This window comes from Physella acuta, unplaced genomic scaffold (genome assembly GCF_028476545.2).
Source record: "Physella acuta isolate Inbredline_101_S28 unplaced genomic scaffold, ASM2847654v3 ptg000174l, whole genome shotgun sequence".
NCBI classification, from domain to species: Eukaryota; Metazoa; Mollusca; class Gastropoda; family Physidae; genus Physella; species Physella acuta.
Genome location: NW_026731693.1, coordinates 537198 through 598145, shown reverse-complemented (window position 1 = coordinate 598145; position 60948 = coordinate 537198). Strand labels below are relative to the sequence as shown.

At 37.0% G+C, this 60948-nt stretch overlaps 4 protein-coding genes across 4 annotated transcripts; all 4 read left to right on the top strand.

Annotated features, from left to right (window-relative positions):
• Positions 1 to 3339: 3339 nt before the first annotated feature.
• LOC131936293 (sodium- and chloride-dependent glycine transporter 1-like) lies at positions 3340 to 25319 on the top strand. The gene is made up of 14 exons (XM_059293209.1): positions 3340 to 3899; positions 4511 to 4775; positions 5406 to 5537; positions 10315 to 10696; positions 10887 to 11019; positions 13006 to 13121; positions 14824 to 14946; positions 16035 to 16159; positions 17163 to 17275; positions 19749 to 19880; positions 22068 to 22167; positions 22868 to 22968; positions 23574 to 23741; positions 24847 to 25319. Exons 2-14 carry the CDS (start codon positions 4520 to 4522, stop codon positions 24970 to 24972), a joined length of 2007 nt encoding a protein of 668 aa, XP_059149192.1. The 5' UTR covers positions 3340 to 3899; positions 4511 to 4519; the 3' UTR covers positions 24973 to 25319.
• Positions 25320 to 34801: 9482 nt separating this feature from the next.
• LOC131936287 (ficolin-1) lies at positions 34802 to 36458 on the top strand. The gene is made up of 2 exons (XM_059293203.1): positions 34802 to 34932; positions 35687 to 36458. Exons 1-2 carry the CDS (start codon positions 34863 to 34865, stop codon positions 36355 to 36357), a joined length of 741 nt encoding a protein of 246 aa, XP_059149186.1. The 5' UTR covers positions 34802 to 34862; the 3' UTR covers positions 36358 to 36458.
• Positions 36459 to 41811: 5353 nt separating this feature from the next.
• On the top strand, positions 41812 to 43468 carry LOC131936282 (ficolin-1-like). Its single transcript, XM_059293197.1, has 2 exons — positions 41812 to 42057; positions 42708 to 43468. The coding sequence occupies exons 1-2, from the start codon at positions 41988 to 41990 to the stop codon at positions 43376 to 43378; spliced, it is 741 nt and encodes a 246-aa protein (XP_059149180.1). The 5' UTR covers positions 41812 to 41987; the 3' UTR covers positions 43379 to 43468.
• Positions 43469 to 53997: 10529 nt separating this feature from the next.
• Positions 53998 to 55816, top strand: LOC131936281 (ficolin-1). Its single transcript, XM_059293196.1, has 2 exons — positions 53998 to 54189; positions 55046 to 55816. The coding sequence occupies exons 1-2, from the start codon at positions 54120 to 54122 to the stop codon at positions 55714 to 55716; spliced, it is 741 nt and encodes a 246-aa protein (XP_059149179.1). The 5' UTR covers positions 53998 to 54119; the 3' UTR covers positions 55717 to 55816.
• Positions 55817 to 60948: the final 5132 nt, after the last annotated feature.

The window sequence follows — 60948 nt, the reverse complement described above, 5'->3', positions numbered from 1 at the left end:
CGTTACGCTAGCCGGCTATTTCACCTGCATGCATTGTAGATTTGACTATATGTTATTATAGAACAAACTACTTGTTATATTTAATAACTTATGTTAAATATTGTTAATTAAAGTGTATAATTAATGACGTTTCAAAGTGACTATTTCTTTGCATCAAGGATTCTGAAAAAAAGGTCATGATTGACGCTTTGTGTTTTAGAAGGGTCTTACAGTATGAAACACGTGATGAATGCAGGCGAGGGCTTCTGCTGTGATTCTAGGTCGAGACACTGGGACGTATTAAGATGTTTATGTTATTATCAGTTTGTGAGTCTTATGGAAACTCAATATTATTTTGTGAATGCTGACTATATTGGAAACATTTTTGAAAGTCTATGAATTATTTTTTGGGATTTTACATTAAATTAAACAAACAACAACAAATAATGTTACACTTTACAGTAATCTAACTAAAAATGGGGATGACAGTATTCAAATCAATAATGTGTTTTACAGTTTACTCATCCATAATGTACATTGCTGAAATCAATATTTGTAGTTAAAATATCTAAATCAATTAAATAATTGATTTAACCATTAATTTCGGACCCTTATACAATCAGAGCAGTTCACCAAAACTTACATGCACAGAATGGTAGCTTTACTCCTGAAAAATTTAGAAAAATTATTAATTTGTTGTAATTATTTGATACATATATACATATATACATAATTTATGTAAAGGAACATACACACACAAACATATATATATATATATATATATATATATATATATATATATATATATATATATAGGCTATATATAGATACGAGTATATAAAGGTATGTGTATATGTGTAAATATAAACAATATTATTTATCAAATAATATTATAATATTATAGATATATATATATATATATATATATATATATATATATATATATATATATATATATATATATATGCATTATATATATATATATATATATATATATATATATATATATATATATATATATATATATATATATATATATATATATATAAACGAATTCTTACTGTCTTCTTTTACCTTTTAAAAAGTGTTCACAAACACCCAACAACGCAACAGAACAGGTATTTCATAATAATAAAACCTACAGTTGAAGATTGGCATGGTTGGTTGATTATGCTTAAAGTCACTCTGTCCCTACCCACCCCCTCTCCTCCCCCACCAGTACTGCTACTTATACTTAAATCTACTTGTCCAACTGTCACTTCTACCATATGCGATGCATCTGCTTCCAACACTTGCGACAAAAATCCAACGCATGACTGCAGTCACTTTTTACTTTTATAAGGGCATGCTGAAAGGTAATTATGTGTTTTTTTTTTTTTAACATAGCTCTATGTATTAAACACGTTGAACATATTCAGGGGCACATATCAACCCAACAAGGATTGAAAAGCTCCGCATCAAACGTTTAGTTGTTGCACAAACAAGATGCAGTGTAGGATGCAGTAGTTGATATTTTTTCTAAGCGAAAGTAAGGTAATTTAGTTCTTTTTGTTTGTTTAAAAAGATAATGAATATAATTTTTATATTTTTTAAAATAATTGTGTTGATTTTATTACATTATAAAATTAGTTGTTTCAATGTTATCATTTAATACTTTTATAAATAGTTTTCAAAATAATGGAAAACAATTCATGTTTTATCAAAGTTAGAATCGCCACAGTATGGATTAGGTCTTTACCCGCTATGAAGCAAAGTTTATATATATTTCTACATTTTAAAATATTCTGTTAAAAAATTTAGTTTATAAATTCATGTTTTGAACAATCAAATTTTGCAACGAAACGCGAGTCTTATAACTCTCAAGTATTTAGTTAACAAGCTTAAATAACTGATTTAAATAGCAACATTTCTGAGGCTATGTTTTTTATTTATTTACTCTTTCGGTGAAAGACGGTTCTAAAATTTGACTTGGGCACAAAAGAAACAACAAAATAATTCTTTTTAAAAAATGATTCATTGATTATAACATAAAAGTAAAAATACATTTTATGTAGTTGCGCCTAGATATGTAAAAATAATCACTCGATATAAATAAAGTAGACTATGTAGCTAGCTATGCAGTTTATAGCTGACTGGAAAGTCACTTAATTGCTTCCCTTAATAAATAGAGTTTAATATTTACTTTCTAGATAGAGCGAGTGTTATAATCGTGCACACACACACACAAAGTTTTGACAATTTTCGCCGTTTTACACTTCCCTACTTTGTCGTATACGGAATATAATGAATGCATTGTAATCGTGCACATTTAGTCAAGTTTAACAAATTTTAACATTTTACAACCACCTGGAACCTAAAAAACGTAGTTTTGTCTGTCTGTGTTTGTAGTGTAAACACGATTACTTGACTACCGTTTCAGTTAGGTTCACACCATTTCATAAATAAGTATTTTATCTACTTTGCTGTTTTATTTCGAATTTTGAGCTATTTCCGGCAACAGGAAGTTGTCTTTACTTCCGGTTTCGCAAAAGGTTTTCAATACTTTATTCTATTTTCAAAATAGCAATGTAAACAGAAAGTGATATTTCCACGGGCATAAGACACCTTGAGTACTGTTTCAGTTAGGTAGACGACATTTCATTTATATGTACTTGGACTACTCTCAAATTTTAAGTGAAAAAAAAACCCAAACGAGCAGTTTTGTCACAGACTTCTACATTTAAAGATGCGCTATACGTGATATTAAAAAAAAAAAATTAATATAGATTAAACATGGACATGCACTAAAACAATGACTGATAAGTCTTTTTCATTAAAACTTATTACGTTTTTTTTTTTTACTTTGGGATCTTTATCGGATAAATGCAATAAGTTTTTTTTTTTGGGGGGGGGGGGGGGGGGGGGGGGGAGTGCGTTCTCATTTGCTAGATGATTTAATTATTTAATCCACTACTCTAGGTTTTTTAACAGAGTTTAGGACAAGTTTTTAACCAATCGTATTGAAAATAGGTACAGGTTAGAAAATCTGAACATCTCAAGAAAAGTGATAGTTCATTTGTCGATCATGAATTTTAATAACTGTATGAGGGTTGTCAGTAGGACGGACTAGAGACTAGACTGTAGGAAGAACAAAATACTAGACTAAATGACGTCCAAAATACTAGACTAAATGAAGTCCAAATACTGGCCTAGAAGACGTCCGAAATAGAAAAGCGTAAAACTTCCGAAAATTTCGATTGTAGGCAAAGGCGTAGCGACCCCTCCCGGCGCCAGGGACTAACTTTTAATTTGGTGCCCCCCCCCCCCTATATATATTTTATGTTTATGATTCAAAACTGCAGCTAAAATGAGCTTTTAATTTTTTAGGCGCCCCTGGGGTCGGCGCCAGGGGACATATGTACCCACTGCCCCCCCCCTACGCTACGCCTCTGATTGTAGAACGTTTGAAAGACGCATTAGAACCCATTGCTTTTTAAAATGATGTACATGACTGAATTTGCAGAGGGCCATACGTGTTTATAATAACTGTAATGACAAAATAATTCTATAATATACCGTGTCCGAATACACGCACATTTGGTAAGAGTTTATTTTGGAAACTTTCCATCATGGGACGCATCATAGATAGGCTCACGCATTTGCAAAGTAATTACGTTTTCTAACAAACAGTTCTGTTTGATAGCTTTACTTTATTCAATATTCGGGTTTGATAACTGTGCATTTTCTTATTATTCGAGTTTGATAACTGTGCATTTTCTTATTATTCGAGTTTGATAACTGTGCATTTCCTTATTATACGAGTTTGATAACTGTGCATTTCTTCGTTATTCGAGTGGAAAGATACATTATGCCATGCATTTATGCACTTGCGAATTTTAGATTTTTAGTTGCCAGATGTTTGTGCGTGGATAATTTCCCCCGTAAGTTAATTATAATTCTATTTATTGTCAGCTTTAAGGTTAAATACTTTACTTTTATTTTTGTGTTGGTTTATAATAAGGATCAATAAATCAATGACAATGAGAAATATTCAGCTGATATCCCATCATGAACAAATATAAACTATTAACAAACGAAAGAAAAGATAGCGAAATTAGCCATATGGAAACATAGGGTCGGCGTGTTCGAGTCGGTAAAGCTCAAGGTTGCTAGGTGAAGTAGAAAGTACAAAATATTAAAAGCATATTGCTCGGTCAGATGAGGCTCGTTAGCTGGGGACAGCCACTCTTCTAGGAGAGACAACTCCAAAATCAAACAACTGCTGCCTTGTAGTTTGTTATTGGTTGGACAAAGGCTATGGAAGCAAATCCAAAAAGAAAAGCAGGTTGAAATCGGAGTCAATGACCTCAATGGCGCATAACCAGTTGACACGTATCCTTAATTGTGATGGAAGCGTGGTCGAATCGGCAAAAATTCATGGTTGATAAATTCGAAAAAAAAAGTCTCGAGTTCAAACCCAACACTAAAAATTAAGAACGAAGAAGAAGAAGGAAACTTAAAAAGCACTATATGTTTTACTTATTTTCAACAGTAAATCAAAATGAATCGAATATTGAAATGCGGATGTCGCGCCCTCAATTGCTGCACCAAGCAGAAGACCCCAGCAGACGAACAACATGACCAGAGCAAAGGTCTGACCGGTGGGGACGACCCGGAAGCAGATCTGAAGCCGCCGGAAGAAGCTGAGAGACACACCTGGTCAAGAAAAGCCGAATACCTTCTGTCTTTGATTGGCTATTGTGTTGGGCTGGGGAACGTCTGGAGGTTTCCTTATGTTTGTATAAGAAATGGTGGAGGTAAGGCTATGAGGAATTTAGAGGATTTTATTTTTTAGTTTCAAATTAAAGGGCGATTTCTATTCTCCCATATGGCCGAGTCAGGTATCAACGTCCAAAAAAAAAATATAGACAGATGTAAATAGCCTAAGCGCCCTAACATGTTTTTCAGAAATTTTGCCTGTTTTTCACAAAATTACAAAGTTTATGCAAGAAAATGCAGTCTCTCTTTATAAAGGCTTTTCTGGGTTTTTTCCGAGGGGAAGACCGTTGTATTTTAACCATGTATAGCTCATAGCTATACCACTTGAACACTACTTTTTGTATATATATATATATATATATATATATATATATATATATATATATATATATATATATATATATATATATATATATATATATATATATATATACGCACATTTATATATATACACACACACACACACACATATATATATATATATACACGCACATATATATATATATATATATATACACACACATATATATATATATATATATATATATATATATATATATATATATATATATATATATATATATATATATATATATATATATATATATATATATATTTATATATATATTTATATATATATATATTTATATATACACTTTGTTTTTCAGGCGCTTTCCTCCTCCCATTTTTGATATGCCTGGCCGTCATAGGTTTACCACTGTACTTTCTGGAGGTGGCCATGGGCCAGTTCATGTCAAAGGGAGCTTACCACGTGTGGAACATATGCCCGCTATTTAAAGGTAAGCGCACCCGCAAGATCAGATACACTGCGGAGGGTTGCACCAAGATTGCCGGAAGGAAATATTCAACCCTATTCTCACCCTATTTTTTAATAAGAGCAATACGAGTTAACGATTCCGATAGAAAAAAAAAACACCCTTCAATACTATACTTCACCCTTGCCGATCATGAAAGAATCTTGTTATGTATGTGTATGCCCTATTTATTATTCGGTACGCTTGCACCTTGCCTGTATAGAAACAGACGCAACCAACAGCTGGTTAAATACATACTTACATACATACATACATACATACATACATATATATATATATATATATATATATATATATATATATATATATATATATATCTTTAAGAAAACAAAAGTTGAAAAGCTTTTATTTGAAATTTAATTTCACTTCTAAAAATAAATTACATTAATCTTATGTTAGAGCTAGTTAGGGATATGTTTGGAGTGACGGGTAAGAGCTGGAAGTCTATGTGGTAGGTAAAAAATGAGTTCACCTGTTTCTGTGACCTCGGTATATGGACGGATAGTGTGGTCAGCACTATGCCCAGCCGACTTTATTTTCCCTAACGTGCGACAGGTATCCACCATAGCTGGATGGACTCAGGGACGGGTAGAGTTAGTTTATTTTGTGATACTGGACGGTGGGATAGGAATTAACCCTGCGTTCAGTGGGGTGGAAGATAAGCCTGGTGAGAACCGAACAGATACACGGTAATCAAACCGATATCCAAGCCAGTTAGAGAGTTTGCCGTGTTGAGGCCTGCCTGGCTAATGGGAGACACCTCCTGAGCTGACGATGTCCCTAAAGAAATAAACAAATAAAAAGTGATGTGTAGGGTTGTTAAGAAAATCTGATCCGTCTTTTTGCTTGTTGTTTAATAAAACATGGATAAAATAAACATGTAAAGGATCAAGATCAAATGACATAAAAATTATATTTCGACCACAACACCCATACAACCACCAACCTTTTTATATAACTTATTCATGCCCTCTCTCCAGAGGCGTAGCGACCCCTCCCGGCGCCCGGGGACAAACTTTCGATTTGCACTCCCCTCGAACTTTTGATTTGCACCCTCCCCCCCCCCCCCTGAAACTTTCGATTTGCACCCCCCTCAAACTTTCAATTTGTTTTTCCAACCCATTTTGGCGCCTCCCCCTAAGGTCGGCGCCCAGGGACATGCGTCCCCCCCCGCCCCCCCTCCTCGCTACGTCTCTCCCTCTCTCCCCCGCCCCCTTCCCGCCCCACTTTCGTGATTGTGTAAATAAGTAATCAGAATCATATTTTTATATTCTCATAGAAGCAGTTGTAAAGCTTGCTATTTCGCTATAAATAAACAAAGTTTGAACCATTTTCGCCAACTGGTCTATCTAAGCAACAGAAATTTAGAAAAAAAAATAATAAAATTAAAATTGAAAAACCAGCTGCACGAAACATTAATAATGAATTGCTACCACTCATATAACCTAGATTAAACAACTTGATAAGCCTCCCGCTGTATCGCTTTATTATTTTTATACCTTCACGTTTTTTATGCTGGGAATAGAAAAATGGAAGAAAATGCTGATGCATGCATTTTTAAAAAAAAACCGCATTCACGATAGACTAGGTCCTATTTAGATGATAATATCATTATCCAACTCCAGCCAACAGTATGATAAAGCAACACACATTTTCTAAAACTCGCAAGATGTCGGCCGTATTTAAACATAATCCATGTAGGCCGATATAAAAACAAAATTCCTTGTCTATGCCCCCCCCCCCCCTTTCCCTTCACAGTTGGCTGATGTTACCGAGATTTAGAGCACAGTTAAAATATTATTAAAGTTTTTCGAATGAACTATTTAGAGCTTCAATAATTATTTTTTTTTAAATGTCCGCATGAGTGACTTGAAAATCTTCACTGTAAGGCTACTAAGAAAAAAAATGTTTTGATGTAGTGCATTGAAGCGTGAACGCAAAGTTTACACCGATAGACCTTCGCCCCCCCCCCCCCCCCCCACGCACCCTCCCTTCACCTTAACTTCACCTCACTTTGGTAAATAAAGATTCCTTCTTTTTATTCTTGACCTGTTTTCAAGAGTCTTCTATTACATTTAAAAAGACAAAATACAAATGGTAGCTGCAGTGAGGGTAATGCAATCTTTCTATATATATAATTCTCTTCTTGGAGACGATAGAAAACACCAAGCTGTAAGCGCGCTCCCTACCACCCCCACCCCTACATGGTCTGGTGAGCTGTGGTTCACGCTAAATGTTTACAATCGTAGAGCCGGGTTTAGTGACGGCTATTAGGGGCAGATAATGTAGTTTTAAACGATTTTAAACTTAGGGGAGGTAACTAAGAGGAGCTTGCTTTCAAGGGGGGGGGGGGAGTAGGGGTTGGGGGAAAGGAGGGGGGTATCGTCCTTAACGACCATCTGATAGTGTTTTAAAGCAAATATTTTCAGTGACAGCATTGGTACTGTCGAATTCACAAATTATGAATTACGGAAAAGTAGAAAATAAAACAACTAAATAGCGGCGTATGATACGCCGCGGGTCGGCTCGTTTTAGTAATAAAACAGATAGTGTAAGTTACCTCACAAGTTAAAGACAGTTACACATACTATAGACGAAGACCTTGGATAGAAACTTCCATGGTATGTGTAACCAGTGGGGTCGCTTATTCGGGTGTCACCCGGTGCGGCAACTAATGGTGTCACCCCCCCCCCCCTCCTCTTTTTAACTCTAATTATTTATATAACTGGAAAAATCGTTTATATATTTATATATATTTGCTATTTTTGCCTTGGTGTCACCCCATCCCTAAATAGTGTTACCCGGTGTGATGCGCTTCCCCCGCTCCCCTCGCCCTCGCGACGACTCTGTTTGTAACTGTGTTTAACCTGTCCTGATATATTTTGTCCTGGTATCTTTTGTCCTTGAAATCATTTGTCCTTGAGATCATTTGTCCTGAGATCATTTGTCCTGAGATCATTTGTCCGTGAGATATTTTGTCTGAGATATTTTGTCTGAGATCATTTGTCCTGAGATCATTTGTCCGTGAGATATTTTGTCTGAGATATTTTGTCTGAGATCATTTGTCCTGAGATCATTTGTCATGGAACCCCTATTACATATGACTAAACGGACAAAGGAAATCATTAAAGTACTTTTTTAGGTCTACTAAAAATATTTATATGAAAGATAAGAAATCTAGTGAACAGTAGCATATTAATCATTTGCTAGCCAGGGTTAATTGTATGTGTATGCAGCAAGTTATGAGGACCCATGTTTATAATGATGTGTATCAACATACACATCTAGAGTAAAAATGTGTGTGCGCCCACATACATTCACACACGCGCGAGCCGCAAGCACACATAAACCCTCACTCATGCCTATTTATACCTATATATACACACATATATATATAAATAAATAAATAAAAAAAAAAAATATATATATATATATATATATATATATATATATATATATATATATATATATAATGTCCGAACCCAGTGTGTGTGTGTGTGGGGGGGGGGGGGGACCCAAACGCCTGCCTGAAATTCCCGTGTCTAGCGGCTTGTAACATGTGTGAGCCGGTAATGACCGTACAGAGACAGAGATCATATAGTATGCTAAGCAGGTCGGTCGATAGTTATGCAAAGGTAAACAAGATAAGCAGTTTAAAGAGGCCCTCCATGTCATACACTTTATGATACGTGAAACTGTTAAAACATCGCGAGGGAATATAAACCAAGCTGGGCCATGGCTGTTGTAGTGGGGGAGAGCCGCAGCTGTTGCCTCATCGTGATGGTTTGATGCTGATACCCTCCATCAATGAGGTAAGGCTGCTACCCCTTCCCTCCCCTTAGTTGTTGGAGGCTATTACAACCCCCGCCCCAGTTGTTGGATACTAATACCCCCTCAGTGGTTTGAGGATGTTACCCCCCCACCCCATTGGAAGATGTGACTTCCCCCACTCAGTGCTTGGAGGATGTTACCCCCCCCCCCCCCGTTGGAAGATGTTACCTACCCCCTCAGTGGTTGGAGGCTTATACCCCACCCCCCTTAGCGCATTGATGCGGTTACCCAATCCACTCAGTCGTTGAAGGGATGTTACACCCTCTGTGTTTGGATGATGCTTCCAGCTGCAATCGTGGGATGCTGTACCCGCTTAGTGGGTAGAGTCTGTTACCCCCCCTGTCCCCAGTGGTTGGAAACTAATACCCCCCCCCGTCCCTCGTCCCAGTTGTTGGAGAATGTTGTAGATGGAATAAACTCTGAAGGTTTGTGTTAGGGTTAATTAAAACCGTTAGATCTAAATCTCGCGGATTAAACACTACGTCTATAAACACTGGACATTGCCTTCGACCCGCCCTACCCCCAGCATTCTTATAGAGTCTTAAATCTTACACATCTTACACTTACAGGCATTGTAGGCTTCATAAGCTCTTGGTACTACATCATGCTGTCTTTAGAGTCTTAAATCGTACACATCTTACACTTACAGGCATTGTAGGCTTCATAAGCTCTTGGTGCTACATCATGCCGTCTTATAGAGTCTTACATATTACACTTACAGGAATCGGCATAGGGCAGATCATTGAAGGCTTCATAAGCTCTTGGTACTACATCATGCCGTCTTATAGAGTCTTACATCTTACACATCTTACACTTACAGGCATCGGCATCGGTCAGATTATTGTAGGCTTCATAAGCTCTTGGTATTACATCATGCCGTCTTATAGAGTCTTACATCTTACACTTACAGGAATCGGCATCGGTCAGATCATTGTAGGCTTCATAAGTTCTTGGTACTACATCATCCTCATCGCCTGGATCCTCATCTACCTGGTCAACTCCTTCAAGTCGCCCCTCCCCTGGACACTGTGTGGACAAGAGTGGAACTCTGACCGCTGTGTGCCGCAGGGGAGTCGGGTCCTGCTCTACAACACCAGCACCGTCTTCTACAACATCAGCAGCAACAACAACATCAGCAGCACCAGCTACAACATCAGCAGCACCAGCTACATAAATGGCACTCTGGGTTCCAGTCAGAACCAGAGCTCCCATGAAATAGACGGACATTATATCACATTCAATGGCTCATTGGACACTTCAAATCTAAGACCAGCTAGTGAAGAATTTTGGATGTAAGTTGAAACCAACACGATAATCAATACTTACCCGTGTTCTTTGATATTCCTTTTATATTTTTGAAACTTTGAAATAAGACTTAAAGGTTTCCATTGACATAAAGTTTAGTCTAATTACCGTGCGCGTAGTGAAAATTACACGGGAAATTGAATATTTGTAATACGAAATTGACTTTTTGTTTTCCAGAAAAAATGTCCTCGAGCTATCGTCAGGTCTGGAGACCATGGGTGGTCTACCCTGGCACACGACGGTGGCGCTGCTTGTCGCCTGCACCTGTGTGTTTCTCTGTCTGATTAAAGGGATAAAATCCGTGGGAAAGGTCTGTCTCTCATTGAATGTAATACGTCATTTAGCTTTTTCATTTAGACTAACTATCCCGTTTTAAATATTATTTGGTTATCTCACGACCCTCATTCTAATAGTATTGGTTAGATAAATATTTTTAACTCGCCGAGCTAATTAAAAGTCCCGATAGTATTAAAGTCACCAAAACTTGCGTTTGATTTAATTGGACTGCTACATGAAATAGTAGTAGTGTAATATGATAATATCGTTTGGGTTAAAGTCTGAAAAAAAATATCATATACCATGTAGGCCTGCATTTAGATAAACTAAATTATAGCAAATTTAAAAGGTAATTAACAGTATATTTAAGTGTTGACGTATATTTAAAGATAGTTGAGAAGAGTTAAAAGAATAGTGTAAAACAACAGTTATTTTAATTTTAATTTTTTTCTACATTTAAAAAAAAAAATTTAAATAAAATTGAAATTGAAATGAAAATGAAATGATTTTTTAAAAAATAAAGTAACAACTAGGAAACACATTTTATGCCATTTACCTTATGTAGTAGTTACCATCTTCTATGACTAATTTAAAGTAACTATATTTGTTTGTGATATTTGAAGAAAATCACAATAAAATTATATGGGGAAAACGCTTTTATTTTTTGAAACATAAAACATCTAGTTTTCAATAACTGTTATCATCACAATATTCATATAAATTACATGAATAGGAAGCTAAATATATGAGATTTAAAAATGTTAAAAATTTTCAGACAAAAATATTTTCTCGCAACATCCCTCTTTATCCCAGTGTGTCCTTCCTGTTTATTGAGGCACCTCCGAGTCACACAGCTCAGACAATACCAATCACAATTCATTCCGACTGCCACACCTTAGTACTTTGATTAAATTTTAGTACTTTCATTTTAAATAAGACCGTACTTTAAAAAAAAAAGACCAGTTTATACTGATTTTTTAAAAAAAGCAACAACAACGTAAACGTCAAGTTGATCGCGTGATGTAGTTCAATTCTCGGCTTGAAGGTTAACAAGTTTAGGGCCATGTACCTTCAGGGAACCAGAGCGTGTCATGGTGGCCATGATCCCGTTGCTTCACGGCGCACCCGTTGGACTCGCCCATTACGGGTGGAGTTGCTAGTAAACAGAAAACATTTGTGTGGGAGAGTAGCCTCCCCTTTCATTATTTCCTTCCCTTGCGGTACTTTCTTAAAGTGCTTGTGGCTAGGTACAACCAAAACCCTACCTTCCCCCCACCCGACCACACACCTCCCCCCCCCCCCGCCCGCGCAAACCATACCCGTCCGATTTGAAATTATTCAAGTTTGCCTTTGGGTTAAGCCTTATATTCATACACCCTGGACGTTGCCATATTTTGAAGTAGATCTTGAAGTCACACATGAGCCAACTCAACTCAAATAGAGTACCCAGCGTAAATTAATATACTGGGCACACGGCCAACTAGATTACATAGATAAACTTTAAACATTTCAACATTAAATGGTTGTGAACACCAGTCAACACAAGAAAGGTAATTGCTTGAAGAGCTATGTAAGAAAGGGCGGCTACTATGATATTTTTAATTATGGTTAACGCAGACGTAGTACTACCATCTTTGAATGTTTGGTTAATTTTGACAAATACAGGACAGATAACGCTGTATCGAATGATATCAAACGAAATTGGGTGGCTATTGTTAAATTGTTTACACATTTTTGGTTAATGTAGGCGTAAAACTACTATCTCTGTTTAAAAATTAGCTAATAAAATGACTCGAATAAGAATAAGTTTTTAAACAAATAATAATAAAATGTAGTTATTAAAAAATATATGTTCATCAAAGCTTTTATTTAAAAAAACAAAACACATCTATAATTATAACCATGACAGGCCGAGAATAACCTCCCCTATGTTTAGCCTAGTCACCTAGCAGTAAAGGATAATTAATTCCCCGCGCTAACACATCACCCTCTGAGAAGTTAACGGACCTTTTTATCATAGGTAGTGTACGTGACCGCCACCTTGCCGTACATACTGATTACAGTTTTAATTATTAAAGGTGCGACATTGCCTGGTGCAGTGGACGGTGTGCTCTTTTACATCTGGCCAGATTTCAGGTACAGTATAGGCTAAACGTATTGTAATTGCATTGCCAGTTTTTAATTATTATTTTTTTTAATAACGCTTTTGGTATAATTCCTTTTGTGTTTGTATACAGTGCTTGAAAAATATTGACTTAACGTATGTAAAAAAAATAACTTGTTATTCCAGTTGATAAGGTTAAAAAGAGGACAAAGAAGAGATACATTCGCTATTTGTTGGCACGTTTTTCAAACATGCCTACAATTTGTTACGCTATGACCTGCCAAAATCAAAGTGCAGAGGGTGGACAGATGAGAAGGGGAACAAAATATCTCCATATTTCAAAGACGTATATATATATATATATATATATATATATATATATATATATATATATATATATATATATATAAAGAGAGAGAGAGAGAGAGAGATAGATAGAGATAGCATTCCAGTTGAATAGAGATTCTGTTAATCAACTTAATAATTAAATAACAAGTCGGCTTACAGTTAATAACAAAAACAGAATCTAGAAGAGTGTAACTTCATATTTATTTTTACAAATATTCATCAACGTTATAGCTTTCAATAAAAAAAAATTCTTACCTTTTAACTATTGTTCTACAGCATATTCCGATTGTCCCACAGGAAACTCCCATTCCCACAAGTTGTTGCCATTGTTTTACAACATGTTCCCATTGTTTTACAACATGTTCCCATTGTTTTGCAACATGTTCCCAATTTTCTACAACATGTTCCCAATTTTCTACTAATTGGTCCCATTGTTTTATAGCAGATTCCAATTTTCGACATGTTCCCTTTGTTCCACAGCAAGTTCCCGTCTTTGGACAAGTGCCCTTGTTCTACAAAATGTACCATCAACATGTGCCATAACTCTATAAAACACAACACTTGCGTGTTCCCCTTATTCTACATCAAACGATATGTGTATGTTACTTTTGTTCCAAATAGCGAATAAAGCTGGTATGCCCCTCGTCGTTCCACAGCAAGTTCCTGTAAGTTGGACAAGTGTCCTTGTTCTACAACATGTACCATCAACATGTCCCACCAACATGTACCATCAACATGTACCATCAACATGTTCCATCAACATGTGCCATTACTTTACAGCATACATAATGTGTATATTACCTTTGTTCCATATAGCGAATAACACGGGCAAGTTCCCGTCGTTGGACAAGTGCCCTTGTTCTACAACATGTGCCATCAACATGTGCCATTACTCTACAGCATGTATATTACTTTTGTTCCATATAGCGAATAACACGGGCAAGTTCCCGTCGTTGGACAAGTGCCCTTGTTCTACAACATGTGCCATCAACATGTGCCATCAACATGTACCATCAACATGTTCCATCAACATGTGCCATTACTCTACAGCATGTATATTACCTTTGTTCCATATAGCGAATAACACGGGCATGTTCCCGTCGTTGGACAAGTGCCCTTGTTCTACAACATGTGCCATCAACATGTGCCATTACTCTACAGCATGTATATTACTTTTGTTCCATATAGCGAATAACACGGGCATGTTCCCGTCGTTGGACAAGTGCCCTTGTTCTACAACATGTGCCATCAACATGTGCCATCAACATGTGCCATCAACATGTACCATCAACATGTGCCATCAACATGTGCCATTACTCTACATCATGTATATTACCTTTATTCCATATAGCGAATAACACTAGCATGTCCCCCGTCGTTCCACAGCAAACTCCTACTGAGACAGACATGGCTGGAAGCGAGTCTGCAGGTCGTGTACTCCCTGGGGCCAATCTGGGGTGGGTTGGTCACGGTGGCCAGTTACAACAAGTTCAACAACAACTGTCTCAGGTGTGTGCTATACGTTTAACCGTTTCTGTAACGAAGATGATTTTATCATTACTGACACATAACCGTCTTTAACTTCTTCGAAAATAGTGTAAAATATGTATTCAATATTTAACATAAAACGTTTTAAAACTCTATTTCGAAGGTGGTTTAATACATATTTAAAATGCAATAAGACACTTTAATCAAATAGTAATTTGTAAAAAAAAAACCCCATTATATATTAAAATAAACACTACTAATTAATTACTACTAAATAATTGAACTAACTAATGTTAATAGAGATGTCAGGACGTAGTTAGTTTTGTAATTTATTCCCTGTAGTTTAAAAAATGTAACATTAATCTGTTTTAACAATATGTATTCGGTAAAATGTATTCGTTTAGTATGTATGAGAATAAAGTCCTGTGTGTACTATATTTTAAAAATATTAATACTACTTGAAGGAATACGTTTATTGTGTTATTTGGAATAGTAGTAGTAAGTTGTAAAATTTCCTTTTCGAACAAATCAGTCCATGGGGCAAGTTAAGTCGAGTTCACTTGTTTCTGTGACCTCAGCCTATAAAGGGATAGTGTGGTCAGCACTATGCCCAGCCACCTTCAATTTCCCTAACCTGAGTTAGTTGCCCATGAAAGCTGGGTGGACTAAGGGACGTTCTACTGACTTAAACCCGGGTTTTGTAATCGGAAGAAAATAGTTTCAGTTAAAGTTAGGCTTAAGTATTAGCTGTGTATCGATCACAGTGTCAATTTTAAAGTACCAAATAACTCCGTTTTTTTTCGTGGTGAAAATAATGTTGTTCTTTAAAAAAGGAAAATGATTATGGCAAAACTTACTGCAATTTGTAGTATATAATAATGACATATTTATGTCCTGTTTAAACACTCAACTCAGCAAAAATTAAAAACACCATTGTCCTTTCATTCCCAGTAGTTCCATTGTGCTAAAAATTAAAAAAAACAACAAATCGCTTAACCTCCTCCTTCCCAGAGACTCAATCATGTTACATTTTAAAACATGTTAGCCCTTTTCTTCCCAGCGACCTGATACTGCTAAGATTTAAAATATTTTAACCCTTACTTTCCCAGAGACTCCATCATGCTGACCTTCCTGTGTGAGGGCACGAGCATCTTCGCGGGGTTCGCCATCTTTACTGTCCTAGGTCACATGGCTTACAACCTGAACGTGCCTGTGGATAAATTTGCTGACACGGGTAACCAACCAATGCACTTTTTATCAAATTATTACTGGTTTTTCTTGCGAATGAATTGCTGATGTAATCCTTGGTCTTACGTACGTTAGGTTAAAAGTTGCGAACAGCTGAAACTACCATAGAAAGCCATCATCCTTTTTACTTTGTATAAAAATCAAAATTTCTGTAAGCATTAAGCGCTCACTTAAACGCGATTAGGTTACTTACTTACTTACTTAATTAATCCTCATCACTCCCTGTGGAGTATAAGGCAGCAACAAATCTCCGCCATTCCACTCTGTCCTGGGCGAGCCACTTTAGTTCAAGCCAGATTAGGTTACTAGCCTGATATAAAATTTGGTTTCTCGTAATAATCAAAATAATTCGTTAAGTGCATTTTCCTCACCAACTTCTCTAAAATAAAGTATTTTTCGGCGTTTAAGTCTACCTTTTGAGAGAATCTTTTCCCGAAAGTTGAGGGCTGTCTTATACGTCGGACGGATGTCGTCAATATATTATGGCGAATATATCCCAAACTTATATTTTAACTGCAAAATACGACTTCTAATGAATCAAGTCTGTAAGGCATCTATATTTTATTTAAAACTAGGCGTATTTGCCATAAGTAGGGGTTCGAGGGAGTGTTGCTAATTCTTACTTAATTGGTCTTTAGATTTAAAAGTTTAAACAGTGATTTAATAGAAATAGAAGTAAAGTTACTATATCGAGTCTGGCGGTTAGTAGTACAGTTGATGTTTCTGCGACCACGTACTTTTTGGTCAGTTATTTGCCGATCCGATTTTTATATTTCCCAAAGTGAGTCAGGTACCTCTTAGAGCTGAGTGAACTCTGGGACATCCTACATACGTGAATCTAAGATCTGAACTCGAGACTTTCGGGTTGGGTGTCGAGCGCGCTACCCCCCCCCCCCCCCCCCCACAATCTACCCCGTACAACAATTCAAGTATTCGCTTAACCAAATACATCTAATAAGATTTAAAATGTGCATTTCGTCTTAAAATAGGTGCAGGTCTAGCGTTTGTTGTCTACCCTGAAGCCATAGCTTACCTCCCTGTACCACAGTTGTGGGGCGTCTTGTTTTTTCTCATGTTGTTTACTGTCGCCCTAGACTCGCAGGTAAGACAAAAAAAAACACCAGCTAATACCGTCACATGATTTAGACTTTTTGTGCAAGGATTCTAAGGTAATGATAGAGTGCTCAGTCGCTAGCATTGAATGATATTTAGGCCTACTTAAACTGTATTCTAATGGTAATTGGAGATTCACGTTCTGGTCACATTATAATAAAATAGGTGTAACAGAATTAGATGAAACTATGATAGCAAGATATCACGAGAAAGTAATTTAGTTCAATAATAGTTTATGTCATATCTAAGCTTTACAGGGAGGGTGAAGTAGGGTAGACCTGTTGTTGTTTTAACCCTTTATTTACGGAATTATGTTCTGAATGAGATTTTTACTTCAACAATGTGTTACTATATTGCTTTTGGCACATTCAAAGCATATGTCGAAGGAAAATTCGTTTCATAAATTTTTAATGGCCCAAACAGGTATTGGTACTTATAAGTACCGTCAGTAATCTAGGACATTTTTTTTTTCAAAATTTTTTTTTTACAAAACAGGAACAAACGATACAATTTATTAACTAATAACATGGCAATCATTATAACAATCACTTTTTGTAATTTTCACACATAAATACTGCACAAAAGTATATTTTGAGTACAATTTTTACTGGATTTTCTATCGGAACACATCTTAGACCTCAAACACAGCAAAAGTAGTCGACATGTCATGCTCCCTCAATCTTCTCTGTGGTCTTTCTGGTGTAGCAACGGTTGCCGGAATGAACATGCTTTTGCTGGAAGCTTCCAATAGCTAGTACAATGAGCCGCACAAACAAACAAAAGCCTAGTCATTTAGCACACAACTACTAGTAATACTAGTATAATTGCATCCTACTAGAATGTTATGACAAGTCTACACTACAGTGCAAAGTTCATAAATAGAAGCGAGCTCAATGTGTTTATGATAGCCGTAGTGGATTACTCTTTTCTGTTTACTAATTAAAATTTACCTTATAGATCTATACTATATGCAGACGTATGGACTATTACTAGTCTACAGGTATACATTACGTAAGTGTTAGTTGTTGTAGGCAAGACAGTTTATTGCAGTAAATATAACTAACAAATTAAATCTTACAACAAGAACTAGGCTTTGGTATACAAATGAAGTATACTAAACCTTGTAAACGAGCCTGCAACTGATACATTTATTCTTGTTATTTTTTTACTACTAGAAATTAACATGTAATTACAATATTTCTTAGGTAAACCATATGCAAACCTTCTTATAAATGTGTAAATATCATTTTTTGAGTACATTTCGATAATTAATTATCAAGACAATATTTATGTAACTCCACCTAACAAATTTGCCATTTTCTAAAAATAAAAAAAAATGACCGTGTGCCCTGACGGTACTTATAAGTCCACTTGTAAACATCGATCTAATACAAAGACAATTTGATTAAAATTGTATAACTAGAAGTTAAATGCGTTTGCCTGACTATTGAAGGTGCCAATAAAAAATATTTGGGGTTGAAAACTTGAAAAATAAGGTAAAACAAAGGGAATTCATGAACGTGTGTGAGAACTGTACAGAAAATTGTGAACTACCGATATAGCAAGACATTGAAAATGGTGCCACACCATTAATTTAAAAAATACATTGATACCTCCGTCTACCGGCGACTAAAGGGAGATAATACTATTAATTACTTCAATAATTTTTAAAATTCATATTAAATTAAAAATAATACAGGCACTTAATTAAAGTGGTACTTATAAGTACCGTCAGTAGATAAAGGGTTAAAGATGTGAGTGGTATATTTCATGTTCATTTTTCAGTGCATCTATCAACTGGGTTGCGTGTTATACACAGTACATGTAATACATAATACAAATAATATTGAATACATGCAACACAATAAATATTTTATAAAAATACAGAACATTTATAATACAGAATACCAATAATACAGAATACAGATACGAATTTATAAAATACAGAATACAAATACTACATATAAAAGAGGACTCCTGTTTAGACCTAGCGATCCATTAGGCAGACGGAGTAGAGTTCAGCACTATGCCCAGCCAGTATTACTTTCCCCCAACCTAAGTCAGCTATCCCTCAGAGCTGGGTGGACTCAGGGTCGTTCTACAGTCACAGGTTCAAACCGAGAACTGATCTCGAGACCTATGAGCTTGCAGCCATACGCTCTACCATTCGTCTCACACATAAAATACATAATGAATAAATAAACAATATATAAAATACAGAGTATATTTTTTATATATATATATATATATATATATATATATATATATATATATATATATATATATATATATATATATATATATATATATCAGAGTATGTATTATAAGTGAAAGCAACAATAAAAATTACCAAGTTTTATAATACATTATGCAACTAAAAAACAGTAAATGATATAAGTATTTGAAAACATTTATTAAAAAAAAAACATTAACATGAGCTCACGTGTGCAGTTTGTTTACAGTTTGTGTTTGTGGAGATCGTACTCACCTGTCTACATGACCTGTGGCCAAAGTTCGTCACCAAAAGAAGTCTGCTGGTCAAAATTGGCTACTCATCGTTCCAGTTTCTGATTGGTCTGCCATTCGCTTCAAGGGTAAGTTGAACCGCTCTATATCAACACTAATTTACTTCTACGGGTGAAAATAAAAAAGGTGTCAGGTTAGTTTTTACTATTTTTACACAGAAAAAATGTGGGGGGGGGGGGGGGGGGGGGGGCTAAGAGATGCCTGAAATAAACTCTGGGTAATACAGTTCATGTTCTGATAAATTGTTGCTAAGATATCTTTCTCGGTTTTATTGCTGCTCTAAGTAGTTCCGCAACGGACAGCCCAGTCAATTCTTTGATGACCTCCATTCAGTGACGACTTTGCCTTTCCCCGTCTTCTGTTTCCAGGCACTTTACCCCAGTGGCGTAGCGAGGGGGGGGGGGGCGGGGGGGGGACATATGTCAGGCGCCGACCTTAGGGGGCGCCAAAATGGGTTGGAAAAATAAATTGAAAGGTTGAGGGAGGGTGCAAATCGAAATCTCGAGGGGGTGTGCAAATCGAAAGTTTGAGGGGGGGGTTGCAAATCAAAAGTTTGAGGGGGGGGGGGGGGTGGGGTGCAAATCGAAATCTTGAGGGGGGGGGGGGTGCAAATCAAAAAGTTTGTCACCGGGCGCCGGGAAGGGTCGCTAGGCCTCTGCCTTACCCTGCATTATTGTCTTAGATAGGCCTTTGGCTCATGTGACATGCCCGTTCCAATTATTGGATATACATTCAGAGGCGTAAAGACACAGTCCAGTGCCTGGGATGAACTGTCATTTTTGCGCGCCCTCCTCCCATTTATATATATAGTTTTTTCATGTTGGTGAAAAAGTGCCCCCCCCCCCCCTTCACCACCTAGTTGGAAAGGTTGGTGACGCTTTTTAACAGTCACTATTTTAAAAAAAAGTTTTTATTTTGGTTCTAAACAATTATTAAAAATGTTAGCTAAGATTGACTGTATTTAGTTCAATACTTCAGCTTAAAATGAGCTTTAACTTTTTTTTTCTATACCTTTTGGCCTTAAGGTCGGCGTCCGGGGCTGCCGACCCACTCTCTCCCCTAGCTACGCGACTGTATTGATAACTGGTGTATCAAAGAAGAAAATTTAATTAGAAAATCAATTGTCTAGTGGAACTATAATGAACAAATCCCTGGCAGATGAGGCTCAATAACTGGCGACAGAAACTCTTCTAGATCTAGGAGAGACCTCCAAAATCAAACAACTGTTGCCTTGTAGTTTGTCCTTGGATGAACAAAGGCTATGGAACTAAATAAAATAAACTGGTAGTGATCTCCCCTAAACTTTCTCGAATATTCTTATATAAAACAACAGGGGATGGTAACTGGGGATATAGTTATGATTTTTAATCCATTTTAAATACTGAAACTTTTAAAAATAGAATAGAATCTCAGTAAAAAACAATTGCGCACCAAGCGAACGCCTAATAAAGGTGTGTATAATGGTGCGCAATAGTATTAGTACTTTAAAAATTTACATTAGTTTTTTGAGAAATCGGAAGTAGCGTAAATTACTACTTCCAGTCAACGGAAATTACTCAAAATTTAACAGAAGGTAGAGAATTAGATCTTTTACTTACATGTGAAATTTCATTTATCTATCTGAAATAGTACTCAAGTTATAGGCTTTTGAAAAATTCAAAGTAGAAAAAGTACCACTTCCGGTTGTCGGAAATCGCTCAAAAGTTGATACGGATCTACGATTTTAATATAATACTTATATATGATATTTCATCAACCTAGCTGTAACGGTACTCAAGTTATCGTGTTTACACACGGACAGACACACACACAGACACACACACACACAGACATACGGACAAGATTGCAAAATTATGTTTTTCCGTATCAGTGAGGTGTAAAACGTCGAGATTTGTAAAAATCTCGATTTTTTTTTTGCACGATTACAATACTTTCTCTATACTACGTATATACGAGAAAGTAAAAAGTAAAGCAGGCTAAAATGGGAATTAACAGCCTATATGGTGCTAACAAGTTGATACGTAATGCTTTGTTGTGTTGGAGGGAATCCATTCCAACATTAGAATTTAGAACGAAGAAGAAGAAAGAAAATAAATAATACAAAACTGTCCTTAATCTACGCACGAAAGAACCTCATCTATTTTTTCACAAAAAACACTATATTTTATCTTTACAAATACTACACACATTTCTAGTAAACAAAGTATCTGTTCTACCAAGGTGGGATCTAATAAAAAATGTATCTGTTCTACCAGGGTGGGATCTACCTCTTTCAACTCGTTGACTGGTACATCGCTGCCTTTGCTGCCCTCTCCGTTGGCATCCTGGAGTGTGTTATTGTGGGATGGATATACGGTAAGAAATGTCGTTATTGTGGGATGGATATACGGTAAGAAATGTCGTGATTGTGGGATGGATATACGGTAAGAAATGTCGTGATTGTGGGATGGATATACGGAAAGAAATGTGTTGATTGTGGGATGGATATACGGAAAGAAATGTCGTTATTGTGGGATGGATTTACGGTAAGAAATGTCGTTATTGTGGGATGGATATACGGTAAGAAATGTCGTGATTGTGGGATGGATATACGGAAAGAAATGTGTTGATTGTGGGATGGATATACGGAAAGAAATGTCGTTATTGTGGGATGGATTTACGGTAAGAAATGTCGTTATCGTGGGATAGATATACAGTAAGAAACGTCAACTGGCGCTTCTTAAAGACAGCTTACAGCAAGTTAAAAGCCCTGAGTTACTATGAATGTTCCCCCACCTCCGGAACATGTCAGCTGGCCCCTCCCACATGACAAAATAGAAAACAAAAATATGTAGAAAATTTTAACTCCCCTCCCCAATTTGGAGTAAAGTGTCTAAAAGAAACCTTGATTTATGTAACTATCACTGTATATACATACATACATATACTCATGTACATTTAAGTACGTGTAGATACACGTACATGCACACACACACACACATGTACACTTAGACGCACCCGCATACATACACGTGCATGATTTAGATAAATTTAATTTTTTACTTGACAATTACAGGAGCAGAGAAAATGTTAAGCGATGTTTATTTCATGACGGGGAGACGACCACCTTATGTGTTTGTTTTACTTTGGAGATTTATCGTCCCTGCTTTATATACAGTAAGTTTTGATTACCAGCTGAATTATGTTAAATCGTGCATTTTTAGTATTTCTTTTTTTTTTGTGTGTATTTAATTATTGGCTAAATCTAGTTAATTATCCAAATTTAGTTTCACTTTCGCTAGTTTTAGCTATTAAAGTATATTATCTTGCATCGCTGAGCTATATTTATATCTACAATTCCAATGGTATTGGTTCTTTTAAATGAATAAAAAAAACCAGAACAATCATAGATAACACAATTTGTATGTTAAGAGAAACTCAAATTGATGTTTTCAAGTTATTATTTTAGTCTCGCAGAATATTATTAAAAATAGAAAACGAAATAGCTTTTTTTTAAGCACAAGTAAATAACTGAATTCTTACGATATATATATTAAAAACGTCTTTTTAAAATAATGTCTTTCTTTATTCAGTTTCACATAATAAAAAAGTGTAAATAAATTTTTTTACCGTTTTTTTTTATTTTTTTTCTCTATTAAATAATGTTGTATCTGAAAGCCAAATTCTACATTGCCAATCCCAAAACGATTCCAAATACGTTTTGTTTGTGACACACATATATCCCACCACTTCACTGACAAAAAATCTTGTTGTTTCCCCAGCTGCTACTGATCGTCACCCTGATGACGTATGAAGCCCCTGTCTTCGAGGGCTACACCTACGGCCCTGGTGGGGTAGCCTTTGGCTGGTTTGTGGCTACCGTCTGGTTCCTGCCCGTCCCTGTCGTGGCTGTTTTAAAACTGGTCTGGGCAAAGGGCAGTATATCACAGGCAAGTGGATCGTGTTAAATACCATGTGTTTACAGTAGGATGTGATTGAGTATTGTAGGCCAATTGTTTAATGGAAAAAGAAAAATTCAACAAAACATTTATTTAAAAAAAAATTCCCTATATAATTTTTTTACTAACTTTTTAATTTTTTTTTTAAAAGCAATTTTAGAGAAGTTTTCCAAAATATTGCTATTTTTTTATTTTGCAAAATTCAAAATCTTATAATACTTTTTTTTAAAGAAAGGTAATTTTAAAAAGTAATATGGAATATATGGTTTTAGTTTTATTCTACTAAAAATTAAAACATAATTTTAGTGTTTTAAAATAGATTTTAATAATTGATAACATAAAAAAGCCCGATTTAAATAAATTAAAAAAAAAGGTTTATTCATTGGGTGTTATTAACACAGGCATTCATTGAATTCTATATGTTTTCAAAAGCACATTAGGGTTAGACATACCACATCTACTTTTGCCTGAACCATACCGGCTGGTTTAAATAAATAAAACATACATGTGTACTTTTACATAATACACGAAAATCTTCTAACATTACCTCAGCCATAAATATTATTTCAAAATATAAATTAAATTATGACATCATACTTATCCAGATGTGTTAAAATTATATGAAACATTACCCTGACACTAATAAAAATCATAGCCTGTATATAAACTAAACTATGACCATAAAAAAGTAAAGATTCCTCTTTAGACCAAGCGTTCCATTGGGCTGATGAAGTAGAGTTCATATGTTTCTTGACATTGTCATGTGAATGGGTTAATGTGGTCATCCATCTTTATTTTCCCTAACGTGAGATAGGTACCCATTGAGACTTTTCGGGTTGGCAGTTTAGCGCTCTACCTCTAGGCCACAACTATGAACATAAACTTGCATAAAAAGAACACAGTAATATTTTAAGATAGTTGAGGTCCTTTTTATTCAATAAATCGAAGTATCTTATTATTTTTTTTTTTGTTGAATACATTAAAATAATTTACTATATTGTATATTGTTGACATTTTTTATTTGCCTATTACTGACAGAAAGATAATCAAAGCTGTCAAGTAGTTAAGTAATTATGTTTTTTTTTTCATTTTTCAGCGTTTTCGAAGTACATGTACACCTTCAGAAGAATGGCGTCCCGGTGACGTCACACGCAGGGGAGAGTACAAAGCCTTCAAGCAGAATTCCAATTCCTCACATTTTAAATTTCCGTGTCTTAGTTAGTCCAGGCCACAGCTAAACGTGATTTCCGTCACTGCGTGATGGCGAATGTTGCGTTTAGATTTCTACGACATATATATAAAAACATGTTTCTAAATATATTTAATATAATCATAAAACGGGATGATGTGAAAGTAAAATACTGACACCATCCCTGTTCTTTTCTCTTATGTGATAAAAACTTGGATTGAATTCTATTGTACAACACGATAGTTTTTTTTTGTTTCTGCTAAGAATGTAGCCATGGCATTAAAATACTGTATCGTTTCTTTTTTATAAAAAATTTCCTGCATTGTTTTTAAAGTTGGGATTTGCGTTATCTATATAATTGGCCATACTATTTTGGCAATTTTTGCCCCCCCCACCCCATTTCTCCCCATCACAAAACATGACAAAAAATCTAAACCCTACCCCAAAATAACGCAACTCCCACACAATCACTGTACTGCAGTTTTTCAGTTTTAAAGTTGCAAATGTTTTAAAAACAAAAATAATAGGTTGCCTCCCTTATTAAAGGGAAATAACCAGTAAAAACACATTGTGCTAAGGCCACTGTTATCAAGCGAGCTCAACTGCTCTATTTTCATGTGAATGTTATTTTTTATTTTATATTTAGTTAAACAAAAACAATGTTTAAGATGGTGTTTCAGCTAATTTATCAAGCAATTCTATGGTGCAGAACCTGTCTCTTTTCCCAACTATCCCTCATGTAAAATTAAAAAAAAATATATAATATCGTTAACATGATTGCACGATCTCTAACAGAGGTGTAGCAACCCTTTGAGAGGCAGGGGGAAAATTAACAATTTTGCGCCCCCCCCCTCCCTTATTTTTATATAGTTATTCTAGTTAGCACAAAAGTCCCTATCCTGAAAACGGTTATGTTTTGGTGCCAAATAATCTATGTAGAAAACAGTTAAATCAGCCTGTTAAGCAAACTATCAATCTATTTTCTTAACTTTGACTGTATATAACTCAGTAATGCAGCTCAAAATGATTTTTTTTCAACCACATTTAGGCATCCTTGAGTCAGCACCCACCCGCCCTCTCTTAGCTATGCCTCTGTGCTCTTTACCGCTTCAGGTTTCTAAAATGTTGAAGACTACCATGAAGAGTTTAGTTTATATCTCTGAGTTTTAGTTTATAGTTTAGTTCCTTTCCAAGGGGGTTCCTACGTTTAATGGAATCGGATCGGTTTGAAATCAAAAGAAGATCACCAAACAAAAAATGTGCTGAGTATTAAACATTTCATTTAATGTCTTTATTATTATCTTTTCACATTCTGTTTGGTTACGGTCAAGAGCACTGTTATATAATACTTATGATTTTATTTTAATTTTTTTTCCCAGAATTAACCCTTCTAGTTTAATGTTTTTTTTCCTTAAGAAATGTTTGAACTGTTATTATATAGCACTGTTGTAAAACATTGCGTGAAAAAAATAGACGCTGTTATTTCATTAAAAATGTTCTAAAATAAACTTAGTGTTTTTTTATATTATTGGGATAGAGGTCTCTGGATACGTTATATTTAATATGGGACTGGAAGCTCAATAAAATTATGTAACGTTTATTGGGTTGGGAGTGTTTTGACAATGTCATTTTTGTGTATCCCTAAATTGTAAACACTGAGTAGGTCTACCATTGGAGACAAAACAGGCCTAAAACTAGAGTTCATCTATTTTTAAACCTCAGCGTATTATGTGTGGTCAGCGACAATGCAGAGGGACGTCACATCACCTCGGGCCCAGATACTTCCTCTCTAGGCATATGCCTACCACCCCCACATGGTCTGGTAAGCTGTGGTTTACGCTAAATGTTTACAATCGTAGTGCAGTGTTTAGAGACGGCTATTAGGGGCAGATAATTGAGTTTGAAACGATTTTAAACTTAGGGGAGGTAACTAAGAAGAGGCTGCTTTGACGGGGGGGGGGGGGGGGGGCAGGGGTTGGGGGAAATGGGAGTGGGTTATCGTCCTTAACGACCTACTGATTGTGTTTTAAAGCAAATATTTCAGTGGCAGCATTGGTACTGTCGAATTCACAAATTATGAATTACTGAAAAGTAGAAAATAAAAGAACTAAATAGCGGCGTATGATACGCCGCGGGGGGTCGGCTCGTATATATATAATTCTTTTCATGGGCATGACGATGCAAGCCGAATATCTAACCCTCCTCCCGCCCGCTCTCTTGCTCTCCAGGCATGCGCAACACCATTTCGCTATCACCCCCACCCCCACCAGTCTGGTGAGCTCTACTTCACCCCGTAGAGCCGGGTCGAATTAGTGACGGCCATTAGGGGGCAGATAATTTAGCTTCTAAACTGTCGTCACGGACGGCTGCTTTTGCGGGGGCGTGGGTAGGGTGGGGTTGAGGGTAGTGTCGAATTGAAATGTTTGAATTGAAATGTGAGGGTCCCAAAACATGTCTTGAACGACATCAAGAAAAACTAATTGGTTTCATTGTTCCTTCCAGACTTTCTTCTCTGGGGGAGGGCACTTGATATTTTCGGGGGGAGGGGGGTGGACTACATTTTCCGAGGGAGGGGGAAGGGCGGACACTGATAAAAGTAAATATTTTCTACATCGCGTTCAATATCGCGTTATCACGTTCAATAGGTGCGCAATGGTTTTTGTCCTGTAACTCTATTGTAAATAAAAACATGTAAAGTACTAAAAACAAATCATAAAAAACGTTTTAATAACAAGGTTTTTTTGTAATAATGCACTAAAAGGAGAAAATAAATTATACACTACTATTTAAATAACTATAAAGAAAAGCGTGGGTCTCTTCCTAAATATTAGTAAAGGTATCCAATAAATACTAAAGTGACCAACGCTTTTTTTCATAGTTTTTACTTTCTCGTATATACGAAGTATAGAGAAAGTCTTGTAATCGTGCAAAAAAAAAATCGAGATTTTTACAAATCTCGACGTTTTACACCTCACTGATACGGAAAAACATAATTTTGCAATCTTGTCCGTATGTCTGTGTGTCTGTCTGTCTGTCTGTCTGTCTGTGTGTGTGTCCGTGTTACAGCTAGGTTGATAAAATTTCATATATAAGTATTTTATCAAAATCGTAGATCCGTATCAACTTTTGAGCGATTTCCGATAACCGGAAGTGGTACTTTTCCTACTTTGAATTTTTCAAAAGCCTATAACTCGAGTACTATTTCAGATAAATAAATGAAATTTCACATGTAAGAAAAAAATCCAATTCTCTACCTACTGTTAAATTTTGAGTAATTTCCGTTGAGCGGATTTCTAAAAAAACTAATGTAAATTTTTTAAGTACTAATAATATTGCGCACTATTATGCACTTTTTAATTTGGCGTTCACTTGGTGTGCAATTCTTTTGTCTACGAGATTTATTCTATTTTTAAAACTTTAAGTATTTAAAATGGATTAAAAATCATGTCTATAGCCCGAGTTCCCATCCCCTGTTATTTTATATAAGAATATTCGAGAAAGTTTAGGGGAGATCACTCCCGGTTTATTTTAAATAGTAGTGTATAATTTATTATCTCCTCAAGTTAGTACTCAAGTTATAGGCTTTTGAAAAATTGAAAGTAGAAAAACTTCCACTTGCGGTCATCGGAAATCGCTCAAAAGTTCATACGGATCTACGATTTTGATATAATATTTATATAGGAAGTTTCATCAACCTAGCTGTAACTGTACTCAAGTTATCGTGTTTACAGACACATACACACAGACACACACACACACAGACATACGGACAAGATTGCAAAACTACGTTTTATCGACTCAGGGGGGTGTAAAACGTCGAGATTTGTAAAAATCTCGAATTTGTTTTGCACGATTACAATACTTTCTATATAGGCCTACTTAGTATACGCGAAATTAAAAATGGATTCAAAATCATGTCTATATTCCTAGTTTCCATCCCCCGTAGTATTATTATGAATATTCGAGAAAGTGTAGGGGTGATTACTCATGGCTTATTTTTATGAAAACACATTGTATGCGGATGTACCTTTTAAAAATCTTTAGAGAAAAAATTGTTTGCTCTCTAGTATTAAAAAAATGTTTTTACTGGAGCCTACCCCCTTTAGGTAAACTTTACACTGCCGGTGTCTTAGCGCAAGCGGCAATTGAATACATATTACATATTATTCCAACCATTCCACGTAACAGGAATTTAGCAAAAATAATAAGTAATGTTAAGTAACTTTGCTCGATACAACCTCATCCCCATATAGCACAGTCTAAAAAAAATAATGAACCATTCCCTGAACCCCGTCGTGTTATAATTACAAATTCCTTCTTTACAAAACAAAATATTTCAATTATTTTCAATGAATGCGTGAATTCACGAAAAACAGTCACGCAATAAATATATTCTATTCATACTCGGACAGACCAAGGTTGGTATTGTTTTGAAAACCGGCATTCAAGGGTACGTTTTAAACCGCATTATTATTAACAAAAGACACCTAGAGAGCTAGTTATCCTTAGCTTGTTTGTGGTTAAAAGAAAACTTTTAGGACTTGAAATCGTATCCTTAGAATTATTTTGAGTTTTTATTCTACAACAAGGAAGTAACACCCAGAAACCAGTGTTTAGAAATTTTATTTTAAATTTGAAATATTCACAAACGATGTTACATAAACGTATACCTTTTAGATTTACTTGTGTGTGGGAACGCAGTTAGAACGAAGTACAGTAGTTTAATCCTGAGTCCCAACACGCCCTAACTCTAGCTCAGTGGTTCTTAACCTGGGTTCAATCGTACCCCAGGGGATCGGTGACTCTGTCTCAATGGTTCGCTGATGGACAAGCCACACACCCTCGCAATCGGACTTGGACGATAGAGCAATTATGTAGGTTTCGGTGTATCTATATATATATAGCAAAGTGGTCAAGTGCACGGAAGGGCACTTCCCGGCGCCGCAGGCGCGTCAAATTTGGCACGATGATGCCTTGGTGCGATAGAACACGAGGGCCGGTGACGGTTCGCCGAATAGTCCACGGAGAGATTGTCGAAACTGACCTCGACTGACCGGCGCCTAATATGGGCTATATTATGAAAAATTTTTCCTCCGACGACCCCCATTGAAATTTTGTGAGGTGTCATAAAAACTCGCCATTTCCGGGAAAAATCGGGAAATGGGTCAAAACTGACCAGTCGTATTTCCCTATATAATCTTTGTATTTTATGGAAAAAAACAGATGGTAATTTGAAAACAGATTTTAGGGCACTTACCCTCTTTACACCTGGCTAATTTTTTTTGTATGCTTATAGGTAAATGGCTTGGCCGTACGGCAAACCTGTCGGTTTCACTCAAAGCCCTCGACGAGGGCTAAAAAGTGACCGCGACTGAAATTCTCTTCATATGAGCTCTATTACGAAAAAAAATTTCCGACGACGACCCCCCTTGAAATTTTGTGAGGTGGTAGGAGAACGCCTTGGGGTGTCACAAAAAACTCGCAACTGTCCGGGAAAAATCGGTTAATGGGTCAAAACTGACCAGTCGTATTTCCCTATATATCAACAATTTTGTTTGTGAAAATGTAATGTAAGACTGTCATTTGGTCTATGAACAGGGCAGGTAACTTTTTAATGAATTAATTTTTAAATATTTTATATACTATTTATAAGAAAAAACAAAACTCATAAAGTATAGCATTCTTTTATATAGCTATTTTGTTATAAATTAAATTTTGTATTGTACTGAAATTGTAAAAATTAATTGCAAAAGTAATTTAATATAATATTTGTGTTATACTATTAAGAAAGCCCTTGCAGTTCTAATAACCTTTCGAGTAATAACTTTGCAAATATTCCATCAATGTTTGAATGTTGTGAAATTGATCAACTGTATAAATTCAGCCCCTAAGCATCTATATATATAATTCTCTTCTGGGATCAGTTAGAAAACAAGCTGCAAGCGCGCCTTTGCAGTCCCCTCTCTTCCTCTCTATCACTATCACTACCACCCCCACCCCACCCCCACATGATCTGGTGAGCGGTGTTCACTCTGTTTACATTTTACAATCACAGAGACGGGTTTGGTGACGGCTATTAGGGGCAGATAATTTAGTTTGAAACGGAGGAGGTAACTAAGAGGAGGCTGCTTTCACGTGGGGGGGGGGGGGGGGTAGTGTTTTTAAGCAAATATTTAGTAATAAAGAGAACCAAAAAAAAACGTCATTGCCGTGACGAGCCTAGATCAGGGGTCGGCAACCTGCGGCTCGCGAGCCGCATGCGGCTCTTTTGATATCAAGATGCGGCTCTCCAGCTCCTTGAACAAATACTAATAATCTTAATAAAAAAATAAAATGTTTGAAATAAAAAAAATGTTAGTGGCTCTTTAAAACCAGGGAAATTTTGAAAATTGTAACTTTTGGCTCTTCCGTTTGAAAAGGTTGCCGACCCCTGGCCTAGATAACTAAATTATTAGTGTTATAGGTTTCCATTCGGGTGGCACGGGTTCTAGACACATAATGTCAATGTTACATTTTTTTTTTCATTTAAAAAAATGAATGATAAAGTTGCCTATCCGAACTTGGCGGGATACAGGGCAGGTGAAGTAGAGTTCACCTGTTTCTTTGTCCTCAGCATATGACGTATATAGTGTGGTCAAGCCATGCTCGGTCGAAATCTTTTTTTATACGACAAAAACACGTTGTTTTAGACTTTGCGGAACACTGGGCAGGTGAAGTAAAGTCGGGCAGGTGTACAGTTCACCTGTGACATCAGCATATGAAGAGATAGTGTGATCAGACCCATGCTCAGTCGAAATCTGTGATTTCAAAGACAAAAACATGTCTGAGTTGGGAGGACACTGGGCAGGTGAAGTAGAGTTAACCAGTTATTGTGATCTCAGCAAATGAAGAGATTGTGTTGTAAGACCTATGCTCAGCCGAAATCGGTGTTTTTAAAAGACAAAAACGCCTGAGGTGTGACGTCTTTTTGAATGTGGGGTCTGTTTTTTTTTGTGGCGATAAGTGACAGACTTGATGTTTTTTAAGGATGACCCACAGTTATCCAAGGGATGACGGGTAGTCTAGTATATAATATATTAATCTAAAAACAATGTCGTCATCACCATAACACCTTCTAGACTAGATTAGATACTATCGAAATGACCATGGGACGTGTGTTCTCGAGTGCGGGGATAGGAAAGGGCTCAAGTCTCTAATGTATTTGTGGAAGTCATAAATTCACCTACCACTTCCACAGCCCGATACCAATGATTTTTTGTGGGTTTTTGCTGGTTATAGTCTAATTAATTTTAAAAGGGTGAAATTTAAAAAAAAAAAGAAAAATTTAGAGTATCATTATCAAATTGTATTATTCTACTTTACTAAACGATAGGCAATGTAAAGCTGCTCTTCTAGATGTTAATGTGGTGAAACTATATTGGTGTAAACGGGATGTGTTTTTTATGCTAGTGGGTTATCCCCCCCCCCCTTGTCTCCCCCCCACACCTGAACTGGAACAGCAGTAACCCGATATGAAGGCATCAACGCCCCACTGTTCACTGGGTACTGTTCACCATCAAATTTCCCGACCCATCTGCCCGACCCACGTTTTTTGTCAGTCATCACAAGAACCTGCACAGCTCGAGGAAGCACAAAAGAAAAATTTATTTTCTACTATTTAGTCCACAAGAAAAACGTGGTTTTTTAAAAAGTTTTTTTTAAGTATTTTATTTTCTCCTTTTTAGTCCGTTGCTACACATGAAAAACGTGGTTTTTAAAAAGTTTTTTATATATTTTATTTTCTACTTTATCTAATGACTTGATTAAGTATGACTTGACTAAGTGTTTATCAATACACGGACTAAAAATCTTAAGCGATCTATACGCTGTAAACAGAGAAAGGGCGTAATTTAATTAAGCCTACATGCCGTGACCAGGATTCGAACCTGGGTTGTAGCGGCCACAACGCGAAGTACTAACCACTATACGATCACGGCCAGCGCGCTCACATCGATTGGGGCCGAAGTAACTGTGCCAATAGGCCTCCAGTCTTGTCGGTATGTTTAGAAATCATGTCATCGATTTTATGGTCCTTGGGGCGTAATTTAATTAAGCTAATTTAGGTCTCTAATTGCTAGTTTTTATGATTGCATCTGAAATTGTTAGGCGAAAATAGCCTGCATTCCAAATTTCAGATCTCTAGAGCAATCAGAAGTGGGCTAATTTTCGATGTCAATTTTAACAACAAACATCCAAACAAACAAACAAATAAACGCGAAGCTGAGTTAAGAAAAACGTGTTAAAAAATCAAAACCATCTATAAAAAACGATTTATTCAAATACATATCCACATGCGTATACACATACTTATAGGTGTATGTGGAATATATATATAAATAAATAAATAAATAAATAAATAAATAAATAAATAAATAAATAAATATATATATATATATATATATATATATATATATATATATATATATATATATATATATATATATATATATATATATATATATATATATATATATATATATGGCTACAGGACATTACCCCCCTGGATATTTCCCCCCCGGACATTCCCCCCCGTATTTACCCCCCGGAGCAATGACCCCCCTGTCAATTACCCCCTGTCAATTACCCCCCCGGGGAATTACCCCCCCCCCCCCCTCTCAAGTTAAAATCCTAACTCTAACTAGAATTTTATACCTATATACTCCTTTAATCCAAACCTTAAGAAAAAGACCACAACCTAAGCACCCACCTTAGCCTAAAACTTCACACAAAACCAAAACCAAAGCTAGACACAACCCTAACCCTAAAACTAGCTCTAACCCTAACCCTAGCCCTAACCCTAACCCTAACCTTAGCCCTAAACCTAAACCTAGCCCTAGCCCTAGCCCCAGCCCTAACCCTAACACTAACCCTAACCCTAACCCTAACCCTAACCCTAACCCTAACCCTAACCCTAACCCTAAAACCTAATCCCTAACCCTAACCCCAACCCTAATCCTAACACTAACCCTAACCCTAACGATAACCCTAACGCTAACCCTAACCCTAACCCTAGCCCTAGCCCTAGCCCTAACCCTAACCCTAACCCTAACCGTATCCGTAACCCTAGCCCTAACCCTAAAACCTAATCCCTAACCCTAACCCCAACCCTAGCCCTAATCCTAACCCTAGCCCTAAAACCTAACCCTAAAACCTAACCCTAAAACCTTACCCTAACCCTAACGCTAACCCTAACCCTAACCCTAACCCTAACCCTAACCCTAACCCTAACCCTAACCCTAACCCTAGCCCTAGCCCTAGCCCTAACCCTAACCCTAACCCTAACCCTAACCCTAACCCTAACCGTAACCGTAACCGTAACCGTAACCGTAACCGTAACCCTAGCCCTAGCCCTAACCCTAAACCTAACCCTAATTCTAACCCTGTCCGGGGGGGTAATGTCCTACTGTGCGGGGGTAATTGACAGGGGGGTAATTGACAGGGGGGTAATTACTCCGGGGGGGGGGGGGGGTAATGTCGGGGGGGAAATATCCGGGGGGTAATTGACAGGGGGGAAATGTCCTGTTCCCATATATATATATATATATATATATATATATATATATATATATATATATATATATATATATATATATATATAGTTTTTCTCGTCGCGGGGGGGGGGGGGGGGGGTTGGGGGGAGTGACATCATTAGGTACCGCACCGGGTGACACCTAACCTAGCCACGCCACAGTACCGTGTACATGTATTTCATTACTAGTGTAAACCCGGATGTATGACGGTTCTTATTATCTTAATAAAATATCTTATCACGTGGTACAATAATATGTACCATCCGGGTTTGCTTTACTACAAAAAGCTATTCCTACGCTTTAAGATTTTAAAGTTGGCTTTCTGAGAACAAGAGAGAACTTTAACAGATCAAGATGGGTTACAGGTGCTTGGTTTGGTGTCTCATTGGAGCGATGGTATTCTTGGAGGTGTTTGCTTCTTACTGTAAGTAATTAGTCAAGTAGGTTTGGATGTGTTAGATGGCTTTTCTTATCGGTGTATTTTTTATACTTAGTAATATATTCTATACGAGCCGACCCGCGGTGTATCATACGCCGCTATTTAGTTGTTGTTTTTTCTACTTTTCAGTAATTCATAATTTGTGAATTCGACAGTTGCACTGAAAATATTTGCTTTAAAACACTAACCCCCCCCCCCCCCACGTGAAAGCAGCCTCCTCTTAGTTACCTCCTCTAAGTTTAAAATCGTTTCAAACTAAACTATCTGCCCCTAATAGCCGTCACCAAACCCGGCTCTACGATTGTAAAATGTAAACATTTAGCGTGAACCACAGCTCACCAGACCATGTGAGGGGGGTGGGGGGTGGTAGCGACAGAGAGGAAGAGTCGGGATTGCAAGGCGCGTTTGCAGCTTGTTTTCTAACGCCTCCCAGAAGAGAATTATATATATAGATAGGCTTTGACCCCTTATTGGTTGGCGAAAGGCGGCGGAGGAATCGGGCGTAATGAACATTTCATATTTCTTAAATAAATCTGAATAAATAATTTATTTGGTGGAATTATAAGTTTATAAGAAATGAAAATAGAAATGTTTCGTATTTTTGGAGAGGTGCAATATGTTTTTTTGTAACGCCACAAACTACAACTAATCTGCTGAGGATAAGGAAACATCAGATCAAACTGCTGATTTATGGACAACGGCCAAACATACATTTGTAAATTTGCATTTTATTTTTAAGGCATCAACAATGACAGCAAACACAATTTTGGCAGAGTGGAAGTCAGCTGTCCTACGTCACCAGACACCTGTCGAGACGTGGACAGCACTGACCCCAGACCTGTGGTCATCCTGTCCAGCGGTCTGGAAGTGATGTGCGACACACAGACCGACGGAGGCGGCTGGACGGTTATTCAGAGACGAGTGGACGGGAACACATCATTCTATCGTGGCTGGGAGGAGTACAAATACGGCTTCGGCAACTTCAACGGCGACTTTTACCTGGGCAACGAACATATTCACCGAATTACGTCACTTCGAAGTTACCAGTTACGCGTTGATCTAAAGTTTAACCAAAACAGCTACTACGCGAAGTACTCACGTTTTCAAGTCTACGGGGAACAGGAAGGTTACAGACTAAAACTTAGCGGGTTTTCTGGAAACACAGTCGATGGGTTCTTGACTCACTACGATTCTAAATTTAGCACCTTTGATCAGGACAACGACAGACGTGCTGATACCAACTGCGCGGTTCAGCTGCAAGGCGGCTATTGGTACTCACAATGTCACATTTCCAACTTGAATGGACTGTGGGGAAGCACAGAGCAATACAAGGGGATGAACTGGAACCCACTAACCGGGGTTTACGCCTCGGTGTCCTACAGTGAAATGAAGATAAGACCCGTCAATTAAATTTGTAAGGTCGGCCTTGTACCCAAACACGAAAATGGTGTTTACTAAAATTTATATTGTGATTAGAGTAAAAATTAAAATGCTTCGGAAATCAAAATAAATATTTCTCAGAGCTGGTGTTTTGTATATAATCACAGATACTTAATACACATGAACTGAATATACACATTCAGGTACGTGTACAGATACAAAACACAAATTTATATATTATATACATGAGACGGCGTGGTAGAATGGTAGAGCATTCGACAACTAACCGAAAAAGCTCGTGTTCGTGTCCCTGGCTAGAGTCGTTGTTCGTCCCTTATACCACCCAACTCTGATAGGTACCTGATTTAGAAAAAGTAAAGACGGCGGTGCATAGTTCTGAATAAACTATACCTTTATGCCGAGGTCATAGAAAATTGTGATCTTTACTTTATCTGCCATCATGTCCTAAAGGCAACGTAACTTTACTATATAATAAATACTACTATCATGACGTCATCAATATAATTGGTAAATGATTTGATGTCGTTGATGACTGCAGTGAAAGGTCAAACAGTTGTGTGGTGAATTAAACAAATAAACAGTAGATTACTTGATTGTTAAAGAAGACACCAACACAATCTCAACTCAGCTAATTCAATTTAATCGATGGTGAAACTTAACACTACATGATAGCCTTAGTATAGTGTAAAGAAGAGGAGAAATGGGTTCATCAATAGTGGCCGGCCTTAGGGGCCAGCCCTACCACACCTACAAACAAAACAGATCTACATCCTAGCAAAGCTAACGTTTAACTGTCCAATCTCTCTGGCCCTCACCACCCAGCTTGTGGTCTATGCCTTGGCTTAACCTCGAGTACAATAAGGTATCTCATTACGTGTTTCCCCAAATTTGCATCCCATGTCAGCTGTTTGGACACGGATTACGGCTGTCCCAGTTCAGGTGTGGGACGGGAAAAGGGGAGGGGGGGGGATAACCCACTAGCATCAAAAACACATCCCGTTCACATCAACATAGTTCCACCACATTAATATGTAAAAGAGCAGCTTTACATTGCCTATCGTTTAGTAAAGTAAAATAATACAAATTGATAATGATACTCTAAATTTTTCTTTTTTTTTAAATTTCACCTTTTTAAAATTAATTAGACTATAACCAGCAAAAACACTCAAAAAAACTATGGAACGGGCTGTGGAAGTGGTAGGTGAATTTATGACTTCCACAAATACATGACAGACTTGAGCCTTTTCCTATCCCCGCACTCGAGAACACACGTCCCATGGTCATTTCGATAGTATCTAATCTAGTCTAGAAGGTGTTATGGTGATGACGACATTGTTTTCACATTAATATATTATATACTAGACTACCCGTCATCCCTTGGATAACTGTGGGTTTCGGGGTTCATCCTTAAAAAAACATCACGTCTATCACTTATCGTCACAAAAAAAAAACAGACCCCACATTAAAAAAGACGTCACACCTCAGGCGTTTTTGTCTTTTAAAAAACACATATTTCGGCTGAGCATAGGTCTTACAACACAATCTCTTCATATGCTGAGGTCACAAAAACTGGTTAACTCTACTTCACCTGCCTCGTATCCTCACAACTTAGAAATGTTTTTGCCTTTGAAAACACAGATTTCGACTGAGCATGGGTCTGACCACACTGTCTCTTCATATGCTAAATTAACAGGTGAACTATACACCTACCCAACACTACTTCACCTGCCCAGTGTTCGGCCAAGTCTCAGACAACATGTCTGTTCGTTTATCGTTTAAAAAAAAGATTTCGACCGAGCATGGCTTTGGCCACACTATCTATGTCATATGCTGAGGACAAAGAAACAGGTGATCTCTACTTCACCTGCCCTGTATCCCGCCAAGTTCCGATATGCAACTGTATCATTCACTCCAAAAAAAATGAAAAACAAATTTAACATCGACATTATGTGTCTAGAACCCGTGCCACCCGCATGGGAGCCTATAACACTAATAATTTAGTTATCTAGGCTCTTTACGGCAATGACGTTTTTTTTCCGTGCACTATATTACTAGTTTGAGTCTGCTTAAGAAACTTGATTTACATGAATAGGCCCTCGATCTAGTGTTATTTCAAATTAAATTTTATCTCAAATTAGCCAATTCTATAGCTAGACAAACAAAGATTTATATAAAATAATGAAGGTCTGAAATAGTTTAGTATAGAAACTCATTTTTATATAGTTCTAGATAGAATTATCTAGATTCTACGATTGGTTTGGTTAAGTCTAGTTTTTGCCGTAACTCTAGATCTAGAACCTAGATAGATAAAAATAGAAAAAAAAATTATTCATAATTTTAAATAAACCGGGAGTGATCTCCCCTAAACTTTCTCGAATATTCTTATATAAAACAACAGGTGATGGGAACTCGGGATATAGTTATGATTTTTAATCCATTTTAAATACATAAACTTTTTAAAATAATATAGAATCTCATAGAAAAAAGTATTGCACACCAAGCGAACGCCGAATAAAGATGTTCATAATGGTGCGCAATATTATTAGTACTTTATAAATTTAGATGCGTTTTTGAGAAATCGGAAATAGCGTAAATTAGTACTTCCCGTCAACGGAAATTACGCAAAATTTAACAGAAGGTAGAGAATTAGATCTTTTACTTACATGTGAAATTTCATTTGTCTATCTGAAATAGTACTCAAGTTATAGGCTTTTGAAAAATTCAAAGTAGAAAAAGTACCACTTCCGGTTATCGGAAATCGCTCAAAAGTTGATACGGATCTACGATTTTGATAAAATACTTATATATGAAAGTTCATCAACCTAGCAGTAACGGTACTCAAGTAACCGTGTTTACACACAGAAACACACACACACACACACAGACACACAGACATACGGACAAGATTGCAAAATTATGTTTTTCCGTATCAGTGAGGTGTAAAACGTCGAGATTTGTAAAATCTCGATTTTTTTTTTTTTGCACGATTACAATACTTTCTCTATACTTCGTATATACGAGAAAGTAAAAATCAAATGCATTATTAAAAGAATAATAAGGGTTTGTAAAATTGATAGAACCTTTGCAATAGAAATCTACTCAGTACCTTCACAGGGTAGGGGTTGGTCCAAATCGGGTAACACCATTTAAAGGGTGACAGCAATTCGAAATATTGTATATTGACTGTCAAACAAAGTTTTATTGAGTTCAAGTAATAAAGTAGAAGAGAGAGAGAGAGAGAGAGAGAGAGAGAGAGAGAGAGAGAGAGAGAGAGAGAGAGAGAGCGAAAGCATTTAATTATTGTGTGTGGGCAATAATATTCATCTTCTATCTATAATATTACTTTCACTATTCTGTCACTCTATTTATCTGTCACTATTTGTTGAAAACGCTCTAGAGAAAACACAAGCAAAGCAAAAAACTTTCAGTCACACGTGACGTGACGTCACATGAACATATACAGTGTTTCTTCCAGATTTTTTTTCTCCGGGGGGGGGGGGGGGGGGGGGGAATTGAAATTTTCGGGGGGCGATAGACTTTCTTCGGGGGGGGGGGGGGCGGACACTGTTAAAAGTATATATTCGGGGGGGGGGGGCGGTAGAATAGTAGGAATTATTCTAAATTTTTATTCTAATTTTTCAAAAGCCTATAACTTTAGTACTATTTCAGATAAAGAAATGAAATTTCACATGTGAGTAAAAGATCTAATCGACTGCCTTATTTCAAATTTTGAGTAATTTCCGTTGACCGGAAGTAGTTATTTTCACTATTTCCGATTTCTCAAAAAACGCATGTGAATTTATAAAGTACTAATAATATTCCGCACTATTATACACATTTTGTTTTGGCGTTCGCTTGGAGCACAATTCTTTTTTCTAGGATATTCTATTCTATTTTTAAAAGTTTAAGTAATTAAAAATAATGTCTATATTCCGAGTTGCCATCCCACGTAGTGTTATATAAGAATATTCGAGAAAGTTTGGGGGAGCCCTAAAACGTCGATATTTGCAAAAATCTCGATATTTTTTTTGCACGATTACAAGACTTTCTCTATACTTCGTATACACGAGAAAGTAAAAATAGATTTAAAATCATGTCTATATCCCTAGTTGCCATCCCACGCAGTGTTATATATTATTATGAATATGAAAACACATAGTATGCGGACGTAGCTGTAGAGAAAAAAATTGTTTGCTCTTTAGTATAAAAAAATATGTTTTTACCGGAGCCTACCCCCTTAAGTAAACTTTACACTGCCGTTGTCATAGCGCACGGGGCAATTTAATACTTATTTGACTTAAACTATCCCTGCCCATGACGTCGTTCACGGTACCATTTGAGTACACATATCAGTTACCTATTATGATACTTTCATCCCACACGTGTATCAGCAGCGGAGCTTTTATTTTACCACAGGCCGTAAACTTTGTGCACGGAATTGTCACTTTGTCGTCGGACATTGTAACCATTCTAATAAGGCTGTAGTAAACTGCGCACATTCAGTTGTAGCTCAGTCATAATGACCATAACGAAACTACATTATGCTTTACAATATTCCCGGTAGTTATGTGGCGCAGACTTTCTACCGGTTAAATTATATGATTCCAGCAAGTATTTGCACAGTTATGGTATGTATTGCTTGATGAACTAACTTACTATTACAAGTAACACACTAAAACTTACTATTTTACGTTGACAACAAACCATAAACAAATAAAAAAACCAATCAGACATTGGGAACTAAATAAAAGCTTATAGTAAAAGCACTGTGCAGATTGATGATTTTCGTTTTGTTTCCTGGTGTTTTATAGAAAGCGAGAGCGAAATGAATATCGGTAGTTTAACTTAAGGCTGGTGCTTGGCTGGTGCGTTTTGACGCTGGCCATTTTAACGGCGGTCTTTGTCGGAAGCCGTATTGGCAGGAGCCAGTGGCGTAGCCAGGATCGTCTCAAGGGGGGGGGGGGGGTTCCAATTTTTACCCGGGGACAAACTTTCGATTTGCACCCCCCCCTCAAACTTTCGATTTGCTTGCACCCCCACCCCCCCCCCCCTCAAACTTTCGATTTGCACCCCCCCTCAAACTTTCGATTTGCACCCCCTCACACTTTTTATGTATATACCGAGGGGTCTATGGGGGGGGGGTTATGACCCCCCTTACCCCCCCCCCCCTGTTACGCCACTGGCAGGAGCCATTTGGATGGGGGCCAAATTGATAGTCCTGTTGAAAGCAGCACAGTTAACGACAGCCCTTTAGTTGAGATGTATGTAAACAGGGTCTTTTTAACGCAAGACCTGTTAACAAAGTTCCTTTTACGGGTGGCCGATTTGCCGCGATGTTTATGACGTCGGACGATCGAGATTTTTTTTATAGCCAATGAAAGTAGCCTACAGGTCAGGAAAAAGTGTGTCGTGTGAAATAAAAGATCAAGATTTTATTAGCTTGTGTATCGCGTACATTTATTTCATTACTTGTGTAAAACCCGGATGTAGAACGATGTTTATTATGTAACTTAAACATCTTATCACGTGGTACAATAATATGTACCATCCGGGTTTGCTTTACTACATAAAGCTATCCCTAAGTTATAAGATTTTAAAGTTGGCTTTCCGATAACAAGAAAACAAGTTAACAGATCAAGATGGGTTACAGGTGTTTGGTTTGGTATCTCATTGGAGCGATGGTATTATTAGAGGTGTTTGCTTCTTACTGTAAGTAATGTGTGAGGTAGATTTGCTTCTTACTGTAAGTAATGTGTGAGGTAGATTTACTTCTTACTGTAAGTAATGTGTGAAGTAAGCTTGAATGTGTTAGATGGCTTTTCTTATCGCTGTATTTGTGCTACATAGTAATATACTCTGAAATATTGTTAGTTGGGTGTAATCTTACTAAAGGTATAGGCTGGTATGATTAGAGAAAAAAGCCAATACGCTCACTTATGGAGAATGTATTCACTGTCATAGGGAGTTCTTTGATGGGTTTACGTTGTATAACATAAGAACTAGATGCAATGTATAACATTGAGCGCCTAGGCTTTTATTTATAGTCATGCCAGCATTTAGATAATCCCTAATAGGTTGGCGAAAGGCGGGGGAAGGGGGGGGGGGGGGGGGAATCGGGCGTAATGTACATTTCATATTTCTTAAATACATCAGAATAAATAACTTATTTGGTGGAATTATAAGTTTATAAGATATGAGAATAGAAATGTTTCGTATTTTGGGAGAGGTCTAATATGTTTTTTTTTTGTAACGCCACAAGCTATTGCTAATCTACTGAGAAAAGGGAAAGATCAGATAAAACTGCTCATTTATGGTCGACGGTCAAACATACATATGTAAACTTGCATTTTATTTTTAAGGCATCAACAATGACAGCAAACACAATTTTGGCAGAGTGGAAGTCAGCTGTCCTACGTCACCGGACACCTGTCGAGACGTGGACAGCACTGACCCCAGACCTGTCGTCATCCTGGCCAGCGGTCTGGAAGTGATGTGCGACACACAGACAGACGGAGGCGGCTGGACGGTCATACAGAGACGAGTGGACGGAAACACGTCATTCTACCGTGGCTGGGAGGAGTACAAATACGGCTTCGGCAACTTCAACGGCGACTTTTACCTGGGCAACGAACATATTCACCGAATTACGTCACTTCGAAGTTACCAGTTACGCGTTGATCTAAAGTTTAACCAAAACAGCTACTACGCGAAGTACTCACGTTTTCAAGTCTACGGGGAACAGGAAGGTTACAGACTAAAACTTAGCGGGTTTTCTGGAAACACAGTCGATGGGTTCTTGACCCACTACGATTCTAAATTTAGCACCTTTGATCAGGACAACGACAGACGTCCTGATACCAACTGCGCGGTTCAGCTGCAAGGCGGCTATTGGTACTCACAATGTCACATGTCCAACTTGAATGGACTGTGGGGAAGCACAGAGCAATACAAGGGGATGAACTGGAACCCACTAACCGGGGTTTACGCCTCTGTGTCCTACAGTGAAATGAAGATAAGACCCGTCAATTAAATTTGTAAGGTCGGCCTTGTACCCAAACACGAAAATGGTGTTTACTAAAATTTATATTGTGATTAGAGTAAAAAAATAAAATGCTTGGGAAATCATAATAAATATTTCTCAGAGTTGGTGTTTTGTATATAATCACAGATACTTAATACACATGACCTGAATATACACTTTCGTTTACGTTTACAGATACAATAAAATACTTTAAAAAAACTTTTTAAAAAACCACGTTTTTCTTGTGGACTAAAAAGTAGAAAATAAATTTTCATACATTTGATGACAAAAAACGTGGGTACGTTCACCATCAAAGTTCCCGACCCATCTGCCCGACCCACGTTTTTTGTCATCAAATGTATGAAAATTTATTTTCTACTTTTTAGTCCACAAGAAAAACGTGGTTTTTTAAAAAGTTTTTTTAAAGTATTTTATTTTCTCCTTTTTAGTCCGTTTTTACACATGAAAAACGTGGTTTTTAAAAAAGTTTTTTATATAGTTTATTTTCTACTTTATCTAATGACTTGATTAAGTATGACTTGACTAAGTGTTTATAAATACACGGACTAAAAATCTTGAGCGACCTGGATTCGAACCTGGGTTGTCGCGGCCACAACGCGAAGTACTAACCACTATACGATCACGGCCAGCGCGCTCACATCGATTGGGGCTGAAGTAACTGTGTCTATAGGCCTCCAGTCTTGTCGGTATCTTTAGAAATCATGTCCTCAATTTTATGGTCCTTGGGGCGTAATTAAATTAAGCTAATTACGGTCTCTAATTGCTAGTTTTTATGATTGCATCTGAAATTGTTAGGCGAAAGTAACCTGCATGCCAAATTTCAGATCTGTAGAGCAATCAGAAGTGGGCTAATTTTCGATGTCAATTTTAACAACAAACATCCAAACAAACAAACAAACAAACGCGAAGCTGAGTTAAGAAAAACGTGTTAAAAATATACATGGGACGGCGTGGTAGAATGGTAGAACATTCGACTGCTAACCGAAAAATCTCATGTTCTGGTCCCAGGCTAGAGTCGTTGTTCGTCCCTTATACCACCCAACTCTGATGGGTATCTGATTTAGAAAAAGTAAAGACAGCATAGTTATGAATAAACTATACCTTTATGCCGAGGTCATATAATATTGTGATCTTTACTTCATCTGCCATCAGGTCCTAAAGGGAACGTAACTTTAGTATATAATAAATACTACTATCCTGTTATGACGTCATCAATATAATTGGTACATAATTTGATGTCGTTGATGACTGCAGTGAAAGGTCAAACAGTTGTGTGGTGAATTAAACAAATAAACAGTAGATTACTTGATTGTTAAAGGAGACACCAACACAATCTCAACTCAGTTAATTCAATTTAATCGATAGTGAAACTAAACACTACATGATAGTCTTCGTATGGTCTAAAAAAGAGGAGAAATGTGTTCATCAATAGTGGCCGGCCTTAGGGGCCAGTCCTACCACACATTACAAATCAAAACACGTCTACATCCTCACGAGGCTAACGTTCAACTGTCCTATCTCTCTGGCCCTCACCACCCAACTTAGGGTCTATGCTTTGGTTTAACCTCGAATACAATAGGGTATCTCATTACGTGTTTCCCCAAATTTGCATCCCAGGTCAGCAGGGATGGACTCAGGTCAAAGACCAGACGACCGGTACTTCCCCTAGCCTGCACATCGCTAGGTGGGGCGGGGATGCCTTCATTTCGGGTAACGGCTGTCCCAGTTCAGGTGTCGGGGGAAACAAGGGGGGGTGGGGGGATAACCCACTAGCATCAAAAACACATCCCGTTCACACCAACACCACAACCACAACCACAACCACAACCAGTATCAGAACCAGAACCAGAACCAGAACCAGAACCAGAACCAGAACCAGAACCAGAACCAGAACCAGAACCAGAACCAGAACCAGAACCAGAACCAGAACCAGAACCAGAACCAGAACCAGAACCATAACCATAACCATAACCATAACCATAACCATAACCATAACCATAACCATAACCATAACCATAACCATAACCATAACCATAACCATAACCATAACCATAACCATAACCATAACCATAACTATAACTATAATCATATTCATAATCATAATCATAATCATAATCATAATCATAATCATAATCATAATCATAATCATAATCATAATCATAATCATAATCATAATCATAATCATAATCATAATCATAATCATAATCATAATCATAATCATAATCATAATCATAATCATAATCATAATCATAATCATAATCATAATCATTATCATAATCATAATCATAATCATAATCATAATCATAATCATAATCATAATCATAATCATAATCATAATCATAATCATAATCATAATCATAATCATAATCATAATCATAATCATAATCATAATCATAATCATAATCATAATCATAATCATAATCATAATCATAATCATAATCATAATCATAATCATAATCATAATCATAATCATAATCATAATCATAATCATAATCATAATCATAATCATAATCATAATCATAATCATAATCATAATCATAATCATAATCATAATCATAATCATAATCATAATCATAATCATAATCATAATCATAATCATAATCATAATCATAATCATAATCATAATCATAATCATAATCATAATCATAATCATAATCATAATCATAATCATAATCTTGAATGTACCATCCATAAACCAGTGCTGATTAATCTCCAATAAGCTAAGGTTGTCCTTACTTCCAAATAAAACATCCTACTTTTGACTCGGCACCAGAATCGTTAGTCGTTAAAAATTACATTAATTTAATTTAATTTAGTTTTTCTTGGTTCTCATCATCGTTATTATTTCCTTATTAAACCTCAGTCGGGGGGGGGGGGGGTTTATATCCAGGGGTGGTTATGCCGCGGGGGGTTTTTGTCCAGGGGTTTATGTCGCGGGGTGGGGGGGGGCGGTTATGTCCAAAATAGTTTTTGTCCAGGGGGCCCAGTAATTTATAATCTTTGATGAATTCAACTTAAGTTTAGTCCACAAGGTTAATGTAGTTTAGTTATGTATTGTTAGATATTCTGTACTGTTAGATAGCCACTGTATCTTATTTGAGTACTAGTGTATGTATTGATGATAGGCCTTTTTAAAATGGAGTTCCCATCCCCTTTTGTTTTATATAAGAATATTCGTCAGAGTTTAGGGGAAATCACTCCCGGTTTTTTATAAAAAAAATTAATGTAATTATGCGCTCGAACTTTTTTTTTCGTACTGTTGTTGTCCTACAAAAATATTACGCACATGATAAACACCTAACTTCACACTAAATTACTATAATAACTGCCCTTCACACTGATTATTTTAGATTAATATCACTGGTATCTCCCCCATCCACACCCTCTAATAAGCAAATAATGAGGCCAGACAGAATAAACTCACTCACAACCCCCCCCCCCCCACATACACACACACGCACATCTCACTAACATGGCGCTTTAAATTAACATCCCCTACAATAAAATCCTTCTTCTAAATCATCAACGCTCTCCAAAAAAAAAAAAAAATCTTTTCTCTTGACAGTATAATCCATCTTGACAAAAAAATCAATATGCGTATTTAAAACGCTCATTGCTCTTCACTCACGGAATCGCGTGTTACAATTGAATAGAGGTTTTATGTTACCATTTATCGAACTCCCACGCTCTCCACATTTTTAGGCCATCCCTGCTTTATCCCAAAACTACTATTTTAGTTGGCTGTGGTGATAATGCGGTCGTTCTATTGTTCTGACTCATTGTTTTACCTTTCCTGGCCTTTCTGGTTTACTTAAATGAGTGGTTAAGGGCGTTTTTTTTTAAAATATTTAAATTGAGAAAACAATTCTAAACGGCTTTTCAACAGCTTACATTCGATACCAAATTGAGTGTAATCGATGTATCCCAAACGGCTTTAATTTTTACAGATGTAATTATAATTTCATCGTTTGCTTTATTTTTTTAACGGCTTTTGAAAATATTTAGTATGGTTACATATCTTTTTCAACACTGTTACGGTATTTAGCGAATTCGCGACATTTCTCTAAATATCAACGCACAAACAATAGAATAGCAAAAACTCACTTGTAAAATTCATGAGAGCTATAGTTTTATTAGCTCAAGCATAGAGTTACATAACTCTGCTGCACCTGCTCATAGTCTTTCTCTTATGAATAGATACTCTGAAGCATTGCTGTCAAGGTTCTATTGCTCTGCAGTGAGTCTACACTCTACAGTAACACACTACATACAAAAAGACTTCCCCAATGTGTAAAGCCTTAGTTGTCCCTGGTTACGCCCTTTCCGTGAACTCCTATTCAGGATCAACTAATAAAGACGCATATTTCTCATTTGACTTATATTTGCTATATACACACAGCTTAACAACAAATACTATTTTAATGATAGTGTTCTGCCTTTGTTTATTTTCTCCACGCTCAATGCAGCTGTTGTGGGTACTCAGTGCGACTGTTCTGGGTACGGCTCCCGGGTTTTTGTCCAGGGGGTTTATGTCGGGTGTTTTTTAGTCCAGGGGGTTTTTGTCCAGGGTTTTTTATGACCGGACACCTCTGGGTACCCAGTGCCACTGGTGTAGGCACTTCCTGCTAATGATGTTGGTATCCAATGTTTCTGCGTGTGGTACTACGTGCTACTGTTATGGTACTTAGTGCTGAATCTGTGAGTGCTCAGTGTCTCTGATGTGGGTACTCAGTACTTAAGTTGTTGGTACTAAATGCCATTATAATGCCCGTGATATAGGTACTCAATAGCACTGCAAAGGGTACTTTCCTCAGTACTTGCCACCTAAGTACATTCTTATGTTTTGTTGCAGGATGTCGCGAAAACGCGAATAAACGTAATAAATCATATGTAATTGATGTTTATACACATAAAAGAGTGAAAAATAAAGCTACCAAGGACAAAAACAATACTTTCTAGAATTACGAAGTATTTTTGCAATTGTTTCCCTTTGACTGTATTTCTGATATGGGTGTTTTTGGGCGGAAAGATAAATGTATGTATTTAGATAGTCCATCTATAATAATAGTTTCGCTGTCTGTCTATCTATCTATCTATCTATCTATCTATCTATCTATCTATCTATCTATCTATCTATCTATCTATCTATCTATCTATCTATCTATCTATCTATCTATCTATCTATCTATCTATCTATCTATCTATCTATCTATCTATCTATCTATCTATCTATCTATCTATCTATCTATCTATCTATCTATCTATCTATCTATCTATCTATCTATCTATCTATCTATCTATCTATCTATCTATCTATCTATCTATCTATCTATCTATCTATCTATCTATCTATCTATCTATCTATCTATCTATCTATCTATCTATCTATCTATCTATCTATCTATCTATCTATCTATCTATCTATCTATCTATCTATCTATCTATCTATCTATCTATCTATCTATCTATCTATCTATCTATCTATCTATCTATCTATCTATCTATCTATCTATCTATCTATCTATCTATCTATCTATCTATCTATCTATCTATCTATCTATCTATCTATCTATCTATCTATCTATCTATCTATCTATCTATCTATCTATCTATCTATCTATCTATCTATCTATCTATCTATCTATCTATCTATCTATCTATCTATCTATCTATCTATCTATCTATCTATCTATCTATCTATCTATCTATCTATCTATCTATCTATCTATCTATCTATCTATCTATCTATCTATCTATCTATCTATCTATCTATCTATCTATCTATCTATCTATCTATCTATCTATCTATCTATCTATCTATCTATCTATCTATCTATCTATCTATCTATCTATCTATCTATCTATCTATCTATCTATCTATCTATCTATCTATCTATCTATCTATCTATCTATCTATCTATCTATCTATCTATCTATCTATCTATCTATCTATCTATCTGTCTGACAAGAACGCTCTAGAGAAAACACAAGCAAAATAAAAACATGCACAGTAATTCGAAAAACGAAGTATGACGCGGTCACATTTAGCATAGAGTAGAACATAATCTCAAACCAGAGAGTGCACACAGTAATATGACGTCATTGATTCTCGCGTAAACATTGAAAAAAAGGAAATTTTGTCTAATCTAAATGGTTTGCGTGAAGAGTTTCTTGCATATAATTCTTCGGGTAGGGGCGAAGCCCCACCCCCCGCGTAAGAACGTCTGAGCCCCCCCCCCCCCCCTCCCCATCTCAAAAGAAACTTCCTCATCAATACTCTATAATAAAATTACCGCCTAATTAATGTGTCTAATCTAAAAAGTGGTTTTCTTGCAATTTCTTTAATGCAATTCTTCGGGTAGTGGCTAAGCGCGACACCAGTTTTTCTTTCAGACTTTTTCCTCCCCGGAGAGGGGTGGGGGTAATTGAAATTTTTGGGGGCGGGGGTAGAATTTTCGGGGAGGGGGCGGACACTGGAAAAAGTATATAATTATATTTCGTTGAATGGGACGGTAGACATGTTTTTTTTGGGAGTGGGGGGTGGGGGTGGGGGGTGGGGGTGGTGTGTGGGGGGGGGGGGTGGGGTGGGGTGGTTTCCTCATCGATACTCTATAATAAAATTACCGCCTAATTAATGTGTCTAATCTAAAAAGTGGTTTTCTTGAAATTTCTTTAATACAATTCTTCGGGTAGTGGCTAAGCGCGACACCAGTGTTTCTTTCAGACTTTTTCCTCCCCGGAGAGGGGTGGGGGTACTTGAAATTTTCGGGGGCGGGGGTAGAATTTTCGGGGAGGGGGCGGACACTGGAAAAAGTATATAATTATATTTCGTTGAATGGGACGGTAGACATGTTTTTTGGGGGGTGGGGGTGGGTGGGGGTGGGGGGTGGTGTGTTTTGGGGGGGTAGGGTGGGGGGTGGGGGTGGGGGTGTGTGGGGGGTGGGTTGGTTTTAGTTTAGAGAAAAGAGACAGCACTATCAACCTAGCGCCCGGTGTATCCTTCCTCAATGGGCCATTTTTCTCGTTATTATATATTTAAAGAATATCATTTATTTTCTCATTTTTACTGCATTATTACATGCTAGCTCGTTATTAAAACATTTTAAATGAATTTTTTGAGTACATTTATTTAATACAAATTTCGAGGATACTATAAATAGTTCTGATATAACTCTTTTTTACAATGTATTTAATTCAAAGTAAATCCTTTCTATTTTTCAACACTGCAATATCATATCTTATTTAAATATAAAATATGAATAAGGTATTGAATGTATTCTGAAATATGACTACTTTATTTATTTTTTTAATATCTGCATATTTTGCACCCCTCCCCCCCCCCCCCCCAGGCACTAGTACTCGTCTCCATAATGAAGTCAAGCACCAAGTTTTTATTTCGAAGACGTAGGATGCTACTACTCAGTGCTCTAGCGAGTTCGCGTGTCACCCGGTGCGGCACTTAATGGTGTCACACCCCTTAGTAAAAAATTACATATACATATATATATATATATATATATATATATATATATATATATATATATATATATATATATATATATATAGACCTAGACCTGGACCTGGACCTGGACCTAGACCTAGACCTGGACCTAGAATTAGATCTAGACCTAGACCTAGACCTAGACCTAGACCTAGACCTAGACCTAGACCTAGACCTAGACCTAGACCTAGACCTAGACCTAGACCTAGACCTAGACCTAGACCTAGACCTAGACCTAGACCTAGACCTAGACCTAGACCTAGACCTAGACCTAGACCTAGACCTAGACCTAGACCTAGACCTAGACCTAGATCTGGACCTGGACCTAGGCCTAGACCTAGGCCTAGGCCTAGACCTTGACGGGGGGGGGGGGGGTAATGCCCTGTTCCCAAACAATACATGTGACGACTTGAACGAACGATACTAAGACTGAACTACATTACGACATCAGTCTTTTACTTCACCTCGCCGAACCAGACCGAGAAACAGCATGTTGAAACCGATTCAAATTTTGGTCATTTATTCCTCCAATCTTTATGCCAGTCATGTACACATTGTTCCTTCTCACGCATCCAACAAGTTCCCCCACTTGTGCTGAGGATTCAGCAAGCACAAGAAGTGTGGAGACAGGTACTGTAATTTGCAGCAACATCTTGTAACCTGTTGGTACACATACAAATATAATAGTTAAGAACCAACCTAGAACACTAAGCCCCGACCCTTGGCAACTTTAACCCACTTATTCATCGCCATATTAATTAACCCAAGTTACAACTCGCCTATACTATAACCCCTGTCACCAACTTGCTAAGTGTAATATGTAAGTTTAATATGTAATAACAAGAATAACGCCAATCCATTTTATTTCTACTTGCCTCTATCCTCTTCAAATCACAAATAAGTTGTATTTTTGTTTTGTAAATTAATCATTATGAAATAGTAATTTAGAATTTGTATCTTAAATATCATACATACATAGAAAAACTCTAAACCCATATTTAAGATGAATTCATAATTCGTAAGTACTCCCAAATATACACTTGTTGTATTTCTACTTTAAAACCTTTGGAAGAAATGGAAATACATAACTTCGTATTAGTTGAAAATACAGCTCATGTTTTGCAAAAAAAGTGATTACAATATTTTAGCCTAGTTTTATTCAATAGACAAATAATTTCTATGAAAAAAAAAATCCAACGAATCAATTTACTTTTATTTATAGATCCTGCTCAGCCAGATCGTATTAGAAATGTTGTACTACTATCTGTAAATACCACAAGTGATCAGTACGGCTATCGACTAGAATTCGGTCCATCTGAAGGTCTGGTGGCGGCTTACCAACTGACACTGACAAACTCCAATGGTGATTTAGTGGAGCAACCCGCTGCTAAATCTGCATCGTTTGTGGTTGTTACTCTAAAACCAGCACAGACGTACAACTACAGCATTAGTGCAACTAATGGGGCTAAAATAAACTTTGTGTTTTTTTTTATTTTATGATTGGGATACAGGTCTCTGGATTCATGAGTACACCCAGTGGCGAGGCGGGGGTGGGGGGTGTTGACCGCACCGGGTGACACCACTTACGGGGGTGACACCAAGGCAAAAAAAAAAGGAACAAAATATATAGAAAAAAATATTTTGTCTGTTCAGTAATTGATTATAGTTAAAAAAAAAAAGTCTTAACGCTCTCACTATTACTCAAACCTGCTAACTCTAGAGAAAACAACGCCTACTTAGCTGTATTAACAACTGTAGATAAACGTCGTTACTAATAACTGTGCACCTTTTAAAGCTATCAGCTGGTGAGAGGGGGGGGAGGGTGACACCAACTGCAAAATTTACAGAGGAAAAAAAGTTTTCTTGAATATATATATGTGTGTGTGTGTGGCCTATACTTATTTCTTTGTAGGGGGGGGGGTGACACCAACTGCAAAATTTAAAGAGGAAAAAATGTTTTCTTGAATATATGTGTGTACACCATATCCAATAAAATAAATGTGGAAGGCTAGTCTTGTTTTCAACAGTACATCGTTTAATTCAGGTCACATATACTGTTGTTTACAATCTTCTGTGTAAACAGTTTGTTTTCCGACCTCTCCTTACCTAATTCAAACTATGTTATCACGTTGTACAATAACAGTCTATATAATATCCTGGTTAGCATTACTGTAAAAACGTTTTTACTGTAACGTTTCAGACGTGTCTTTCTTGAAATCAAAATGGTTTGTAGCAAGAAATAAGTCGTTAATAATACAAAAAGTTACCATTTCGAATCTGAAGGTTATTGTGTTGCAAAAGCTTAATGTAAAATTGGTATGTAATGTTAAACGGCTTTAACGGCGCTGTGTTGGTGTTACTTTGGGAGAGAAATTACCAGCTTGATCATAATTAACGGCAGCAGCTTAAAATTCGGGAGGAGTTTAATTTTGTAGAAGCTTAATACAAGGCGAGAGCTTAAATGTGAGTTCTTAATACAAGCCGAGAGCTTAAATGTGAGTTCTTAATACAAGGCGAGAGCTTAGTGAAAAGCGAGAGCTGACATCTCTGAGAGTTCTTAATGCAAGGCAAGAGTTTAATGAAAAGTTAGATCAACGTAAATATCATTAGTTTAATTAGTGTCAAGAGCTGAAAACCTTCAAGTATGACCAGAGGCGTAGCGACCCCTTCCTGAGCCAGGGGCAAACGATATATTTTTTGCCCCCACCCCATTTTAAAAAGGTTGTTTATGTTGGAGAAAAAAGCCCCCCCCCCCCCCTCTCCCGATCTCCGGCGGTTATTTGTCGGAAGCCTTATTTGTAGGATGTTGTATTATCATGAACTGAACGGACGGGAGCTGTATTGACAATATTAAGCTATACTGTCTAGAAGCGAATACATTCTTCAACCGGGCCCAGTTTAGGATATATCAGGTTGATTGTGACGCTGCGTGATGTAGATTACATTATAGACAAGGAAAATACAGTTCGCCAAGGTCAGGAAAAAAGTCTTGTTATTGTATCAAACGAAAGATAGAAGTTTATTGGCACATGTTTATTTTTTAGCATGTGTAGACCTATACCCGGATGTTGGTCGATATTTTATCGTATTCGATAATTTTATCACTTAGTACAATAACAAATGCGTTACATCCTTGTTCGCTTTGCTATAAAAAGATGTTCCAATGTTGTAGCATTTTAGATTTGTATTCCTGAGCAGAAGAAACTAAGTTAATTAAAGAAGATCAAGATGGCTTACAGATGTTTGGTGTGGTGTCTTATCGGGGCGATGATTTTCTTGAAGGTGTTTGCTTCTTACTGTAAGTAATTTACAAAGTAGGCTTCTGAATGTATTTGGGGACTTCTCTTTTAGCTGTATATTGTGTTCTACATAGTAATATATTCGGAAATATGATTAGAGTTAGGGCTGACGTTAGATTTGGGGCCAGGTTGAGAATTAGAATAGTACAAGGTCTGTAGCATACACAAATTGATATTCTTTCAATTTCTTCAGAATAACTGTTGCTATGTTTCGGCAAATCTAAAGATATTTTCAATCTTTATATGATTTTTATTATACGAGTTAGAGAGTAAGAGGTCTTTTACTACCTGTTTTGTAGATAATTAATACTTGAATTAAAATGCATGCGGAGGTCGACAATACATGAAATTAGGGTTGCCAGATACCTTTTCCGAAAATACTGGACACCTTTCCATCCTTCCCTTCTCAGGTATGCCGCAAAGCAGAAGAAGGGGGGGGGGGGTAACAGAGTATTATTCATATACTTGTCCAGTATTTATATTTATTTTATCCTGGACAGTCTGCTCAAATACTGGACTGTCCAGTTCAAAACTGGACACCTGGCAACCCTACATAAAATCACGCACATAAAGGGGGAAATGAGTTTCTGAAAGGCGTTTAAAATGATCTACTATTACTATTGGTTAGGAAAGGGGGGTGGCTAGAAACGAATGAAAGTAATATTTTGTATTTTTTAAATTATATCAGGACAGGAATATCTTGGGTGGAATTATATGAGGGTTTGCTGGACTGATTTTGTGTGTGATGAAGTGTGACTATAGTTTAGATAAGGAAAGATGAACATCGGAATAATCTTGCATTATACATGGACATCAGTTAAAAACAAATATATAAAACTGTTATTTATTTTTAAGGCATTACAAGTGACAGCAAACATAAGTTTGGCAGAGTGGAAGTCAGCTGTCCTACGTCACCAGACACCTGTCGAGACGTGGACAGCACTGACCCCAGACCTGTGGTCATCCTGTCCAGCGGTCTGGAAGTGATGTGCGACACACAGACGGACGGAGGCGGCTGGACGGTCATCCAGAGACGAGTGGACGGGAACACGTCATTCTACCGTGGCTGGGAGGAGTACAAATACGGCTTCGGCAACTTCAACGGCGACTTTTACCTGGGGAACGAAAATATTCACCGAATTACGTCACTCCGAAGTTACCAGTTACGCGTTGATCTAAAGTTTAACCAAGCCAGCTACTACGCGGAGTACTCACGATTTCGAGTTTACGGGGAGCAGGAAGGCTACAGACTAAAACTTAGCGGGTTTTCTGGAAACACAGTCGATGGGTTCTTGAGCCACTACGATTCTAAGTTTAGCACGTATGACCGGGACAACGACGGAAGTGCTGATACCAACTGTGCTGTTCTGCTGCAGGGCGGTTATTGGTACTCACATTGTCACGTGTCCAACTTGAATGGACTGTGGGGAAGCACAGAGCAATACAAGGGACTGAACTGGTACTCACTAACCGGGGTTCACGCCTCAGTGTCTTACAGTGAAATGAAGATAAGACCAGTCAATTAAATTTGTAAGGTCGGCCTTGTACCCAAACTCGAAAATGGCGTTTACCAAAATAAATTTTGTGATTAGAGTAGAAAATAAAATGCTTCGAAAATCATAATAATTTTTTCTCTTTATACACATGTAAGGTATGGGTTGTTTTTTTTTTACTGATGTAAAGAGAGATGGTGGTGGTAATGGTAATTATTCCCTCAAATCCGTGCATTACCCTTTGGAAAAGGGAAAGGTTTTCCAGACCTGAGGACAACTAACTACCTCACACTAATACAACATCAATATTTAACTAAAAATGAAACTTTGTAACACAGTTGATAAATTTATTTATCTTCATTTGATGTCATATATATATATATATATATATATATATATATATATATATATATATATATATATATATATATATATATGTTAAAAGCAAAAGCAAAAGCAAAAGAAGCAACACACAACACAAATAAGACCTAGCCAGTCTTTCATATTTAAGAAAACATTACTTGAGTTCCTAATACAAATAAAAAAGACAAAAAATCCACTTACATCTCCATACAGAATTATTCACCTTGGTTACTCACATTAATTCATAAAAAAACATATAAGTGTGAGTTGTAACCCTACATTTACACAATTCAGAATGCACACAGATAAATGTCATTTTCTCTAGTCCTAACTTCACAACTTGCACTGCTTGTGTAATCTCGGAGTCACCAATGTAAATGTCATTATACCTATTTCTTAATATTTCTACTTGTAGGACTACATAATCTCAGAATCACAACAATCCAGCTCGACATTCAAGCAGCAGGAAGATTTCCAGCCACTGGAATAGAACATTGAGCCACTGGTACAAACATCAGCCACATGTATAAACATCAGGGTTGGACCACAGAAACAAATCTCTGGTCACCGGAACGAAGCACCTATTTACAGAAACAAAACGTTTGGTCACTGTTACAAACATCAGCCACATAGATAATGGCCACTGGAACGAAGAACGTATCTATCGGGACAAGGCGTTTGGCCACTGGTACAACATTGGCCACTGGTCTAAACCTCAGGTCACAGATGTAAACCTCTGGAACAAAGCACATTTGTACAGGAACAAGCCGTTGGGCCGCTGGTGTAAACACCAAGCCATATCAACAATACATCAGCTGGGCCACTAAGTCAGCCTTCGCAGCCAGCCCTAAGGCTGCTGCCATAAGGCCTCGACTAGCCTCTAGCCATATCTATGTGTGTGTAAGAGAGCTTATCACAGCCACCCTTCGTCATTTATAGGCTATCCAACCAAACTTTTTCCCATCCTTTCAAACCATCTGCTTCACCCCAAGCTGACACAGGTCCCATACATTAAAGAGACGGCCATTGGGAAGACAGGGCATTAAATCGAAACACAAATGCATGCTCACACCTAGTGTCAGGTCAAGCCGATCTCCGGCCACAGTCCACGACTTTGAACACTTGTAAATTACTTGTGACACCCTGGCAGACCCCCGCGCCGTGGAAACCGGGCACCATCTTGTGAGAAGAGGAGGGGGCAACATTACCCCGATCCAGCTATCATAAAACAAAACCAAAATATAACCACAAAAAATCAAGCAACATGTGAACACAAATAAAATAACCAACCAACAATAGAGTACCAGCCAACACACATGACCTGAATATAAACATCCATGTACGTGCACAGATACAAAACATAAAGGTATCTATAATATAACGCTGCTGGTAGTGGGTCAGTCCGTCAGTCATCGCTATACATTTTGGAAACATAAAAAGTACACACATCACATGTCGTGCTTTTTACTTGCATCGCAGTGTTTTATTATAAGAAATAGAGTAAGGTTTGTTTATATAACGACTTAAATTTATTTTATAGTTGCTACAGGTTTTTCTCTTTCGCATAACGTAAAGAAAATATTAAATACACGCATTAAATATCATTTCCGTTTTGATTCCTAGAAAAAGTGGATACATTTTAATAATAGTAGGGTCGAATTAATTAATTAAACTGTTTTGTAATGTTGCCAAGGGAGTTAATTTAAAAATAAATTCAACTCACGCTTATACAAAAATGTGAATGCAAAATCTGCAAGAAGGAATTATTGTTTTGATTGCATTGTGTTTGTTTTTTCTTTTGTGTTTGTGTTGTGTTTGTGTTTTCTTTTGTGTTTGTGTTGTGTTTGTGTTTTCTTTTATGTTTGTGTTTTTATTTGTGATTGTGTTGTGTTTGTGTTGTGTTTGTGTTTGTGTTGCGTTTGTGTTGCGTTTATGCTGCGTTTGTGTTGTGTTTAGTTTTGTCTGTTCCCAAGTTGGTACATTTAAAAAAGATTTACCGTGGCGGAGCAAGGGTATGCAGCTAGTATGCTATATACATGCGACGGCATGGTTGAATGCTAGAGCTAACCGAAAAATCTCGTGGTCAGGTCCCTAGCTAGAGTCGTAGTACGTCCTTCAGACCACCCAACTCTGATGGGTACCTGATTTAGAGAAAATACACTATACCTTTATGCCGAGGTCATTGAAAATTGTGATATTTACTTCATCTGCCTCGTAGGCCATCAGGTCCAAAAATGCAGAGTAGCTGTAGTATATATTGTATTCTACCGTTCACACCAATATAGTTTCACCACATTAACACGTAAAAGAGCAGCTTTACATTGCCTATCTTTTAGTAAAATAAAAAAAACAAATTGAGAATGATTCTCTAATTTTTTTTTCCTTTTAAACAAATATCACCTTTTTTAAATTAATTAGACTATAACCAACAAAACACACAAAATGTCATTGGTATAGAGCTGTGGAAGTGGTATGTAAATTTATACACAGCTAGTATTTTTTTTTCTTTTCTTGATCACACCAAGACAAGCTAGTTGGTTTCCGCAAGTTATGTCCAATTCGTTACAAATTTTCGTTTTTGTAACAAACTGAAACATGCTTGATATCAATGAAAATAGTTGCTAGATGCAACTTATGTAAATTGGTGTATTCTCACAAATGTGATTAGTTACTTAAATTAAATAATACATACGGAAAGTTCAGTATTGTATAGACAATAGAATATAGAACACAATTTATTTTACATTGTTTCCTTTTTTTCGCCTTTCTATCCACTGTGTCTTTAAAATCCCATTGGTTCCTTGTGTTATAAATTAAATTAAAGTTTAAACGACCTGTCCAAAACAATTATAACGAGCCGATCCGCGGTGTATCATACGCCGCTATTTAGTTTTTTCTACTTTTCAGTAATTCATAATTTGTGAATTCGACAGTACCAATGCTGCCCCCCCCCCCCCCGTGAAAGCAGACTCCTCTTAGTTACCTCCTCTAAGTTTAAAATAGTTTCAAACTGAATTATCTGCCCCTAATAGCCGTCACCAAACTAAACATTTAGCGTGAACTACAACTCACCTGACCATGTGAGTGGGGGGGGGGGGGTGGTAGCGATAGAGAGGAAGAGAGGGGACTGCAAGGCGCGCGCTTGCAGCTTGTTTTCTAACGGCTCCCAGAAGAGAATTATATATATAGATGCAGAGCACTGTGTCAGGAGAGATGAGAAAGACGTCGTTGGGTGGATGACATCAAAGATCGGACTTTGTTGCCTGTTGCATAACTACTCAGAGCAGCAGAGGGCCGAGACAGATTGTGGAAAATTCTGAGAAAGTCAGCCGTGGTGCCCCAAATGACAACAGCACTGATTTTAAAAAGTGGAATTTAAAGTATAGTCCAATATTGCAGACCCAACTTCTTAGTACATCTATATATAAAGCAAAGTGGTAGGATGGGGTGATAAGTGGGGTGATGTGGCGTGATGTTGCGTGATGTAGGATGATAAGTGAATGATAAGTGGATGATAAGTGGATGATAAGTGGAGTGATGTTGGGTGGTAAGTAGTGTGATAAGTGGGGTAATAAGTGGGGTGGTAAGTGGGGTGATGTTGGGTGGTAAGTAGTGTGATAAGTGGGGTAATAAGTGGGGTGGTAAGTGGGGTGATAAGTGGGGTGATATGTGGGTGATAAGTGGGGTGATAAGTGGGGTGGTAAGTGGTTTGATGAGTGGGGTGATAAGTGGGGTGATAAGTGGGGTGATATGTGGGTGATAAGTGGGGTGATATGTGGGTGATAAGTGGGGTGATAAGTGGGGTGGTAAGTGTGGTGATGAGTGGGGTGATATATGGGTGATAAGTGGGGTGATAAGTAGGTGATAAGTGGGGTGATGAATGTAAATGAGTGGGGAAAACCTGTGAGGTTCAATTTTAAATATAAAACAAATATAAAATTCTTTATAATAATGCTTTCATTAAATAAATTTTAGGGTCTTAAATTTAGTGTTGTTACCGGACCCAAAATTTGAAAATTCAAAATAAATTAGTTTGAAGATCTGCAATTAAATTTTTAGGTGAGTACCCCAAAATATGGTAGCAGATTATGAATTCATTCTTTATTGGGATTAAAATATAATACTTCACCAATGGCGGAAATCCTACGAATAGGTTAATTATTTTTCAAGATGGCCGCCATTGTCATAGTTACCAAGGGATTACCACCAATTTTTTTTTAAAAATGGAAACACATATGCGAATGTACCTTTAAAAAGCTGTAGAGAAAAAAAATTATTTGCTCTCTAGTATTAAAAAAGTTTGCTTTTTAACGGAGCCTATACCCTTAAGTAAACATTACATAGCCCGTGTCTAAGCGTACGGGGCAATTTGATACTTATTTGACTTAAGATTTTCCTGCCCGTGACGTAGTTCTAGGTGGAAGTTGGGTACACATATCAGTTACCTACTATGATACTTTCATCATGCACGTGTATCAGCAGCAAAGCTTATTTTTTAGCGCAATTTCCATTCTGGAGAATTGCGTTTATTAACCCGTCATTTCTGGATGTATGAATGAATGGATGAATGTGTGTCCGCAGCTTAAAGTCGTATCTCCTCCTCAACGAAGCAATATCGATGACTAGTCCCAAAAGCAATTATGTTAAGCAAGCTACGAGGATAAACATAGGCCATAAAAATTCCGGGTTTCTTTCATGGATTTCCCGGAAAAGCCAAAAACCCTCGAAAAAAGCAGTTTTTGGCCCATTTCTCGTCAACCTGACCACTTAGCGACTTGAAACATGTACCAATCGATTCCTGCCATAATTTAGAACAATATTGCTAAAGAAAGTTGTCAAAAATTTCCTTTCGTTCGGTCACAAAATTTTTTTGAATTAATTAAAATTTGGACCGAATTAGTA

Bases quoted from the DNA above. Each gene is read 5' to 3' on its own strand.
- LOC131936293 (XM_059293209.1), top strand. From the start codon at position 4,520: ATGAATCGAATATTGAAATGCGGATGTCGCGCCCTCAATTGCTGCACC. The intron at 13,122-14,823 runs GTACAGTATAGG...GTCGTTCCACAG, and splicing joins TACATCTGGCCAGATTTCAG to CAAACTCCTACTGAGACAGA. The intron at 22,168-22,867 runs GTAAGAAATGTC...TGACAATTACAG, and splicing joins TATTGTGGGATGGATATACG to GAGCAGAGAAAATGTTAAGC.
- LOC131936281 (XM_059293196.1), top strand. From the start codon at position 54,120: ATGGCTTACAGATGTTTGGTGTGGTGTCTTATCGGGGCGATGATTTTC. The intron at 54,190-55,045 runs GTAAGTAATTTA...TTTATTTTTAAG, and splicing joins GAAGGTGTTTGCTTCTTACT to GCATTACAAGTGACAGCAAA.
- LOC131936287 (XM_059293203.1), top strand. From the start codon at position 34,863: ATGGGTTACAGGTGCTTGGTTTGGTGTCTCATTGGAGCGATGGTATTC. The intron at 34,933-35,686 runs GTAAGTAATTAG...TTTATTTTTAAG, and splicing joins GGAGGTGTTTGCTTCTTACT to GCATCAACAATGACAGCAAA.
- LOC131936282 (XM_059293197.1), top strand. From the start codon at position 41,988: ATGGGTTACAGGTGTTTGGTTTGGTATCTCATTGGAGCGATGGTATTA. The intron at 42,058-42,707 runs GTAAGTAATGTG...TTTATTTTTAAG, and splicing joins AGAGGTGTTTGCTTCTTACT to GCATCAACAATGACAGCAAA.